The sequence below is a fragment of the Ptiloglossa arizonensis genome, chromosome 4, assembly GCF_051014685.1.
Source record: "Ptiloglossa arizonensis isolate GNS036 chromosome 4, iyPtiAriz1_principal, whole genome shotgun sequence".
NCBI classification, from domain to species: Eukaryota; Metazoa; Arthropoda; class Insecta; order Hymenoptera; family Colletidae; genus Ptiloglossa; species Ptiloglossa arizonensis.
In genome coordinates this window covers 5,358,774-5,430,862 of record NC_135051.1, presented here as the reverse complement: position 1 = coordinate 5,430,862, position 72,089 = coordinate 5,358,774, and the positions used below count along the sequence as shown (strand labels likewise).

Genomic DNA, 72,089 nt, shown 5'->3' with positions numbered 1-72,089 from the left:
TACTCGAGCCTCCCCCATTTTTCCATCGCGTAAGACAGCATGGAGCTGCGTTACCAGCGTGCCACCCTGTGTACACGTGTCGGGAACTTTGGATTCGGCCAGGTTATTATATTTTTGCGGGTAACGGTGATTTTATTGGGATATACCGTGGACGATCGTGGCCCGGGTCCCCTCTCTCGCGTTTCTTCGTTATTTATCGGCTCGCGCCATCCTCTTCGCGTAGAAAAGGAACGAAGCGGAGGCATAACCGGTATTAATAACGTCGAATCGGTTGCGGGGATTGATTATCGGGAAGATTGCGCGGACGTTCCGGGAGCAACGACGCGGAAAGATGAGATTCCTGGATGCCGTTGCTTTTCTATTTCGCTTATAGACACTTGTCGGGGATTCTTCCCGCGATGACGAAGGGACGACTTCCGCGGTCCCCTTCGTATCCTCGAGGATTATTGTCTCCACTCTTATAAGGGAATTTCGTGGTCACTCGTTGCCTTAGTGTTATTAAGCGGATAAGTCTGAATCGCAGATTGCATGGGAGTAGGAATTGCAAAGGGGTAGGGAACGCTGATAACAACAATGGTAATAACGTCTTTATTGCGCAATATGTACGAGTATATACATTTTGGATGACAATACATATAAATTCGCGAAGGGGAAGGATACAGTCTGGTCTTTGAGACTGGAAAAATAAATTCGACTCTCTTCGACGATTTCTCTAACGATTATTGTCCGTAAAATATACTGGAAACAAAGGAAAGAAATTGACTGATACGATATTCACGAGATACACACCCTTGGAGTATTGGACGGAGAAAAGAATCGATTTTTGAACGTTACTAATGGAAATCTACTTTTAATTAGCGAAAAAGCTTGGCACCGCGACGGGTCCCGGTCTGCTGCTGAAAAAAGAGGAATTATCACGAGCTTAATCCCCCAAATGGACACACTTTTATCAGTTCCGGGCCATTTCACCGGCTCGGCCTTGATTTTTCCTTAAAGGGGCAGTCTGGTATTTTTCGGCCCGTAAATTGAGGGTTCTTCGTCAATTTCTTTTCTACGAAGGGACAATCGAATCAGCATGAAAATTAATATACACACGCCCGTAACTTAATCGGACGTGTTCCGTTCATTCGACAAAATATTTTCAGATCAGTTTTGAACCATTAACTCGCACAAAATATTGGGTTGTTCGGAAAGTAATTTCGTTTTCCAAAATAGAGAATATATAATTTAATAAAATGTTTATACACTCTAGAAAAAATTGTGGTTCATTTTCACCGAAAAAAAAAAAAAATAGAAATGACTTTTCGAACGACCTAATATATCTCCGTAGGCACAAAGTACCCCTTCTCCATTAATTCTTTTTTCGATACTCGAGCTGGACACATTCAACGATAATTTTGCTCCTCGGGATACTAACCGTGTCCACGAAGTGTCTTTCATTCATGCTCCTAAGGTTGAGAAAATTGTGACGAAAGTATCAATTTTTTCATCCAGAATTACCAGACTGCTTCCCATGATTGCGTATCGATCTGGAAGAGGACACATCGTTGACCGAAATTACTTCGAGGGAAAACAAAAGCCAGAGCCTGGATCACGGTATCGTTGCGTTATTATATCACGATACGTGGGCGTCCCAAAGTTATTTCGACAACCATCCACCCCTCGTCCAGGGGTGAGAACGCGACGAAGTTGGCTTGCGATTTTCGCGTTGCGTCTTCGAATTTACGAAGCCATAATTCAAACCGGCACCCCAGGATCGCGAGACGGTGGTCCGCCATGATCCAGGGATGCCTCGAGAACGATTTTCCAAGAGGATACAGTCGGAACAAAGAGCGTGGAGCCCTCGTTCCTGGGCAACGAAAACGACGCCAGGGAATTGATCTTACCGCGGGGTCGCGACGTATGCGTCGCTGATCTCGGGAGATTGAATTCTTCTCCGTTTTTTAATTTTCACCGTGGAAACACCGTAGGCCTCGAGAATATCACCAAGAAGGAAGGGGATCACCGGATTTCGTGGCAGGAGGTGTACGCCAGAAGGAACGAGATCGAGTCGCTCCCCCTCGTTTATAGGACGAATAAAGACGCAGATGGCGAGTTTAAGCTTTCGATATTGTCTCGGTACTCTAAACAAACGTGGCACCTTTGGAGCGACGACTTCCTTCCCGTAGACGGAACGACCATGGAAATTGGAACGGATGGAGTGTGTCTTTTGCCAGAGCCTGGATACGGAAACACTCGCATTCGAGTGACAATTTTTACCCCGGATTCGAGCGAGCGAATCGTCCCTCACGATGTTTCTGCTCCCATTGCGCGAGCTTCGAGACGACAGCTCGTATCGATCCGTTTTCCAGCGAATTAACGAATCTGGTAAATCGTAGAGAGCGTACAGTGGCTTTGCTTACGAGATAAAAAATTCTACCTCGCTTTCAAGTACCTTAGTAACGATTTCAATTTCGTCATTTGGAAGTAAGAAGTACCGACTCACTGTACTCGCTTCTGAGATAGAAACTCTCGCCATTCGGCTTTCAAGTGAGAAGTGACTAACCTGATTTTGTCACTATTAAACAAAACTGTTACAATAGAAAGAGTGAATTGCTTGCATTATGGTGCTCGATGAACGCACAGAGAGCGACAGATCACCGGCGGTGAGGTTCAGGTGCGTCGAAAATTGGCAGCGTTCGTTCGTCTCGACCAAGACAATGGAGGACTCGTAAAAACGTCGTGGGCAAACCACGGAGGGCGCGAGAGCAAAGACAATCTCCTGCTCTTTTACGGGGCCATAAATTAATCCGGAGAGGCGAAAGGGGGCCACCGAATGTTCTCTCCTCGTAACCGGAGGCAGGGTCTAGCAGCGGGAAGTTGTACAGGCAGGAACAAAGGGGCTCTGATCACGGGCTCGGAATGTGCTGATTTCGATAAGTTGCCGGAGCACGGCTAACGTCGACTGCGACGATTAAATGTTCCTATTAATTTACCATCCTCTCGCGATGGACGAAAACACCTACTCTCTCGAACCGTTTGCTCTGCCTTCGTGACGGATGTACAGTGCCGGATGTACGAACGTGAATTTTTGACAAGTACTTCCGTTCGAATCGTTTCCAACTCTACACAATGGCGAGACCACAGTTCCTGGATCAGGCTTGGTGGAATTTCAACGCAAAATACTCGTTCTTTAATTTTTTATAATTTTCTAAATGCCTATGTGCATCTTTGACTCTTCCTACAGGGTATTCGAATCATTTAACGATTGTTCCTCGCAACCCTCGGAAAATTACACAATTTTAAAATCTTGCTTTCGCTAGGTCTAACATCTTGCCACGTCTGAAGACCCCATAATGCCCCCGTAAACTCGTAGCATCGCACAGTCCTACATTTCTCGGCCCTCGAGTTCCCAAGTGCCACTAGGATTTCAAAATCCTCCGGAAAACTCTATAATCGACCGCTTACGAGAAAACCACAAAGATATTAGAAAACCCGGAATAAAAGCGGCGGGTAAAGAGCACGGGGCAAGGACGCCTCACCTTTCCGCTTTCCTTTGTACACTTCCCCCCTCCATTCACCTCATCTCCACGCTGAAAGAGCGCCGGAGGAAAGAAAAGGTCCTTCGACCGGATCTTAAGGACGCAGCGTTGGTTGGGCGGTCCCGAAACGGAATTGAATCGACGTGCGTACCGTGGCCCGCATAAACAGGGGGTGTGGGGGGTGGCTGAGGGAGAAGGTAGAAGAAGAAAAAAAGCGTACCACGGGGGTTAGGGTGCGCTCCGCTTCAAAGGCGGTAGAGACGAGAGAGCTTGAAAGGAACCAACCAGATAAAACGGTGTATTGACCCAGTGCTGGTGAAAGAGGGTGACCGGGGGCCCAGGGGGTCGAAGAGCAAAGGAAAACGCACGCACCCGTTCGAAGGCCCGGGGACCCTTCGAGTTTCTTTTTCCGCGGTGAATTTGCTTCCACGACGCGCCATCGGCCGTCTCTTATCGCTTGTATCGCCGCTCAAAAGGATGCCGATAACAGAAAATTCGATTTCAATTCTTTCCGCGCGACCGATGTCTCCGGTCCAGACCGTTTCTATCCATAGATTCGGTGGCACGATGGGTGGTACACACGATGACAGAGTGGAGCCTCCCTCCTGGAGGCACGTTTTGTATTTTGTGTGTGTTTTTTTTTAATATTTCTACCCCCTCAACTTGAAAAGGTATTTTCAGTTTGACTCAGAGTACTTAAAAGATTAGGACTCTTTCATATTCTCAAAGTTACATAGGGTATCCGAATCTGTGATAGGGTGTATTCGTGGGACAACTTACTGCGAGTACATTCTTTTTTTATTTCTATATTTCCAACTTAACTACATATTTTCACTCTGATTCGATGTGGTTAAATATTGCAAAATTCTCTACTTTTTTTCTCGATGTTACAACCCCCTCTTCTCCTCTGTTTTCACCCTCGACATTCTCTACTTTGTAAATTTTCTTACATACTGCACGCATCGTAACTATTTCTCTGGCATTTGCGCCAGTTCGATGAAAAGATTGAGTAAAATCCAAGCTCGGACATTTTTTAAATATTTTTCTCGAGCCGTAAACCCTTCCTGACCTCGTTCTCTACAGACCATTCTCCATACTCCGAAACTGTGCGCACCATAAACACGTCGAAATAATTCCAAACACCATACCGCGGGTACGTAGGTACCACGTGGGCAATTTGATCTCCCGGTCGCGTATTCCGTCATTAATTCGCGTGTTTGTTCCATTCAGTGTCCTCGGTCCCCATCTACGTAGTAAATTTGCATAACCTGAGAAGCGAGGAACTCGTATATTGTTTATTTTAAGGCAAATATTTGCGCCGGGACGGAAACCCTAGCGAACGAAACATTCCTTGTCGCGAATCATCTCACGCAACAAACCCCCGTCACTCCACTGTTTCATCCCTCTCTCTCTCTGTCCCCTGTTCAACATCAAACGAAGACCTTCGGAACCCTCCAAGGTCGAGGGTCCTGCGACTCCGTTTCTACGCAACTGTTTTAGAATGTCCGTCACGTGCGCGTTAGAAGGCTTCCGTCTTGTTTACGCTGTCATTCGGCCAACGACTGCGCGATTTGAATTCTCGGAACAAATCGACAAGTTCCCCGGGACAGAGAGAAAAAAAAAAGATAAAAGAAAAGACAAGAAGTCTCGAACCAGGCCGACGTAATTGCTTTCGTCGCGGCGGGGGATGCGTTTAATTCCGTGGCTCGTTTCGCAAATCGGACCTTTCCTGGAGTACGACACCGAACGATCTTTGGTTCCCTGTGTCTTTTCGATCGCCAGGTAGAATGTGTGCACCTGTCAGTCGTCGATGGAACGTTGTTGAGGTTGGTTGGGCGTCGCACCGAAATTCACTGCTGCCCCATTGGAGATTACATCGAAGTAAAAGGGCAAAGAGATAATGCGATAATTAATATCGGTGCAGATATCAGTACGAATCGATTCGAACTATTGATTTTACGAAAAAAGTTTCCGACATTCAGAAAAATTCTTTACTCGTGATATTTACCCCCTCCATATAATTTCTTCTCTCGAGATTTTTACTCTAGTCTCGAGTAATTAATTTACGAGGGAAACATTCGATGATCCTAAGATCTTGGAAAGTATGTAATTGAGAAGAATTTCTCATTCGTCGTAATATTCTCCTTTTTCAAGTAATATATTTCTCCGGTAGTTTTCAATTAACTTCAACGTAGACGTTAACAAGAATTGTTTCAAATTTACATAAGAGAATGTACAAAAAAAAAGTATCGCGAAGGTGCTCCGAAATCGTATCATCCGCGATAACGAAATTTTTATTCCTCCACCGTAACGAAATGAAAACAATGCGGGATATATTTTTCTAATTTGTAAATGAAATTTTGCGTATTATTTCGGCAACGGAGATCTAGAAACGACGTCGAATCGAATCACTAACAGAAGAAGAGAATTCTCTCGGTCGTTGGAATTTCGGAGATACAGTCGCGAAATAAAATTCGGGGAGATGAGTCGTCGCGAACCCCCCTCAGAAATCGGCATTGTTGGCAACGGTCCAGGCGACTTCTTAGCATGTCCAAATTTACCAGAGGTCTCGGGGGTTCTCCCTTTCCGTCGTACAGTCTCCACTTCCGTCTGTCTGTCACTCTCTCCCGGTTAACTCGGAAAATCAACTTCCGACCTTCGAAACGGTGCCGCTCCAGAATTCAATTTCCACGGCGCTGGACCGTGCCGTGCTAGCGACTCGTACAGTTCGTTATTTCGTTTTATCATATTATAATCGTTTCCACGTTTCGTGTTGCAAAACTCTCTTTCTCTCTCTGTCCTCCGCGATGCACTTGCAGCGCGCAAAGAGCAAATTTCAACGAACGTTCGAATCACGACGTCGTGGAATAATTAAAACCGTCCGAAATGGAAATTGGTAATTAACATCGTACGTTTGGAGAAGTTTCAATTTTTTTCCAGCTACTGTGAAAATTAATTAGAAATTTATGAAAGTCGAACCCACCCGTAGAATACTCTTTTTCCCGAGAGCTTAATTAATTCTTGTACTTTTCGTCCCGTTGCCGGAAAAGGATTTGAATGTTTCGTGAAATTTGTTCAACGCGTTCTTAATGCACGTGCAAGGGTAGTTTAATACGGTGTTGTGATAAATCTACGGAAACGTTACGAGAAAGTGGTGTAACGATACGTTTCGAGAAAAAATGTATTAAGAAAGTTTCTCGATGTTTCGTAATTCCTTTTCTTTTAAATACTCACTTCCCAAGTGCTTAATTAATCCCGATACTTTCCATTATTTTATTAAAAAAGTTTTCCAATGCGAGTTCCCTTTTTTCAGCAACTTGTATACGCGTTCTCGGTATACCTTCAGCGTTATCATCCCCGAAGCACTATCTCGTTTCAAGCACCGTGGAAAATCTCCATTTTTATTAATCTTACCGTGCCTATACTTTCCATCGAGATTTTCGTGAAACGCAACGAAAATCACGGACTGGATTAAACAACGGAACGACGAAGAGGTTCGTAAACGCCTGTTATATAAGCGGCTCACTTTTGTTTCGCAAATGACGCTCCCCCGATCTCGTAACTACCCCCGTATCCGGGCTCTAACGTCGACCTTCCTCCCTCTGGAATTGATTTCGTTTTACGAGCCCTCCGATTCGCCCTCTCGTGGCTGCCGGTGGCTTGTGCGCTTCGCGACTTCACGAAAACGTCGACAGACTTCCGTCGTGTCGGATAGATGATACGCTTCCAGTCGTAAAGTCGCTTGTGACTCGCCACCGAATTTACTGTTAACGCTTCGAACTTTGTAACAATTCACGAGCATACCGGGATGAGCAGGAAGCTTCTCGCGACCGATTAGCCGAATTCTAGTTTTCCTCTTTAATCGCTCGTAGCGTTTAAAGCTTGGAAAAATTGCTGTCTATTAAATAATCGTCACTCGATGCTAAGAGGATCGTGAAAAAGTTGTTGTTCCTTTTGTTTGCGGATTGTTATATATATATATATATATATATATATATATATAATCGTGGTGCAATAGACTATTTAAAAGGCTGCAATTTTCCTTTGGAGCACATTTACTCGAAATTTGTGGTCTTGGAAATTCATTGTGCGACTTGGAAATTTTCCACTTTTTGAGAAAATTTCAAAGGCTCGATTTTTCTTCGGTAGAGTTTAATTGTTTCTTCTGAGAATCTTTTCGTTTCTGACTAAATTAATATTTTTGAAAGTCTACGCGAACGATAAGAAAGAGAATTCCAATTTTTTTACTCGATTCCCAACCATTACGACCGTAGAAATCTACCTCATCGTTATTATATCAACGAAACATTTATATTAAATATTCCGTATCCCTGGAAAAAATTCCCCAACATTGTTCTTTTCAGCCTGGATACAATGCTTTGCTTGAATTCCTCTTGCATCGCCCACGACCTTTCCCAGAACCATATTTAATATTAAAAATCTTTACTTTTAAAATACGAAACATTTATATTAAGTATTCTATACCCCCATCAAAAATTCCCGAAAACGTCCTTCGTTCCTTTCAGCCTGAAATATACACTCCCTTAAATTTCTCTTGTCTCGTATCCCTTCGACCGAGCTGACAATTATTACAGAACGATATTAAAATGGAAACCGGGCAATTTTTCCACGTCCATTGGAATCTGTTGGTCCAGATCGCCCTCGAGCCCCGAATTTCGTCGAACATCGGAGTCCGTTGAATTCGACTTTCGAGGTCCCCGTTCGCTGCACACCCTTCTTCCATCTTGTCAATCTCTGTCGCGCGACGCATTGTTATACAACGCGGAAGCTTTCATTTGAATCCGATCGTTAACGACGCGAGTCGTTATACGCAGCCCACGCAGTTTCTCGATTCGATGGCACTCGAAGCCGAGCCTCGCTAACGAACGCCAACTTTTCCCATTTAACGAAGAGACTGGAGATTACCGCGTGTAATCTCATCCCCGAACTGATCCTGCAAGCCCTTGGCTCGCGGATAATTAAGCTTTCGCCTTCGCTCGATGCGTCTTTAATTGTAACGCCGCCGCGTCATGAATATGCAAAGCATCCTTTTTTAAATATTTCTTCTCCACCATCGTCGAAAGGGGAGGACGGTGGTGGTATCGCCCGAACGGGGATCCCTCGAAATGATAACGGAATCCGTTATCCATTCGTCTCTGTAATTCCTGTTTTATTTTTAACAGGTCCGCCGCCTCACCGCAGCGGGGAGATTCCGTTTGAAAGTTTCAGCAGCCTCGGCCGGGTTCTCGGTCTCGAGGCGGGAACTCGTGAAGAATTAATGACTGTCTTGGACTAGATAGAAAGGGGATTAGCAGTTGGCTCGAGTTACATGGAAAATGGAATTGCCTGTTGACTTTGACCATCGGGACCTGGAGCTACACTGGTGGTCCACCTGATGTAATTAGTAATGTAAAAGTAATTTACAAGTGTAGCTACTGTTCTGGTCGATTCGGACTTTCCTCGAAATAGGATTTCTACTCCGTGTAGACTGTCGATGTATCAGATATATAGTATGTAGATGTATTCAGTAGGTTTCGGAAAGTAGAAAGACCTGATGTAATTAGGAATGTAAAAATAATTTAGAAGTGTAACTACTGTTCTGGTCGATATGGACCTTGAAATAGGATTTCTACTTTGTGTAGATTATCGATGTATCAGATATATAGTATGTAGATATATTTAGTAGGTTTCGGAAAGTAGGGAAGCCTAGTACATGTCCAAAATCAGCTATGAAAAATCTCAAAAACATAGAATTCATAGAGGATACTCCTAACATTAGGATCAAGAATACAAAGAAACTCCTCTAAATTTTTTCAATTATCTCAAAGTATATTTTTCAGTACATGCGTTACTCTTCGTCGATTGGAATATATTCACGGTTAATTTCATCCCTTAAATGTCAACCGTTGCTCTTCGTCGATTGGAATATATTCACGGTTAATTTCATCCCTTGAACGTCAACCGTTGCTCTCTCTCTCTCGTATCCATTGGCGAAACGAGAAGATTCCTGAAAAAGAATAGGTCCGAAATTTTCCCCCCTCACTCGGCGTCATCGTTTTCTGCTAATGTTTCCTGGCAAGGTTTCAAGCTCCTTTACGTGCACGGTCGAAACCACTTCGCCGCGCCATTCGCGCGGGCATCGCCTAATGAATCCGGGGCTGAGACAATGAGCGGGGATCTTCGGAGCGTAGCTGGTGGCATTGTGTGCCGGGACAATTTCATTACCGACTCTGGCGAGGTTTTTGAGAGACGTTGTCGCTGCTGATTAATTCAGTGCATGGTCTGGGGTCTACAAAGTAGTCTCGAAGAGGACTCGGAAGAATTCGCTGACCCCCGACCCTCTCTCGTCCGATTCTTGGCCAACGGGGAACCACGAAACCGGCATACCATGTCGGTGATGTTCCTTGAAAGTGGATCGCGACGTCGTTGAAAATTTCGAGCATTCGAATGTTCATTGCACCGGGTTAACGACTAGCGATAAAAAGCTCTTCCAAAGGGGAACAATTGTATATTTGGGTTATTAATGTAGAAATTACCACTCTGACTCATCTTTCGCGTCATTGGTCGTAGCGAGAGCTGCAGAGAGAGGAGCAGACACGATGGTTCTCCTTCCACTGGGTAGAAGGGAACCTGGTGTCTCTGTTGTCGTGAAATGTTCCAGTCCTTGTTGAATGACGAGCGGCGAAGCTTCTCGAGAGTGGCCAAGTGGCCGTGTCAGGTAAGCTGGAAAGACCAGTCTCGGGTTAACAACTTGGGTTAGCATGTGCGAGAGATCGCACACGGGTGACAGCGATCATTTTTTATTTCATCTTTGCACGAAACAAGTCGGTGGACTTTAGAAACGAACGATGGTGACGGATCGAGGGTAGCATTATTGCAAATCTACAAAACTCTCGCGACACGGTGTGTCGTGTTTCGAAAAAAAAATATTAAAAGTTAGCATAAGTTATTGCCCTATTACTCTAGAAAGACGAATTACAATTAGACGAAAATCACCGAACCATCGCGACACAGGAAACGTCGCATATTAATAGAGTTCCTCGATGTTTCAAAATTTCTTTTTTTTCGCAAATACTCGTTTCGATCGTACTCCAACCATCGTTACCTTTCACTGTTGCTCCGTTACTTTAGATACACGAATTGCAATTCGATGGTCCTCGATGAACGTGTATTAATTCGATAATTGTCCATAGAGTGTTCTCGATCTGGTATCGTCAATCGTGTAGAAATCGTGAAACGTCGACGGACCGATGATCCCGCGGGCGACTAAAAATTACTATTCCCTCTTGCCTACGCTCGACGAAATCAATCTCGCGCGTCGTCGCGCGGAAGAGCCCCGATTAATTAATCCAGCCGTGAAAACGCGCGACCGCCCGCTGGGTACGACGAGAAGAACCTGACAAATGCGAGGGCGAGGCAGTCACGCCCCCCGCATGATTTGTCTTGGACTTTCCACAATTTCGTTGAATTAATGGCCACACCTGTAGATGCGACTTCTTGGCTCGCACTTCTCGTCGAGGATCACCTCGAGTAGGGGTCGAAACAACCTCGTAGTTCCTTGGAATAAATCACCAACGTTTTCCCCCGTCTCTCTCGTTCTCTCGTCCACCCTTCCCTCCCCCCCTATAGTCCTCTTTTGTCCCCTTGCAAAACGCGGAACGAGTAAATATTCAGCGCGTCTGCGTGTAACATTTATGATAAAGTTTCGGTCGGCGCTTTATTTATTATTCATGGACAGCCAGGGGGGCCGAGAGGGGGCTTGTCGGGGGACGGAAGGGCCACTTACACGCGCAGCGGTCGAATTAAAAAAGTTTCCCTTTAATTAATACCGCTGTCGGTGCATTCGGCTAAGGGGGAGGGGACCTCTACGTTCAACGTTTCGACGATAGACAGAGGGGAGTGGTTCGAGGGGGGATTGTGGCGTCGCGATCGAAAATTTCCTTCCTTCCGGCTCGCTAATTTTTTAAGGAATCCTTGCTTTAATTAGATCGAGACCCCAGCAGCGGGTTATTAATTGCCGAGTAAACAGACCGGGAAGAGTCTCGATGTCCCGTCGATCGAACTCTCGTAGAACGCGAGAGTTGGTTGGTATCGGGGAAGTTTGGTTTTCAAACGTCGCTGAGATTGGCTTTTCTGCGACAGAACGAGCCAAGTATCAGTTGGGTCGCGCGAGAAACGAAATCAAATATCACGCGAACAGCGGGCGTCGGTTTCGAGCCAGGGAACGACAAAGAAATGGTGGATATGCGCTCGACCGGCGTCATAAACATGCAATAACGCTTGCCCGGGCCTCGAGGGCTTTCATAAAAACTAATTCTCCCCGTTTAATTTCGCTGCTTTATATCGCGACGCCGCCTCGTATTACGCCCCCCGTATCAGCTTCGCGCCCGTCCAGCCGGTTCTCCGCTTTCCTGTCGAGCTTGGGAAAAATAAAGAAGAAAAAAAAAGAACTCCACCGAAGGAAAAGGAGCTTCCTTTGAGCAAAATAAACACCCAGCTCGAAGAAACGCACGGGGAGTGTACCATCCCCGAGCGAAGAATCTTGGAAATTCGAAAGTGGTGTTTTTTTCGGGGGGATGAATCCATCGATGGTTTTTGCAAGAGCAATTTTTTACACATTGGGAAAAATTCGGTTGGGTATTTGGAAAAAAAGTTTAGAAATTAATAGTGTTGTTCATTTCGCGGGGTACATTGTACATTTTTGCGGTAGAGCGTCGGTATATTTTACTCGAAGTAGGTCGAGAAAGTTGAAAGAACTTTTACTAAGTATTTGGAATACCGAATGCCAACTTGCCGAGTATCAAGTTCCCAAGGAATTCGTCTCGAGTAGTGATTTTCGGAGAATACTCTGGGTACCGAGTACCAACTTTGTAAGTAACAAGTCTCCGAGACAATCTCTCGAAGCGAAACGTTCGCAAATATGAAGAGTATCAAAATACAAATCTCCCAAGTACCCACTTCCCGATAAACGTTAAACGCCGCTTTCAAAAATTGTTGGTAACAACGTCGCGCAATTCTTCGCGCTCGCGCTCGCGTTCTCCGCTCTCGAAAATCCCTTCCGCTCGGGATCCCCCTATATTGCTGTCTGCGGAACGGCAAGAAGTTCCGTTTAATTACGGAGCGGCTCGTTGTTCCCGCAACAGAAGGGAAAACCACCGTGGAACAGACAGCGGGGGCATCCTCGTGTACTCGACACGGCACGTCGAAAAAACGAGACTTCCCTGTCCAGAAAAGAATGAATCAAACCTAAATCGCTCTCTCGGCGAACGAAGTGAACTCCAGCGGAGAAGAAGAGCCATCCAGTCTCTGTAACCACCGCGCGAGCCTCGTTACAGAGAAACTTCCCGCTCGTCCAGCCACTCCCTCTCGTCCCACCTCTCTCCCTTTCTCTCTCTCTCGTTCGTTTCCTTTGGTGGCGTTCGTCCCCGGGTTTTTGTCCCTCCGGTTTATCGCTTCCGTCCCTCGCTAGCAGACGTTTCGTTGCTACCGGTCCTAGCACGGGAGTCGCTCACCGTGGAAAAACTTAATAAAAATGACGATATTACGGAGCAACGAGGCAGATGGCCTACGCTGGACGTCCGAGCAATTACCTTCGTTCTCGTCGCGGCCTGGTAAATATAACCTCCCGACAAACACCGTACAATACACCGTACGTCGGAGATATTAACCGAGACGCCTACCAGGATACTCTCCAGAGGTCCTGTGTCGATTCTTACGAGCTCACCGATCTCGCTCAGCGAGGAAAGAGACGACGAGGGAGACGACGATCCGCCCCCGGGATTATGTGGCGAATTTACCGACGGGGCGAGAACCCCGGGAATTCCTGGAATATCGGCGTCGTTAATTAAAGGATTACGTTATGGGCCTCGTTACACCGGCGTGTATTCGGAATATCTCTCCCAGGGTTTTTACTACCACCGTCCCGTCATCGCTGCGAAGTTTACGCGTAGCTCGATCGTGAAATTTGAGACTTCGTTGAGACGTACTGTCTCGATGTGCATAGTAGTAGTTCCGTTGTCGGAGACACTGGTCTGTTTTAACGTTTCGATAAAATTCATTCCCGAGAAATCAACGAGAATTTCTAAGGGGAATGGTCTAGTCCTTTTTAGAGAAATCAGCGAGAATTTGTAAGGGGAATGGGGTAGTCCTTTCTAGAGAAATCAGCGAGAATTCGTAAGGGGAATGGTGCACTCCTTTTTAGAGAAATCAGCGAGAATTCGTAAGGGGAATGGTGTAGTCCTTTTTAGGGAAATCAGCGAGAATTTGTAAGGGGAATGGGGTAGTCCTTTTTAGAGAAATCAGCGAGAATTTGTAAGAGGAATGGTGCACTCCTTTCTAGAGTTCTTCGTCGAAACGTTTTCTACGGGAGAATTTTCTCGATGGTAGTAATTGCAATGGTTAAAGTCTTTATTGCGAGTACGTATATGTCGAGAAAGAGGAAGAGGAAGTGTACGGTCGGTACAGGGGTGAGATACAGCTACGAGGCACAAAATAGTGACTGTAATGCGAGTATAAGAGGACAGAGAGAAGATACAGCCCGAGATAAAACGAAACGGACCATATTGGCGTTAATTGTCAGGAAGTCGGTCAGGATCGTTTAGATAATCATCTACGTCGTTGGAGAAAGAAACGTCCTTTCTGGCGGGATCTCGAAGGGTCCTAGGTTGGTCTCTGGTTAGGACAGGTGACCGTATTTTAGAATTACAGCTGCAAAGATCGCCGACAAATATTTGCGGTCCTCTCGTGCGAGGGCGAAGGCGGCAACACGTCGCTCCGTGTAATTCTTGAATTTATGGGGGATGACCAAGGGGGAAACGAAAGGGTGCGAGATGAACGATACGCGTTAAAGTTTCTTTGGGACACGACAGAGACGAGGGGTGGTTTTAGAGAAACACGGAGAACCAACGACGTAGCTGTCCTGGATTACGTTGATTTAAAGTACAGCTCGCTCGTACGTCGTCGATTTATTTTTAAACGCATCGTTCGAGCAATTTCCATACCGCCCAAGTGGTGGTTTGGAATCCTTGTTTCTTCGGATCCAAAGAAATTTTTATCAATCACACTCTCATCATCCAGATCATACAGTCTAAAAAAATCGTGTTTCAGTTTAACCAAAAAAAAAAAAAAAAAAAACGAAATGACTTTCGGAACAATTCAATAGAACAAGTACTAGAAAGTAGTAGAATTTTCTTTTTAAATATTTTTCCCATCGAGATCGAATTATGGGTTTTCTTTGTGCTCGGGGGTGGGTATTTTCGGGCCCAGGGAGTGGGTTCACCGTCACGGTTGAGAAGAAGCTTCGATCGTTGTAGAAAAAATCGACGACAAATGGCGAGCTGTGTCCTTTCCTCTTAAAAGCAATCGTTGAACCAGACAAGAGGAGCTCGACGCGTCCAAGAGCTTCGAGCAGTCTCCCGGCGTCGTTACCGAGACGATAATCGATTTAACTTGCACGTCGAAAATGGTGGAACACTTTGGAGTTTCGCGTGCACCCCTATTCGAAGGGGGAGGGCTTGTTTTTCGCGGTAATTGCTTTCATTGGCAAATTGCGCTCCGCTCCGGGCAACGCCTAAAAGCGAGCAGTCGAACGGACAGCGACGTTCAAAGCGCGGCCGCGAAAGGGAGCTTTCATCTAGCGATGGGATCAAGTTCAACAAGTACTCGTTAGAATCTACGAAAAAATTAATTGCACTATTGGGTGAAATAATTTATTTTCTTAAAGGAACAAGAGTACGATAGAATATATATTTAATATATATATACTGTATATAACGTTATATACAGCGTAGACTCTACCTAACTCTATCGATTTAATTCTTTTCCTAACCGGTATATTTGGTGACTTCGTATTTTCAAGGGAGCTAATAGTCGTAAGAAAGTCAAAGGTGAGCTTCGAGCGTCTAACTTTACCGATTTAAGTTTTTTTCGTAACTTCGAAGAACCTCAAAGGTGACGACTTCATTTTTATCTGCAAGTTTTCAAGAACACTGTCGATAGAAAGTGTTCAAAGTGACTTTGGAAACTCAATTCGAAGAAAGATCAACTCGAAGGTCCTTCGAAATCGTCCACGATAAAAAAAAATCGATCGTAGTCTTGTTGAATGTTCGGATTTGAGAAATTTCAGCAGCGAGTAAATAGTAAATCTTTGTTGAGTGTTTTTGTTGATACCACTCGTAGGTTTAATTCCATCGCTAATTAAAATGATGGCGCAGCCTGCACGCGGCACACGTTTTCCCTCGGTGGCGACTATGACACACCTCGTCAAAGGACAATTAATATCCGGAGTTTCGACGCGGTTTTCACGGGGGGGATCGTTGCATTTTCAAAATCGCCGATGAAATCAAATTAACGCTCGCCACAATCCACCGACGAGTTTCTACCGGAAATTGCATTCTAGCGGAAGACCTCTCAGGGTGTCTAATTAAAACGAAAGTAAGCGACGTATGAACCTTCGATCGCGGACGATTTCGACGCAAGACGTACCCCGTGTGCGGAGAACGTTTCCACGTATTATACCTAGATACATTCCGAACGCCTATAGGCGTTTAACGCAAACGAAGAAATAATCGAGCGTCCGATACTATTCGAAGAGTCATTAATATCTAAAAACTGTCGTTAAAAACGTAGAGAAGACACCGAGCTACACTTTAAGAGACCACTGTTAAAAGTGTTTGATCAATCGTTGACTTTTTCCCCTGACAAAGTATATTTTCTCGGTCCAGCGAGTGGAATCGAGCTTAAAAATTCTTCTCGATGGCTGTTAATCACCGTGAGCCAATTCGAGGACTAAATATACCCCGGAGGTGCTTTCCTCTTTACACGTGCCGGTTCGTTCCAATTTTGGAGGAGAGGAATTTCGCGGTCCTCGTGGCTTTTACTTTTTTTTTGTTTCTTTTTTTTTTGCGAAACACGGTTTCTAAAACTGCTCGCCTCCATCGCGGACAAAGAATCGTATTTTTAACCGTTTCTCGTTACCGGCATCTTCAGAGTCGAGCCGAGCCGTCTTTCTGGTCGAAATCTCCTCGTTACGAGACAAGCTTTAGGAACGTTAAAGAGAAATATGATGCGCTTTAGGCACGCCCTGCCTAACGTGCATACATCGCGGAATGCTCGACGAGAAATATGACGCGTTTCGCACCTTCCTCGTTTCCCTTTTGTATGTGCGAAATTGCACACCTTACGAACGTGGATTGATCGCTTCTTCTATAATTAATTAGTACGCGAACGGTGGAACGAATTCCATTAACATTTGAATAGGTGTCTGGAAGCAAAACGATACCGGGTGTAATATACGCGCTCTTCTTTCACGCTGGAAAATGAGTAATAACGAGAAAATAATTCATTGACTGCGTACACAAAATTGAATATAAAAATTGATCAATCTTTTGCAAGATAAATTTATTATACACTCTTCTAGACACCTTAATAGGATTCTGCTGATTATCTGGCCGGTACTGTATACTCGAGATTAAGTTCTTTCGAGATTAGAATCTATATTAGCATTGTGTATGTTTTCTGGATGTATTTCTTCTTTATGCACGAATACTCGGGTATAAATTTCTCTATTACCCGTAATAGAGACGTTAAATAATAATTAAGTAGTCTCCATCTACCCATGGAAGTTCGATATAGTCAAAATCTGCTAAATTGAAAAACATTGGAATGCACCAGTAATAACAATATTCAAGTATATAATCAACTCAGGGACTTAAAATCGATATTGTTTCGCTATCCTTAATTTTCCCCAAATCTTTCCTTGTGTCCTTAAAAAAATAAAAATAAGAATCAACACCGATATTTTCGCCCCTGGAAACTCAAAAACCAATAATATTCGAAACGTCTCGATCGTCAGCGACGAGAAAGAGAAGCTTCCCGTTTAATTTTTTCTGTTTTTTTTTTTCGGGAGTCGTTGTCCGAAACCCAACGAGCGCAAAACCTTCCCGGTTATTGGTCCATCGTCGGTTCTGGAGATTTATCTCGACAAGCGGCGCGGTTTCGCAGCGGAAAAACCGTGGCCGCGGATCGACGATTAATTTCCAACGTGGCAAGAAGCGCGGCGGGGTCGGGGGACGTTGGTCGAATCGGCGTTGGTCCCGTGGCCACAAATCAGTCGGGAAACAACGAAACTTTCGGCCAGAAATTGTCTCGCTAAGAGCCATCGTAAATTCATTTCGAGCGTGCCGCGTAATTTCGCCGTACACTCCAAATATTTTTCCGGCTCCCCGCGCCCCAAAGCCGGAAATTTAAAAGCTCCGAGCCGCGGCGCTAATTGTCAGGCTCGATGATCCGCGATCCAGGCCGGCTCCCGATAATCGAATCTCACGATTATACCGGTGATGCGTGCCTGTAAACTCGTCCCGTCGTCTCGTTCCCTCTGTTTCGCGTTAAAATCGACAAACGATTCGGTTCTCGATGAAATTTCGCCCGCGCGATATTATTCCATGGGAAAATTGTTAACGGTGGACAGCGACGAAACTGCGAAAATAAATAGTAATCGCGCGATTAACGTAACCGGGGGGAAAAATAAGCCCTCCCTTCCCTGCGCGAAGGGAACTCGTTCCCAATTGTCGAGTTGAGTATGGAATAACTTCAGTTTGGGTGGAATAACTCAACTTTGAAAATTAATTGCGAATCTTTGATATTCTGAGTTTTTATCACTCTGTTTTTCGATAGTCGATCGTGTGTCGTTTCGAGGCAAATTATTCTTTTCGTTTCCCATGAGAAACTAATTTTTGTATTATTATCGAAATTTGAACGAATTTCAAACTACCCCACGGTTGTAAGTTCGAAGACAAAAATCGGTTTGCGGTTCAAAAGTCGGCTGAAAAAGAAGCGACTAACGAAGGGAAAGTTTCTTCAACTTCTTAGAACTTTGCCTATCCTTTCTTCTCCTTCTTCTTTTTTTTTCTGACGAAAATAGGCTATCGAGAACTTGACTGGCAATGAAAGGAGAACCGAAGTAACAAAGGAAAGTTCGCTCGACAGGAAAACGAAAAGCACGGAAGTTTTAGGAAGGATGTAAGCCATCGAGAACTCGATTGAAAAGGGAACAGAGTATACCAAAGTGGAAGGATTAGGGAAAAGTAAGTTTCTTCAGAAAGTGACCCGAATAGGGATTTATTCTTCACCGTGGAACCTTACTAAGTACGAATAATTATTATCCTGGTGAGTTACTCGACCGAGAGTATTCCATTCGGAGTAATCCTGGATTTGCTCGAAATTCTTCGAAGAACTTGACAAAATTATGATTCCTTGTAGAACGTCTTCGATTACATTCGAAAGAAATCACGACCATAGTCCTCCAATGCATTCGTTTAACGTGCATACATTTCAATACAAAAGAAACATCTTTGCGTCTTGTTTCAGATTGTTCGCGAGTAAAGTGGAATATTTTCGTAAACAAACAATTATTACAAGTATTAATCAAATGTACAGAATTTCGTTGAGAGCCTAAAGGGAAAATCGTGGTTTTTTTGCTCCGACCAATCGAGTTACAAATTCTAAAGTTTCCTCGATGTTCGACGGTAAATAACGAATCGAGGGAAGGGGCGCGAAATTTATCCGAGGATTTCTCGAAATCGACAGAATCCTTTATAGTTCGTTCTTGCCTCCACGGACAAAGAAGACCCACTACTTTTCCAACTTTCCCGAAGGAAACTTGTCGCGCGAGCTCCGATTCGTCGAACACTTTAAATATGTAACTCGGTGTCAGTGGTGCGTGTCCTCGATTTATAATTTATATCGAGAATGTCGTTTCGTAATTTTGTTGTTCGAAGATCACGGTAGAGAATAGAATCGAAAGTTTTCTTCAACGTGCACGAATATTTACTTAATAATTTGAGCCGAAGGTTAATCACACATTAATCATATTTTATGCAATAATCAAAATCAATATTTTTTCTCGCGATGTACAATTATTAACCCGATTCGAAACAATATCGTTTACCAAGAGGCTACTTTACCTCTGTAAATAAGTAAACATTGAAGACATGCACGAAACTCTTGAACCGCAGTGTACACGTTATAATGTTTCATTATGTTCTCCTAATGTTCCACTGGGTATGTCAATAAATGGAGACAGGCAGCTGTCGACGAGACAACTAACGAGCTGTTTGACGACGGTTGCTCTCGAGACTTCAAAGGGATGCCTTGGTTGTTCTATTCCTCGATAACTAATTTATAAACAGGTAATGTCTCGAAAAGACCAAACTAACCTTCTCGTATTATTTTCCAAAACATTTCCTCTATATTTCACTTATCTTTCTCACAACTCCGGTTACGATTTCTCGATACGCGAATCTACGATCTCGTAAAATTTCATTAAAATCTTCGAGAGCCACCCCCGGACTCGAGGTTCTCTTATTCGAAGAATTCGTTGAACTTTCGAAATAATATTCGCGCACGTAACTTCTCCCCCCTGTGTTAGGCGTCACACCCGTTGGATTAAGCGGCAGTGACACGCCTAACGAGGGAGACAATAAGCCTCGTTCGATATAAAATTAGACCCGGATCGAGAGCACGGAGACGGAGGACTGTTGGATGAAAGCTATCGACCCGTACCGATTCCAAACGCCATCCCTGTTGGCCTCCAGCGAACATATTACAATAATTGACCAAGAGGCGGGGGTTACCTTTGACCCGCGACAACGGGGGGAGTTGCCGTGGACCGGTCACGTGGAGTAGAAGGGGGACCAGACGTGTTCATCGTTGCGACGATGACATTTTGCCCGGGGTAACCCAATTTGCCTCCCTTTCGTCGAGGGTCGTCGTAGATCGATGAGAACAGTACCCACACCCACTTTCTTGGTATCTTGGTGCCCCATACCCGACCCCGAACCCCCTTGACTACGACGAAACGCAGATCTGCGGGCACAGTTTGCACGGAGCTGGACAGAGGATAGGGTCGGTCGAGTGGCACGCCCTTCGTGCCTCGTTTGCGGAATTACAACGGTCAGGGAAAAGGGAGTTTTGCAGGGAAATCACGTTGTCGTTCGGTTCTCGTGCTAGAAACTCCATGAAAGAGTGTTCACCGTGAACGGTGAACGCCTTGGGAATCACAGATTGCACTTTGAATCTATTAAGGGAGATAGGGAAGATCTCGTACGGGGCTAACGAATTTTCGTTGGAAGATGGATCTGGTACACGGTTAACGTGGACCCGGGGTACGTGGAGGGAACTTTGGGATATTGGGAAAGAGTTGTATTCAACACTTTTCGGAGGATGGATACATTCATCATCCGCGAAGAAAATGGATTTGGTCGAAAGATGTCGCGTCTCCGGTTGGCGTCATCCATCACGGACGCCATGGAAGAGAGGCTGACGGAAATGTACGATCTTGTAACTAGCGCTTTTCCTACGTCAGAAGAAGATATTGGTTCGTTGGGAGAGCAGAGCTGGAGGCTGGGAACATCGAACGATACTTATTTCCGGTAAACGGGGCATTAAAGATTGGTGTTGAATCGATGATAAATCGATCTGTGTTGTCGAGACTGCGCCGAGAGACGCTATCGCGAAAGTGAATGGTAAAAAGGGGACAATTTCCATTTTAGGTACATCCGAGCAAACTGTTTTTTAATCTAACTATCGGTTAAATATCGTTGGAGTTATCTCGCCTAAATTTCTCCTCACTATTCCTCCACTACTCTGACCACAAGACCGTAATCCGGTTCTCGATCTAATTACGGAAATTTAAATTTATACACCTTGATCTTCTTTTTAACGCTATCGACAGATCGAGTTTTTTTGTCTACATTGGAGAACGACTTCTCGAACTCATTTCAATCGAGAGAACCTCGCCACCGATATCGTTGCTATAAAGATAAAATACTATTTCTAGACAATAAACCCCAACCTTCGTTTTCTTTCCATTGGTATTCACTCGAGGAGTAAAATCTGCGCGAAAAAAAAATAGGAAAGGTTGGTAGAAATATCGGGCATTGTTTTAAATATAAACGAAACAATTTCTCTCGATTAATCTCGTGTCGTAGACGAGTAGCTTGGCAAGGTTTCGAGATGAAATACAACTTCAGCGTGTCTTTCTCGGGCGTTCCGTTTCCACTTGGCAACTGGCACCGAGCCCCCTCGTTCCAAACCTCACGGATGATTTATCCGTTTGGTTTCTAGGCGCTAAGAGGGGGTTATAAGGGGGCAGTTTCCGCGCGGAGCATCGTCGAACGTCGTCGAGGATCACCGGAGAAGCATCGTCGATGCCATCGAGGGGGCACTGAAAGAGAAGGGGGGTCGGTGACCTTTCCAGGTCCTTGTAGTCACCGAGGGGAGGACGCAGAGGCAAAAAAAGTGCGAGCAGTGCTCGGCCAAGGGCGAGCTGACAAATGGATAGGATTTAAGCGGCGCACAACCGCCAGGGAACGCGCGTTTTTCATCGGTCGAGAGAAAAAAAAGGGGGCCACGGTGGTAGTAGGGGGGCACTCTGTTTTAAGTAATTGCATCCCGACGCCCGGTGAGGGACAAGTGAGCGAGGGACAGGGGTGTAACGCGTGGAAAATCAACGTCACTGGATCGTGGAAATGTTTATCGACTGGCTTCGAGAATTTCTCCAGGGGGGCGGAGTTGATGTCACCGTGGTCGAGGGGCAGAGAGATCGCGGGGCCGAGAACGACAACCAGGACCGCTCGCGAGATTTGCGGAAGAAAGACACGCGAGACTAAACGTTTTCGCCGGACGAGGGGTGGCGACTTGTCTTCCACGGGGTAGGTTTCGCGCACCCCCCTAGTTCGAGACCATTAGGGAGGCCGAGAAACCGGGAAAATAACGATGGGAGGTCGTCTTTTTCCGTAGTTCTCGTCGATACCGATTTACTTTCGTTCGCAAATGATCTACGGGGAAAATGGGGGGGAAGAGGAGGCGGTTGGAATAAAAAGCGATCGAATATCGCCGAGACGCTTGGTCGAAGTTGGATGTTCGTCGAGACTGTCTTCGAAGAGGGTTAAATCGTTTCCATCCGTAGGTGAGAGTATTTTAGTATCTTCCGCAAGTATTTTGACACTTTCTCGTAGCAGATAGAACCGTCTGATCAACGACGTCCCGATCTACTTCCTTGTATATCGCTACACACCTAAGTGAACTGTGTACGTTCTGTATAGAATCTTCCAACTGGATTTTATCACCGCGAGAATCTTCTATTTCTCGACTCGCAAGTGAAACAATCCCGTGTATTAATCGTGCGTTTAAAAAGTTTCTCCAAGGGACCGCGCAAGACTACTGAAAACTATCCTCTGAGAGTACCGAGTAAAATCTACGTTAATCCGGTTCTAAATTACAAAGACTTCGGTTTCACGAGTTTCTCGTAAACTGGGGGTTATCCCGCGCGGCCACTTTTACCGTCGTTCTGCGTAGAAAATCCATCGTTCTCGTCGCTGGGACAAAATCACCGGAATAATCGTCGGAGTTGGCAAAACGTAAGTACGAGGGTTACCACGGTTTCGGTTCCCCGATTCATCCAACGAATGGAAACGACAGGACTTGTATCGCGCGAACACCGATATCCCGGCTCGTTTAATAGTTCTTCCGCGAGAAGTTTCCCGCGATCTTCCCGTTAATTTCTCGCCCGGGCGTTTATTGCGGAAGTTATACTCTCCTTAGGAAATTCGCATCGACCGCGGTACGAAGCCAACTTCCCCCCACTCTGGCGGGGCCCCACCCACCGCACGTGACTTCTCCAGTGGGCGGAGTCGTTGAGAAACTTTTGTTCGCTACCGGTTGTCGGTTTCGCGCGGTTCTGGAAACCGTTGAGATCGGTTTCGTGTTCGATGTTCGCCCCTCCCCTTTGTTTCACGTTCGAATTTCTCGATGGGAGCAATTGTGGGCATCCAACGTGGGCAAGGGTCGGTCACGGGCCAAAACGTTTTGTCTTCCGACTCTTCTTTGTCCACTCTCGTTTCACTCGAGGTCCGACGCGACCAGACGTCCACCGTGCGATAACAATTTCGCGGTGAATCGGTCCCGCGGCGAGATAGGATCGAAAGTAAATCACTCGGAATTATTAGGGATTACTCGCGGACGAGTACGCCTGGGTCCTTCGAACGAGGGTGGGGAATTTCTGTCCGTTCGCGTGGCTGGATTCACTTATTTCTGGCCTACGATACCGAGACGTGGACGCGGTTGATTAATTGGCCAAGCTGGAGGGAGACATTGGTCGTTGTTCGAGTATCGGGCCATACGATATAGGCTGGACAAATTTTTCTTTTGTTTTTTATAGAGTCAACTACGAGTAGACTCAACGCTCTCTCGTAACACGGTTTGTTCGATTAGTATTGCATTGAAACCGTCCTGAGCGAGATCTAGGCAGTGTATCTCGAATATCGATGAGTCAAATATCTTCAACTCAAAATAAAAGACGATCCTATTCGTGGGAATTGATGTGTACATAATTAACATCAAAATTTCTCTACCGGTACCATTCTTCTCTCGTCCTTCGTATATCGATATTCTTCGGATTTTTAAGCGTCTCCGAATCTAACGAGGCCTTTTTCTGCCCCCCTGGATTTCTTCGCGACGTCTCCAAGAATCATGCTTTCGTAGTACGAAACTCTGTAAGACGACGGTACGTTAATTGGTAGCGACGAATCGCGAAGAAAATCGAGCGAGATCGGTATTTCCACGGGGGACCGAGGGGGCCAATTAACCGTCTACTTTCCGCATCGACGAAGACGCGGCTCTTTGGGTAAAGGCAAATAAGGGCGGTTGACGAGCGGAGAGAAGCCAACGATGACAGGAGGAAGACGGAGCTGAAAGGACCGTAGCCGTGGGCAAGGAGGAACGGAGTAAAGGGAAGGAGGGGGGTTGGGGGTGGATGGAGGCGAGTCGCTCGGAACCGACGGGTTTACATTTAATTAATTAGACGGCTGGAAAACAAGGCCGAAAGGAAAAACGAGGAAGCGGTCGCTGACAGTGAAACGCGTTTAAACGCGCCTCTTTCATCTCACGGGGGGCAGGGGGCGGGGCTGACCGTTCGCGGTGAAAGAACGGACGCGCGCCTAGCCCCCGAGAACGAGGAAAGGCTGGGAATTTTCGTGCCACGGTTGCCAGTGTCCGTTTCGTTTCGTGTTCTCCCTTTCGCTGGAATTCGTTCCGCGTTTCCGGTGAAACGAGTTCCCGGTTGAAATATTCATCGCTAGAGCGATACCCCTACCGAAGAAAATCTGGGAATGGTACGAGATGATTCGTTTGATGGCTTAACAACAATGTATTCGAATCGTTACTCCTGTGTATCGATTTCTCGCCTCGGTATCGAATTATTTCTCTTATTTCTCTTTGCTATTACCACGGCGCCATTATTACGGCGTAGAATCGTGGTCAGTGAATACGAAGCTCGTGTGTGTTAAATCTCGCTTCTTTCGAAGAGTAATCGAAGGTTTCCTCTCGAAGAAATTTTAGTGCGAAGAAATCTACCCTAAAAATATTCTACCGCAAGAAAACGTAGGGTAAAAGAATCGTAGGAGTGTACAGGGGCACAGACCCCCCCCCCCCCCCAATTTCGCGATAGCTACAAGAAATTCTCCGTTGAAGGAATCAAACGATCGCGGAAACTTCAAGACGATGAAAAAATTGCAAATTCAATCGGGGAACCCGCTTGACCGCGAGCAACCCCTCTATCTCGACCCCCTCCTGGTCTCAGTGTGCCCCCGACGAATAATTACTTACCTACCTTGGCGCGACTCCAAGCATCGTCCCGAAAACGGCCTCGTAAAACGCAAGCATCGGTGGCATCTCTTAATCCCATAAAGGGGTTGAATCGCGAGCTATAGCCGGACAATCCCTCGAAGCGTTTTAAGCCAGCCAGTAGGGGGTCGAAGGGGGGCAGTACGCGCACATGGTAACGGGGAACGAGCACGCTCATTATCGTAAACGTAACTCAGCCTCCGGGGGCTCGCGAGTTTCTGTAACCGAGCCAAGAGACTCGCGAGAGGGTGTGCTCCAGCCACCCCCCTGTCCTCGCCTTTCTTGGCACGCGAGAAAATAGGTGGAGGGGTGGGAGAGGAGCAAGGTTTCGAAAAGGTGCGATCCACGGGAGGCTTTGTCGCGTTACTTGTCGGAAACGAGGGTCGAGATCAGGGGTGGCTCGAAAGGATGTCGTTGGATCGTCGTCGCGGAGATCCGGGGGTTTTTTCGGGGTGAATTTGAAACGACGGATCGAGAGGGGGCAGCGAGCAAGAAATCCTCGTGCATCTTTTTTTCATACGGCGAATTTATGCGAGCCCCTAGCCGAGGTGATGTTTGCGAGACACTGTGAATCGACGGACCAAGGAGGGGTTGGTGTCTTTTTAGAGCTGTTACGGGCCATTTATCCCCCTCCCTCGTCTTCTTGTAAGTTTCGAAACGATTCGACCGACTTACATGGGAAAGAAATTGCATTCACTTTTTTTTCTTCGCGAAATACCCGACCCCGTTTTCGGAAGATTTTCAATTATCTCTAAACCCAAGTGACTCGGGATTAAAGGATTCTCCCGGTTGTATGCGCCTCTTGAAACAACGTACGATAAATAGTACGGTTATTCGAGCGATCTCGTTTGCAAAAAAAGACACCTTGTAGATCGAGTCTACGTGCTCTAACATCTCGAACGTGTCCGACTCGACGAAACGGTGTGCTCGGGTTGTTTCCACGGTGTCAGAAGCAATCCGGTGAAACGATTTTTATGCAAATTTCGCGCGATATCGGTTTACGAATTGGACGTCCGTTGCGATCGCGCGAGAAGGATCTCTCTTTCTCTGTGTCTGCCTCCCCTCCAAGCCCCGTTTCATCGGTCGGTGGTGCTCGAATTTCCGGTCACATCGTCGAGGAACGACGTTTCGCGCGTATCTCGCGGCAATCGCTCGGCCATTAAAACGTAACTCGGTCATTAAACGAGTCTTCTTCGTCGACACGCCGTGAACGAGGTGGGTGGTGGGATGGTTCCCCCGTTTCCGCTTTAAACGCGCCATAAAAACCATCCCCGATCGCGAGGACGACCTCCTCGGTATCTTTTTCTCCGGTTTCGTCTCCCGATGATCGTTGACCTTAATCGAGCTGTTCCACGGGGAGATCTCGAATCACCGCCACGTAAATAAGTCACCCCATTAAGGTTGATTTTTTTAAAACGGTGAACTTTCGTCTCGCCGTTTGGCCGTTTCGGGAAAGTAATTGAATCCTTGATACCGAGTTCGTGAACCCGAGACCTTGATACAAGGGAAACCACGGGGATAACGGTGCATAAATTAGGCGTTTAATTCTCGAAACGCTTCGACGAATTATAAAACTACACGTGCGCGTACACCTACGATGAGATTAGCTCTTTTAGGGAAGCTACGGAGCTGATTTTGGAAAAATTTATGATGCAAAGATTTCATGAAAATTATGCGCGGAGACTCAAGATTATTATTACAGAGAGACAAGGTAGAGACATCGAGTAAAAAGATCATTGTGAAAATGATTCACGATGGCCGAATGTTTTTATTGTACAGAGAAGAGAAGAAATAATTTTTATCGTAACCATGGTCTCTTGTACACGAGGCAAGGTACCTTTCGATGGATGGATTCGTTAATACTGCAATGTTTGGAGTGTCTTTTTAAAGATTCGTTCGAAATTTTGCGACAGGCTGGAATTTGTTTGCTCTAAAAGATTGAAAATCACTGGAACTTCGTCCTCGATCCTGCCCTCCGAGTAAATACGAGTCTCTTTACGCGTCTCGCGACGAAGCTCGTCTCCCAAGACCTCCCTCCCGTGTGTCGCAAAGGAAACGTCTCGTCTGGCTAAATGCCTCTGACGGTGAAATTTTCCGTAATTAGAGGGAAAACAACCTCCTTTGATCTCCCCCCGAGGAGAAGCATCCCGAATAACCAGCGAGAGAGAGAGAGAGATTGGTCCTCGTGACGATCGATCGAAATAATTACACGCTCGAAATTTCCATAACGCGATCGAGTGGCTGGTTGTTGGTTTCCTTAGGAGTTCGCAGTATCGTTCGCTTCGAATATTCGTTCGATCGACTTGGAACTACACTTTCTTATATTTCTCCTTCCGAAGTTCACAATTTGTCGTACATATTTGCTTTCAAGAGTTAAATAATACGTGTGATTTAAATTTGATAATAAATGAACGTGTGATAAAATCATTTAATGCACGGTTTGCTTTGTAGCAAATTTTTTAAAATTCATTTTGTACATCTATCGTTCTCAACAATATAGCGTGTCTCTCGAAATACATCCACGTCTGTACCTATGTCTACCATAAGGACATTGAATAATATTTAGACCACGTACAAAGTTCTTGAGCTTCGAAGAGTGAACTCGACACTCAAGATACTTCCGTCATTCTAAGGTAGTTTCCGGATCATCTGCGTTTTTCTAAAACGTATCGACTTTCGTCGTTGGCCTTTCAAAGTTGATTAGTCTCGCTAATAAAAAAAAAAAAACCATCGTCGATCGATTCTAACACCGTTCTCGTATCGACCCCTCGTCGAGTGACCGGGATTCTACCCGGAAGGCTTCCGTTTCCGAAAGTTAATCCGCGTTGAAACCCGAGAGTCGCTTTCCACGGACTTTAAGAGGTATCGCGGATCGATCGGTGGCGGAAACAGTCGTAAAGAAAGGAGCGAGAGGAACAGAAAGACGTCGAGGGTGGCGAAGGAAGCTGTACAAGGAGCCTTGAAAACTGCGCGTTTCACCTGATAAACGTAACTTCTGATACACATCCCCCGTTCCCACCCCTCTTCGTGTCCTCTCGTTTCTTAAGCTCGTCGGGAAGTTTTTCACCATCTTTTTCACCGCCCCGTTGGATTTTCATCCCCTGCTTGCCACGAAACGGTAACCCCTCGTGCCACGGTCCATTCGCGGCCTTTTTAATTCTGGGATCGAATAAGAATTCATTAGAGGTTGCTAGAGAGAGAGAGAGAGAGAGAGAGAAGGGGAGGCCAACCTTTTCTCCTTGCCTCGAACACGCCAGGGGTTTTAAATAAATTAAAAGTTTACTTTTTTCGGCTTCGGTCACACGACAGCACGGTCATGAGGATCGGTGGTGGTTTCTCGGGAGGGATCGATACGTTTCCCCCCTTCTGCTGCCCCTCGCGATCGAACTTCTTTTTTAATTACGATAGGGGGGCGACGAGTGAAAGTTTTGGAAAATTATTCACCGGTCGGTTTCTTCGTCGAAATTCCATCGAAGAGCTTTCGAACGTTTTGTAGGGGGGTCGAGGAGCGAGAGTAATTCTTCCAGGCTGGAAAATTATCGTCAGTGTTGCTACGTACGATTTGGGGATAACGAATCGTTTTAAAGTTTACGAAAGTCCTACGAGAACGAAACTTTTTCGTACGGGTTTTTGAATTCTACGTATATAATTTCTACAGTGTTTCGATAATAGTGTCTAACTCTATTCCAAGAATAATACAATTCTTGTAATAAAGCGCGTTAAGGGTATCAATTGTGACGAAAAACAAAGAGACTCAAATATTTAAATTTGCATTCAATTTATTCAAAAAAAAAAAACATATTCTCTATTTTCGTACAGATCATAGACACAAAAATGGGTGAAAATTAATTAGTATCGTCGTTTCCACTCAAGAAACTATTCCTTCGATTCGATCCATCCGTTCGCACATTTCTACGCTTATAATCGGCTACAGTGATACCGGAATAGTCGCGAGTGTGCCGTTCCCCGCGAAAAGAGAATCCACCGCCCTCGATAAAGATCGTCGCAGCCCCATCGAGAGAGTTTCGCCCTGGTTCTCGTTCCTCGGAGATCTCGTTACTTTCGCGGCGATCTGGTAATTGGCTCGTTTCCTCGTCGAAGTTGGTACACCCGCTACCGCAGACAAATATTTTCTTGTAATATCTCGAGAACCGCCACCCGTACGGGCGTTCCTTTGAACACCGTGAAATTCAGTAGAAACGGCTCGGAATCATCAGCCACGCTGGAATATCCTTCTTCGACTATTCGACGTCGGTGTTGCCACCGGCAATACCGTTAATACGTTTCTCGAGGTATCGTGCCCTCCCTGCCACCCTCCCCTTCCCCGTATTAAGTAGCTACGAGCTTTTTACGCGTCTGTCGGCCCGAAGCTTTCCGTTCGGAGATCAAAGCACGAATACACCGGGAACGAGTGCTGCCCACGTTCTCTCGTTATCCGTTTCTGGTGGTCTTTTCGCCACCCTGAACGACCCCACCCCCGAGAAGTCAAGCATCGTGCGCGTGTATCCTGCAAAAATAATCGAACACGACCGCGCGAAATTCGAATCCCCGACGAGGGCGTTGAAAATGTTACGAAGCGACCGGTACTGGACGGCATCTCGCACCAGAGGGGAAATCGAACCTTTTTCGAGTCACCAAACGTCTCTGACTTCTGTACAGAATGATTCATAAATGTGTCCATACTTTGGAAGCTGAATCTACGCGGTAAAATAGGTGAATGGTGTCGTGTGAACGTACATCCTAGGTTTCTTACTTTTCGAGTTAGGAACAGTTACAGGAAATGTTCCAACCATCTGTTCGAATCACCTTATATATAGATTGACTCGTTTTAGTTTTAATGTATAGGAATTACATGTGTAGGAAGTGTTCAAGAAATTTAATGTTCTGTACGTTAAGATTACTGGCGGAGGGAATGCGGGTACGATTGATCGTTGTGAACTAGCCTACTGTACGCACGCGTGATTTTAATCACGGTGTATTATTGGTCGAAATGGTTCACATCTACGAATCGCGTCGTCTGAGAAAGTAAGAGGAGGGACGTGTCGAGACGAAGTAGTGGAAAGTGGATACGAGAGTGGAGGGTAGGAGAATGCGAAATGGTTAATTTTTGTTTGAAATTTCATCGATAACGAAATACTGAGTCGATCTTTCGGGGGACTGATTCTGCGAGTATGCTTCTTTTGTCGCGTTACGTTAACATGTTGAGGAAAAGGAGGATGGGTAGTAAAGCAGAGGTTCTCATCGACTGCTTAGCGTTGGAGATTACCACATCTGAGACGTTTTGAGCGTACGATGTCACGTTCATGTTCTTGAGTATCCAATCTTCGAAGTAAAAGACGCTCGAGTAGACACCGGGCAAACGAGGAAACGCGCAGCCCTCACCACCGGAAACGATACCGGTTAGTTGACCGTTACAAACCATGCCACCCCCTGAATCGCCCTGTAAAGTGTTGCAAAAATTAATACAGAGCTTGCTCGAATTATCTCGAATCTCTGCGGAAAGTCTTTCCGTTAAACAATTAACGTAATTGATCGCTCAAAGTAACTATATCGATCGTGTGCAACGTCAATCCATTTTTCTATTCGAGAGAACAAACACTCGAGTGAGTCATCGTTGGAGTGTTTTCTTCCTGTAGATTGAGCAACGCTTCGTTCTGCTTTATTTAAAGTTTCCTCCGTTGCTCTGGTTAACGTAATCGCGCAAAATAATTTCTGTACAGTTACCTGACATGCGTCCCTTTGACCCTCTATATATCCAGCGCAGAACATTCCTGGTGGTAAGTTCGTCACGTTCACTAGAAGTTGTTTGCACTGAGCCCTGCTCAGGATCGGCAGATCGATGTACATGAGATCGTTGCTCACTACAGGGTAGTCCTGGACAAATAAATCTCGAATACGAAAACGATCGTGGAAGAAAATCAATGAGTCCACGTGGAATATTGGTACTTTGAAATAATCGAGGTATAAGCACGAAATATTCTAACACATGGAATGCTGGAATAGCTTGAAAAGTATTTAAAGAATAATGGAAAGAAAAAAATAAATATCGAGTGGAACTGGAAATTATGACGCATTTTTTCATGGTCTCCGATTAAAAAGGCACGTGTTCTTATATTGTGGTGTACAGAAGGTTTTAGAAAAAAGTAATTACGATAAGATAATCGACTAATGAAGAAAAATAGATAAGAAAACAAAAGGAGGATGCAAGAAGAAACGCAATCTATCTATTAGAATCGTACAGTGGACTTTGTTCGACCATTATCGGAAAAATTCGAAGAAACTTACGACCGATGGGTATCCCCACCCAGCCACCTGACACACCGTGTCGGGTATCAGAGGTTGTGTGGTTAAGGGTGCAACCATAACCTCCTCCGTAAGCAGAAACGGCTTCTTCAACTGCAGCGTAAATATCGTCGATTAGAAACTTGAAAGTACAGACCGTATGGAAAATAAAAAGGACACCTACAGCTAGGAGAGCAATATCGTTCTGCAAAGTAGACTCATCGAACCCCGAGTGAACATAAATCGCGTCCACCCCCCTCTTTTGTCCAGTCGACGTCTCTTTATTCAGCTTTAACTCTCCAGCAACCACAGTGATCGTCCAGGGTAGTAAACGGCCGCCATCCCTACGAATGTTCAATCGAATACGGTAAACAATCGGTACTCAATAAATCTTGTAACTCGTGGATGCGAATATTTCAGGATACGTTTGTCGATCTATAAACAATATTTGACAACTTTCAATTACTCTCAAAGATCACAAAATTGTACCAAAGTACTTTCTCGAATATCGTACAAAATTAATATCTACAAAAAATTTCACCATAAATGATCCAAGGACTCTCAAATACCCTCATTTAGATTTTCAGCAAGAACGTTTCTCAACCCAACTCTCGTATCGAATTCTATGACTCGAGACATCTCTAATTACTTACGTAATTTTAGCTGTCACATCGTTAAATATTCAAACCAACCTCCGCTTTGTTTCTACGTGAACGAAATTAAACAGTTAAGTAGTGATAATTTAGAACGATGGTTCCACTATTCGAATACCGGTTAGTTCTACCGTACTTTGCAAAATCACTCACATGTACATGCAATGAGCTGCAGTGAGAATATAGTACTCGTCGATCAGCGTACCACCGCAAAAGTGTTTAGAATTGTAACTACGTCTCAAGGACACCTGGGAGAAAAAAACGTTCACGAGTAGAATTTATTTTTAGTCGGGGCTCGCTCGAAATTATCGACGAAACGTACCTGGTAAGGGAATTGCTTCGAAACTGCCTTGGTCCCGTTAACTATACGACCTCTCAACTCGTAATTCTCCCAATCTAAAACGGGGGTTATCACGTTCTGTTCGCTCCCTGAAACATTGTAGAACGTCGATCGTAAAACCATAATCATTCCCGTCAAATGATGATTCGCCAACGAATCGAAATTAGAAGGAAGAGACTGTTAATTAACGAGCGTTCCTAACAATAGCACGTTATTGTCTCTATCGTAGAGTCGGCCATTTTGTCGTTACGTAAGGGATTTTCAAGCGGTTAAATCGTTGCATAATTTCGGTGAATCGATATCGATATCTTTTCCCGTGAAAAACTAAGCGAAAAGAGTCTCTCGTGTCTAGAGTATGGTTATCATTTATCCGTTGATTTTCCTCGATTTCTTCGACATTTCAAGCTCTTTCGCTCTATACAACCATCGTTAGAACGCTTTCAGTGGTTCAAATCGTGATTTCGCTTATCTTTCTATTTCTGTTAAAAGATAATTATGCTTTCACGTATCTTTATCCTCGATACTCGTCTCCCGTTCACATTTTCGTACTCGATCCGGGGTTCCTGGTATTTTTCACTCATACTTTGCACCTCGTTCATTTATTTAACGTACATCGAATTTTACTTATTTGGCGTAGGTATAAAGTCTCTTATCGGTAGGTTAGTAAACATTGAACGTTTCTCGAGGACTCACCGTGTACACCGGTCCACGAAAGGAGGACGAACACCAAGGGAAGCAACAACATCTTCCCTTCCGCGCGTTATGCAACTCGTCCCTAGTTTTCGATGTCCCTGAAAATCGCGTTACTTTCGAGCACGGTTCCACGTCGGTGTTCTTCCTCCTGAAATGATCGTACCTTTGATGTCTGTTCCACGAGTCGATATTTTTTTCCCTCGTGGTGTCACTGTCGACGTGTAGGTTGCTACTGACCGCGGACCCAACGACAATGGATGAAGAAGCTCGTTATCAGACAAGCATTTATCTCGCTACGATATCGGCTATCGTTTATTACCTGGTGCGAATTGTACGAGTGACAGGCGTATAGACGAAAAATGCGAGATCCGAGACAATGGTCTCATTTTTTTTTTTTGTATTAATAGTAATTGGATAGGGGGCAAGAAGAGCGAGAAAGGGCGACGTCGAAGTAAAAAGCAATTCATTGAGCGATGGAAAAACGATTAAAGGATTTTGTTAAAGCACGGTCAAGTCTGATTCAGAGCATAAACGGGAGCACGAAGATAACAAGCAACGGTAGCGGTGATCGAAGATTCGTTCGATAAAATTATATTTTCTTTTTTTTTTCCTTATCTAGCGTGTTGGGAAACGGACACGGTACGTGGGGCCAGCTCCAGATTTTTGGCACGCTTGGTAGATTGTCGGCGTTATACCTTTATAACGTTAATCTTTAATCAACATTGTAATCTCGAGGCACTCGTAACGGTCCGTTAATGGGTACCGTTTGCCTATTTTATTGTACCGCACGAATTACGACGGTTGTCTGTTCTCCAGATTAGTAGGTGCCAATCGTGCGCGTGAACAGGCCCGAAAAATTGTTCAAGACAATTCCCCGGGAAATTTGAAATTCATCGGGTGAGAAATATGAAAAGATATCGTTCGTACGGGGAACGAACGCTGCGAAGGAGTTGCTCGGTCCAGGGTGAGAACTCGATGTAATTTGAATTTAATTTGCCGCAAAATGACCCTATGTCGAGAACCAAAATGAAGAACTAAGAGTGGAAACATTTTATCCATTTTTCGAGAGAGTACCATATATCTTGACCAATTTCTTTAGAAATTGTTTACCTATGTATTTACACAAGGAATGAATTGCTTTTATTGTCGATGATTTTTTTTTCTTCTTTTTTTGAAAAGCTGTATTCACAGCTACTCTTTAACAAACCGTGAAATAATCGAGCAACGATCAGAATCGTATGGACATCATTAACGACTCGTTAACTTCCACCTTCCCCCACCACCTCTCTTACACCGTGCAATGCAAAATGCCAGAACGTGTTTCCATATTAATCGAGGCGATTAATAACTCCCATTTCACGTCGCGGTTTCTGAACGCGAGGTCTTGCGATCGATCAAAATTGCGCCGGCGGAATCGCGAGCGAACCGTTCGGTGTGAAAGGAACACGTGGCTTAACGATGCACGTGTGTAGCGGGAGAGGTTAAAAAAGTATCTTTGGAGGCCAATACGGCCGCAAAAGGAGTGCATTTATCCGTTCGAGCGCGAATTAACGCCACCGCGGTGCAGAAACGATCGATCTCGACCACGTTGAGTTCCGTTCGAGCGATGAATGTGCCGTTAAAGGGGCAGTCCGATCTTTTGGGTCGAAAATCGAGGGTTTTTTTTACCATTCTCTCGTCCGCGAGGGAGCAGTCTGATCGAAATAAAAATTAGTCGAGACTTCGCACAACGTGATTCAAACGTAGGCGAAAAATTTCGGATATTAAGAAAATGGCACCACTTTCATTGGTAATATTCATGTTTTCAACACTGTTTTTAAAGACTGTTGAAAAGAGGAAGTATTTAACATTTTGGGACAATGGTTGACTCTTTTCGTACATATTTTCCCTAGCAATGTATTCAAATTTCAAGTCGATCAGTAAGTGACTTCCGAATCACGGACAGAGAGTTCAATGTTTCCGATATAATACCACCGTGGCTCGAATCTCCAAAAAAAATTTTTTTCTTCACAATTACGAGACTGACCCCTAAAGCAACCAGCGCGGCACCAACGCACGGATATTAACGGGCGAATTAATTGCAGGGTATGTAAATACATCGCCTGGAAATAAAAATCGAGGGCCGTGTCTGAATATTCATCGACCCCTCTTTTTCGCGGTCGTTAACGAGGCGCGACGTACGAAACGCAAGCTCGCACCGTTACTACAGGGTGATTCTAAAACTTGTGTCGATACTTCATTTTGTGTAGTTGGAAAGTGGAAAGATGACTTCTGAATCGTGTTACGGAGGAACGTGGACAGTATCGAGTAATTTTTAATTATTTTCAGCTAAAGATCTTCAAAGACCGATTAAATTCTTCGACACGATTCTCAATTTCTTCCACTGGTAATCTTCTCAGCTCCCCACAGTACATTCTTGACTTCCTTTGAATACACGATAGATTTCGAACCGCTACTAAATACAAATTCTTGACACTCTGAACATTTTCTCTGATCGTCCAAAACTTGAAAACAAAGATATACAAGACGTGCGTTCGTAGGACATTTTTTACTCATCGTAGTGCATAGACTGATCCTCTGAAGTACGGAAACGTATTTCTGAATCACCCTGTAGAGTAGCTCTGTTCCCCGGGAGTCGTATTCGTGAGTAGGCGATTATCACTCTATCCCAGAGACTGTGAACGACAATCGCCGATAAATGAATTAACGAGAGAAAGAGAGAGGGAGAGGGAGAGAAAGAGAGATGCACGAAGAAAGATTCACAGCGGCCGAACTCGGCCACTCGAACGTAGCCGGTGATTACTTATTATTTATAAGACACGCACCTGGCGTAATCACCGAGGCCGCCGTAAGTACCACGTTTCCAGAGTTTATTTACGATCGGCTCGGTTTCCAACCATCCTTTCAACCCTGTTCCTCTTACCGCGGTCAATCGGGCCCAGCAAAAACAGAAATCTCGGAAACCCATCGCGTGTTGCAATGGCTGAGATTCTCTCCACCACAGAGAATTTAATTGGTCATCTATGAATGTAACACTTCGTTTAGGCCGGAATGCCTTAAACGCGATTCGACAACGAGTAACAATTTGTAACCATTTTTTTTTTACGACTCTGAACCTTCTTGAAAATATTTCTAATTAGTCGTTGCCCTTTAAGATTATTCTTCCGATTGCTGGAAAATTTTTCTCATGGTCATACTTTCCAAACTTTCAACGTCATCGAGTATTTCTTTTTTAAGAAATATGCAAACTTCCACGAATTAAACGAAAACAAAACTTCTCCCCCTGCAAACGCATATTCTTAGCCCGTTTGCGTCCTTGCAGGAGGTATTTTTAGGTTAGATTTCAATTGAGGTTAGGTTATAATAACAGCAATTTCAGCGGTAGCATGGCGATAAAAATGTTCGACGACAACGACGACGACGATGACGTTAATAATAATAATTTTCTTCGTCTCCGGTTCGATCCACCTCCTTCGAACTTCCACTGTAGACCGTCACCAAGGTTTCTCGAGTTTTTCGAACTACGCTGTGGAGTCCCGCGAATCGATAAACAAAACGTACGAAGCGTAAACAACACCCCCGGTACAATATTTCCTCGATCCCCAGCGACGACGTCTGGGCCGCAAACACCAATCTCGGTAAGTAAATTCTGTTCACCGTGTCCCCAAACATTCCGCGGCTCTCTGCAGAATCGCCGTGAAACCCACCGCCAGGTTTCGGCCTTCGGGGTTCAAAACGGTCGTCGAGGGTTGCAAAGTCGTAGCCAGGACCCTCGCGAGGAAATTGCAATCGAACGAAGAACCGACCAACTAATCGAGAACGTCAACTAGCCACGCTATTTTATTTTTATTTACACAGAGAAATATCTTGGAAGGAATATCCGCATAAAAATAGTGTCTTAATTGTGCTACCAAAATTCGTCAATTTTTGATGAAATTTGATAGACTTATAGATGATTAGCCCCATCGTGAAAAAAATTTTTAATTTGAAAAAGAACCGCTGTTAGGTATACCAAGAGACTGGCTTAGGTCTGATTTAGATTGGTGATATGTAGGTTAGGATATAATATACAATAAAGTCTCTCGTATTCGAATACTCGTATTTATTGTTCATAATACAGTTGTTACAAAGATAGACAACAAGTAAATTCTCTTTATCTCTACCAATATCAAAAGATTGTCCCCCTGTTAGTTCAGAGGCTGCACTACAATGTGAGGTGGGTCGTAAAAGACTCTCGATGCGCTAGGGTTGACCCAAGATCTTTGTTTCTCCGTGACGCGGCACGTCTGTCGGTCATCTTGAAATTTTACATGCCCGTGAGGTCCTGGACCACGATCCTGATTGTCTTCTCAGCTCTGTACCGTCCCCGGTTAATTAGCATCCGAGCATTCGAAGTCTCGACCGATCGAACGCGACTCCTGCGCTAGACAACGAAACGCTCGGGGGCTCTCGACCAGTCTGTTGGCCACGCGGAGATTGTACACAGGGGTTGTACGGGCTTGTACGCGGGGTTGCTGGAACACGGGGATGGGTAATGGTGGCCCCTATCAGCTCTGTACACTCTCGCCCCCTCTGCGCCCTGCGCGCCCGCTCGTGCCGCCGGCCCTCGAAAACTCCCGTCAGGAGCAACGATATTCCGGTGAGTTACGTCAATGGTACCTGAAACGCGGCCTGGTCGACCACTTTGCATATTGGATACTCGCGAGCCCCGTCATTTTACGTCTTCGATGAATGTGCCGAGTACTTGCCATCGGTCCAACGCCGCCGATGGTCACGGAACCCCGCTGTTCTCCGGACTCCTCTTTCGGACAGGTAGAAAAGAAATAAATAGATAAAAGAGAATCTTTTTCGCTGGGGGTGCCGATGCAACGTTTCTCCAAATGGTTGTAACTTCTTTAAAAAAAAAGAAACAAGTTTTTTTAAACGAAGTTTCGTTTAGTTTGAAGAGAAACGATCGTACCTTTCCGTGCCGTGAACGATAAATCGCTAACTTTATTTTCTGTAGAGTAAAGGTTGTGTCAAACATCGAGAAATTTTTATAATTTGATAAGTATCTCTTCGAGGGAGAATTTCCTCCCTTGAGCATCGACCGAAGTAACATCTGTCGAATTTATCGAAAAGTAGAAGGTTTAAGCTTCAATTTGCTTCTTGTTGCAGTAGTTTTCAACGGATATTAATAAAGTTATGGAACTTTGAATTTTTCTATCATTTTTCAACTGCATTCGAGTGGTTCCAATTCGATGGCTACGGACTTCTTTACTGTTCAATAGGGTAGAGGAACTGGTAGACTGTGAACTAGAGTAAGAGACGTAGGCATTCGTTTACCTGTTCGTCGTGGATTTTTAACTTCTAAGGGAAGTCTTACTAACGGTATAATCGAGCAACACAAAAGTTTCTTTTGGTTCGAATAGAGCCTCAGTGATCGCACGAGAACCGCTTGCGACACATGCACGGAATGAGCGTTGACGGAAATCTTTGCTCGCGAGTCGAGCGACGATACCATAACCTGTATCTATATACGAGAATGTAAGATCTCAAACAGGCTCGAGTGGGGAAAAGTTGAAGATTAGTTACACGTAAAAATTATCTTGGACATTTTTCCGATTAATCCTGTTCACATGTCGAGCGATAAGCTATATACATAACCTGTATCAATAGACGTACACGAGAATATCGAATCTCGGACATGCTTAATTGGAGAAACGTCAGTGATAAGTTACGCGTAAAAATGATCCATGACGTCGCGTCAATAAAACCAGCTCGAGATGTTCTCGTGTATATCTATTTATACGGATTATGCGTAGAGCCATGTCATTAATTCGCGAAGAGGAGTTAACGTCAACGCTCATTCTACGCTTGTATCGCACCGGTTCTCGTCCGATCACCGAAGTTAAGCAGCGTTGGGCGCGGTCAGTACTTGGATGGGTTAACCACTTGGGAACACCGCGTAGTTGTTGGCTCAAGAAACTCGTTCTTCTTTTTATCGATACAAGAATGAAATAGTATCTTTCCTTATGATCGACTTGATATTTAAAACCTAACAGCTCGGATGTAATTTGCCCTTTCGATATGCGAAAAGTACATTAATTATTTAAATACCACGTAGCGCGTTTGTCCCAAGAATTTCTTATCCCCCTTATCGCTGTTACCGAAATACCTGACGCGTAAGAAGAAGCGACTTTATAAAAGATCACAAGAATCCAACCGACAAAAAAGTGCAATTGCACTTTACGGATGCATCGCTTCTTCGTGAAAAAAAAATGCGATCACACGGAGATCTTATCCCGCCATTGAACTTTCCTTTCAACGAAGGCACGACCCCTCATTGTACGATGCACTCTGTGCTCGCAAATGCAATAGAGAATTCTAAAGAATTCTCGAGCAGTGCATCCCTTCCCCAAAGTTGACGACACCCGACCAAATTTGGCAAGAACAGGGTTTCGTGTCTCGCGTGGAAGCGAATATACCACGCGCGAAAAAAATTCAACTCGTTAAATTTTACAGGCTTTGTACTTTCCTCTCGGGTTAAATTCTTTCTTCGATAATTTCGCATTCCAATTCTTCGTGCTGTCCAATGGCGTTTACAGACTTTGCAACATTCGAGCGAGATATACCCGGTCGATCAACGAAATTCAAAGTCCCCATCGACGTTCCACGAGTCGTTCCCATTCGCCTTCCAAGTATCCCTCCCCCCTCACCATCCTCGTCTCTCTGCAACTCCTTCGGAAGAGTCTCTCTCTCTCCCCCTCTTTCCACCCCGCTTCAGCGGATCGAAGACGTGCTACCTCCACTTGACTCATTCCAGCCGGATCGTGGAATCATTCTCGATGGAGCCGAGGATAATGTTTATGGGATATAATGATAAGGAATGCTGCCTCCGGGCGAGCGACTCCAACCGCCTCGTCAGTTCTGTGGCTCTCGGTTGTTATTTAGTTACGGATGTTAAAAGAACGTCCCCACGCGGCGACGTGTGCGTGACACGATACGCAGTCATCGATTCTGCCTCTCAGAAAACGCTGCGGAAACTGTTCGCGGGTAAATTACTGCGTAATCCGATTCGTTCACTTTTTTCCACCGCGCTCGGGGAGCAAGTACCGAGGAATCCGCTTCGCTTTGCAACGGTGTAACGCCAATGATTATGACCATGTACCCAAATGTTCCGGAGGAACTGAAATTTCGCGTTTCTTTCGGCAAGGTACGAGAAAGAATAAAAAATAATCATGCAAATTATTTTTCTCGCTATTGAACTCTGTCGTTATAAATTTCGAGCTCGTATTTGATATATTACACAGTAGGTTTTCCATTGGAAGTTTTATCTTTTAAGTAGACTATTTACGAAATGTTTTCTCTTTATTTCTCAAGAGCAGTACAAATGCGTTTGTACTAATATCGATCTCCACCTTCTTCTTCAAACAGTTCACTTATTTCGAGAACCTATGTGCTGCAGCACAGAAGATCAGTACACAGAGTATCATCTTTAAACAGTATAGGTCTACATCAATGATCCTGTTACCAGGCCTTGGTGTTCTCTCGATCCTCTCGATAGTATTCTTATTAAGCAAAGTATTCACCGTAGCGATTGCACCCACAAGAAAATTGTCAATCCTCGTAGTAAAAGTCACAAATCCTCTTACAGAAAATTATTGATCCCCTCGGGCGAAAAAGTTTACCCTTGTCTCGATCCGTTCCCGTGAAAAATCAATTACCGATCCCGGTAGCTCCACCGTGCTTACTCCACCGCGAGCCTCTCAATTAACCGTAGAAATAACCCTGTTAACGTAATTTTTACCGTTTGGCGGAGGAATATACATACGTGTATCAGGCTAGCTACGACCTTGACAAAGTGGCGAACTCACGACCCTATTCATCCGGTCCCTTCTCTCCCGCGGGCGCAACAGCGCTCCGTGGTAAAGAGGAAGAAGGTAACCTTGGCTGTAGTGCAACCAGTTAAAGGGACGTTCAAGGTCTACTAGACGGTTCCCAGTCCATCGTCTGGCTCGCTGGCTGGCTGGCTGGCTGGCTGGTTTGCTCGGTTGGTCGTTACGCTTCGCCAAGTGGACGACGGATGGAAACAGCCAGAACGGAACCTTTTCCGTTCCCCGTGCAGACACGCCAAGCTACGGCCCGTTTTACATCGGGAACCGGAATAACGAGCCGTGTTGTTCCTTTTTTTTTTTTTTTTATTTACTTTTTGGTCTCGGTTCCGAGCGATCGAGCGACGTCGAAACGGGGCTAATTATCGGAGATCGATTTCCGTTCGCCATCTTTCACCGGGACGACCGAACACAGTCTACGGGGCAGACAGGAGCGACGGGAATTTAAAGAGACGGTTTAAAAACTCGTCTCGCGAGATTTGGGAGGTCTACGGGGTAGTCGAGGGTGGAGAGCTTTACGGACTTTCGTTTAATGGACTTCTCGATTAGCGGCCGGGGTTCCTCCCGGGATTCTATAGACGCTGTGTCGGCCATCGGGACGGATCGTTAAGACCGAGATTCACTCGGTGATTTAAAAAATACTTCGCACGATGGAAACCCGCGAACGGTAACCTACATCAGTGGCTTGTAATATTCTGCTATTGGGTCATTGGGATCACTTTCTCCTCGCGTTGTAATACAGGTCGGGTTAATGTCGTGAGTTCCTTAGTACAAGCGAAAGGTATTAATACCTGGAGAGTCGATAATTGGGTCATTTACTTCGACAGTGGAACTACCAGCGCGATCGGTTTGATTTATTTCACGCTTCTTTCGAACCTAAATGGCTATTCCATTACACATTTTTCGTGATATTTAAACAGAGAATTATCGGAGTAAATCGATTTATCGTTTCTTTTCGTTCGAAAACGTGTACTATGGGGAGCTGTGAAGATTTCACTTGAAGTAGGTGAGTGTACTGTATCTACATGAGAAAATGGCTAACGAGGGTTTACGTATTGTCGTTAGATCAAAAGTGACCAATAAAAACAATGCGTGAGACAATAGAGAAGGGAGCTAGTAGACTGTGATCTAAAATGGCAGGATGTGAACACTCGTCAGTCTTATTACAGATGATTCTTCTACCAGATGACATCTTTCCAACTCGTTACAGTATGTGGTCTAGTTCAAATAGGTATAGGTTCGCGGTCGTCAATTCTACTGTCAAGTATCGCATAGACAGACTTTCAGGGAACATGTTTACAGTAATCTACTTTTCTAAAAAGACGCACGAAAAATTCGTTCGTCTCGATTTGTTCATTTTTACAGCGACCGGTCGCCAAGAATTCGCGGTATTTTTTAAATCGGCTTAACAACGGAACGAGCAGGTCGTAATTTTACGAGAGCTCGTGTGCTCGACTTTCCCAGCCGGGAAGGCTGAATTTTTTATGGGATTTGTCATTTCCATCTATGTGGGACGAGGCTGTCGTCAGGTCCGACAGCCTTTTCCCTCGGATGGGAAGTGCGCGTGACGGGTGCCAGCGTGTGGCAATCGAAGAGCCTTCCTACGGGACGAAATTGGGTTGCGCCTTTTTTCCACTCGTTCAACGACGGCTGTCGTTAGCACGCGATTCTTTTTCGTTTTTCGCCGCGAGAAAACGAAAATTGTGCCACTTTCCCGACCATCTCGATCCTCGTCGGCCCTCTCCGACAACGATTGAAATTTCTATGGGTTTCGATAGGGGTCCAATTATTGGGTTGCTCGGAAAGTCATTTCGTTGAAAGTTATTCTTCCAAAATGGAGAATATGTAATTTAATAAAATGTTTATACACTCTAAAAAAAATCGTGTTTCATTTTCACCAAAAAAAAAAAATGAAATGACTTTCCGAACAACCCAATAGAATAGGCAGAAAAGAGGGGACGTGGGATTAAATCGAAGTTGCGATCTAATGGTGGTCGATTAACGATTTTCCAATGAACATAGAAGAGGGAGAGGGCACGTTGTTCGGTTAAGAAGTATTTCAAACCGAAACGAAACCCTTTAGGTTTTTTTGCGTTGTTAATCACGCGATCGCGTTGCATTTTATTTTCATTACAAGTCGTGAGTACCCCCTTCTCCTGCAACCCTCTCCACTTCTCTCTTTTCCCGTACTGAGTGGTCATCGATTCCTCGATCGATGACTAGTTACCTGAAACCGTGCGATCCGAGCGACGAAAAATAACGCCGATGCAAATGACACCGGATTACATCTCGTTCTCGGTGTATTAATCACGAGTCGTTCGCGGTCTTTCGATAATTTCAAACGAGTCGATACCTCGAACGATCGACCGCTGGCAATTTCAATTACACGTAGAAATTATGCCCCCACGAACGAACTCTCGAGTCGTTAAATCAACTCGCGCGCCATTGAAGCGATCGCGTGCCCCATTCGTTTCAGATTAAAGGCTAGTTTGTACGACAACACGTCGGTACGAGCCACTGGAGTTTTTCTTATTTTGTTTTTTGGGTTTTTGTTTGTTTTTTTTTTTTTTTTTTTGTTAGCCGAGTTTCTTTCCTATCGGGACTAACAGGTAGACGACGTAGTTGCGCATTAAGATGCTACCGTCTGAAGGCGAGTTTCTAAAGTTGAGCTGAAAAACCTGATAGACCAGTTGCGTTCGATTCGAGATAAAAATCTTAGGACATCGTTGCTGTCTATTGAAAAGTGGTAAATCTCTAGTCAAGCTAAACAAGCATGACGAAGAAATCTTGGGTTGGTTTTTAATTTCGAATAGAATTTAGAAGTCGTTGTTGGTAAAATTAAAAAAATGATGTAGGGGCATTTTAGCTCATTTCTAGTTACAAATAGTTTCATCCATTTCAGTTACTGTCTTTCGAAAATTAGTAGTCTCGAGTTACCCTAGATTAGTCCGACGAGAAAATCTTGGATCGATTCGAACCTCGATAGTAAGAAATTGTTAACGCAAATTTCTCTTTGTGAGAGCCTCGAATCTCAGTTGCTAATACCTATTGAAAAAATCTTGAGTAACCTATCGAAACCACCTTGATTCGAATCTGAACTGGAAACGCCGAGAAACGATTGTCAAAACCTTTGCTTGCAGCGACTGAGTTTTTTTTTTTCTTTCTAATAAATTATTTTGGGCCACAGGACGGTGTTTGTTCTTCGAGTTGCGAGGAGTGAACGGTTCCAACGATTCCAGGGGCAAATGTCATCGCGAGCTCGTACGAATTCAGGCTCCATGGGTCGAATATTCCGAGAAGAAGAACCAACCAGGGCAGAAACCACAGGATCCAATCCTGCCTGTGCGTCATCGAATCGGCCCGCGGTGCTCAGCGAGCTTACTCCTGCTGTTCGTGTTACGTAACCGAGAGCCCGTGACCTCGATCCCAAGCCACCATGGCTGCGAGCGTTCCATCGTGCACACGGATACCACCACGAACGCCGGAACCAGACGGCGCAGTCAACCTCCCACAGACAAAACAACCACCTTCGGGCACGACCGCGACCTTTTTGTCGGCTCCTGGTACAGTCGATGCGAGCAACCTTCTCCGGATCAAACTTTGCCCGTGAAACGAACAACCATCGAGTTGCTGAGTAACTGAATTCCATGAATTTATCCAAGACGTTGATCGTGACAAATATCCGATTTGGAAAATTCATCCGAAAGTGTAGACTTTTTCAGAGAGAGTGTAGGTAAAGGAATAGTAGACGATTGGTAGCTTTAGATTTATTTATCAAAGACTCAACGGTCGAGATTAGTGTATTTTATTTTAGAAATTGATTCAAAGCTGTAGGTTGTCTTTGGGAAATCCGAGTAAAGGAATAGACGATTGGTAGCTTTAGATTGATTTGTCAAAGACTCAACGGTCGAGATTAGTGTATTTTATTTTAGAAATTGATTCAAAGTTGTAGGTTTGTCTTTGGAAAATCTGGGTAAAGGAATAGTAGATGATTGGTAGCTTTAGATTGATTTATCAAAAATCAAACAGTGTAGAGTAAGTAGGGCAGTTTTCTTTTTGGAGATTCTAGGTAAAAAAATAATAGTAAGCATGCCATAGTTTTAAATTTATTTATTAAATACTCAACACACAAGATTACCTTCTAAAATCATATATATTCTAGACCAGAGTTTCCCAATATTTCCATAGGTCGTACTTAGTGTACTTTTACTACTTTGGGAAACTCTGGTCCGGAGCAAAGTCTGATCAAAGTTTAGCACTCGATCGAAAACCGTAGGATGCACTCGTAGGATCCTGGATTGAACGATGGCGGATCCATTTGGCGACTTTGAATTTGTTTTTCGGTAACCGCACATGGTCTTGAGGGTGAAAAAGAATGGTCGGCGAACTGCTCGGTCCGAGTGTCCGCGTTTCTGGACCACCGACAGAGCTTGGTAAAGTAATCTACGGAACCCTCGTCCCCTCCGGTTGCAGTGCTTTGTTTTTCAACGTTTTTCTGCAACAGAAGTCGCTCGTTACGCGTCACATACGCGAACACGTTCGACGCTCGTAAACAAGAGTTTCCCTTGCAGCCATGAGAGGCTAATGGAGGCTGATTGTGAATTATGGGGGCTGCAGGAATACTCGCATAGTTTACACAGCGACGACGAAACGCCGAGTGATTGTAAGTTATTGGCAGTTTCGCGGGAATTCGTGGTAGCAGCAAGATGGACGGGTTTGCGTAGGGGTTGAATACGCTTTCGACGAAGAGTGCTCCATCTTTTGGAACACTTTCCTCGAAAACTTGTGGCAGAAATCGCTCAGCTTTCCACGTACCTGGTCGATTAGTTTACGACGACTCGTTCGCGTAAATTTTGTGTCCGAACTCCGAGCGTCTTAACGTCCGATGTATCAGTCAGTTGTGTGGTCTTTTCAACATTGAGTCGATTCGATCTATTTCCCCCCAGTTCGATCGAAAGTTTCTTCAGGGTCGAAACACTAATGTTATGCATTTATGCATGACGCGCTAGTCGGAGTATTATTAACGAATCCCTTTCCATTTCATCCCCGCTTCAATCGCCAAAAATTCAATCATCTAGTATTCCTGGGGAAAGGAAGCCCTTGAAAGGGGTTGCGAGTCGTATTGGATCAGACGTTCTAGCCGGTCTACATTCCCCTTACACGTAATACTCCATTCCCCTTAAGAGAGAACACCATCTTTCCGGTTACAAGGAACGAACATTTTCAACGTTTCTCTCTGGGAAATTTCGACGGTCCAAGACACGAAAGCTTCTATTTTTTATACACGTGAACAGTTCGCTGTAAAATTTCTCAGAAACATAGCCCAAAGTGTACACTTCCAAAGCATCCACGAAATATTTCCATCGGACGTTCCACATCCTCGGAAAAAATTCGCAAAGATTCCCGTCGAATCGAGTTCCATCTTCCGTTAGTCGTCCACGCATCCGTTTTCGTCGCTGGTGTCTAGAAACAAAACCGTGACAATTGTTTCGATGTAAGTATCTTCTCGAGAAAAAAAAAGAAGGGCTTCATCCATGGAGTCCCCGGAACCAGTCTTATCGAACGTAGATCGTACCAGTAGGTTCGTGACTCGGGTCCGCGCGACTCCGGGCAAAGTGGTTTTCATTGAAAACAGAAAACCGTGCGACGGGTGCTAGGGGGGGTCTGGTGATCGGTCACGGCAATTTTTACGACGGTCCTTCCTTGCCAAGCGAGTAACGGCCCTGCCGGATACGGCCGTTTTTATTACGGACTCCTCGAGACGCGTAACGTGCCTCGCGATCGTAAGCGGGCAATTTTTTCCCTTGGCGCAGCCCGAGCAGCGTTCGTCCAGGAACGATCGGGCCGGGTAATCTTCTTTAATGCGCATCGGCCGACGCCGTGAACGTGACGCGAACAATGGATTTCGATCAACGGCCGCGGAACGATTCCGCTCGGAGCGCGTACGCTTCGTTCCGCCACACGGACACGGGGGATGATTATTCGTCGTTGTCCTCCTCGTGGTCGTCCTACCGATTGATCCAACGATCGTTATCGTTCTCGAGTGACGAACGTCCGTAATCGAAACAACCTGGTACTGTAAAAACTTACCATGTCGGGGAGTTTCACCATCGAATACCGTTAACGCGAAACAGTAACGTAGGAGCTTCTAACGGAGAGGAGGGATCGAACTGGGAGGAACTCGATCGAGGACGATGAAATTAGCATCAAGATTTTCCACTATCGATCTGTTCGAAAATGTGAAAGATATCGAGAAAATGTCGATTTTAGGGGTTTTTAAGGATAAGAGAACTGTAAAAACTTACCAAGGCGGGGAATTTCACCATCGAATACCGTTAACGCGAAACAGTACGTTGGAGTTTCTAACGGAGAGGAGGGGTCGAACTGGGAGGAACTCGATCGAGGACGATGAAATTAGCATCAAAATTTTCCACTATCGTCGATCTGTTAAAAAATGTAGAAGATATCGAGAAAATGTTGACTTTAGAGATTTTTAAGGATAAGAGATGGAGATACGGTTTTGATCAGCTTTGTAAATTATTAGAGCGTGGAATCTTCATGGTAACTCGCGTGGAATACTATACGTGTTCCAAGCACGGTTGATAGGATAATTACGAACATCGTTCCAGTTTTTGGCTGAACTTTCTAAAGAATTCGAAACCGTAATCGTACATTTTCTTTGCCCCAGGATTATCAAAGGATAGAATACCTCGCCGTTGGTTTGAAAAATTGCACAATTCTTGTCATTCCCACGCGAAGCATAGCAATTTTCCCAAGACTTTTGGTCCGCAGTGTACACAAGACGAAACCGGCTCGCTAGATAAACGTCTCTCGGGCAACTCGTTGCACTTTTTCCCGACACGGATAAGAAGACGTTGCAACGTCGGTGCATCTCTAACCGAACTGTACACGGGAAGGAAAAGAATACATCCGCGTGAAAAAACGCGGGAATACGACTAGGTTGCCAACGAGGCGCGTTCGCATACTCGCGCAGATCCATTGACAGCCACGAAACGATCGGTGTTTTCTTATCAATAATTATTGGGTCGTTCGGAAAGTCATTTCATTTTTTTTTTTTTTTTTTTTTTTGTGAAAATGAAGGGCGATTTTTTTAGAGTGTATAAACGTTTTATTAAATTATATATTCTCCATTTTGGAAAACTTTCGAAATGACTTTCCGAACAACCCGATAGTTATCGATTAGACGAAAGTTATAATGGCGACGCAATGCACCAAATCTGAATAATCGCGAGGAAGATAGTGATCGATAGCGACGAGTCGTGTGATAAATGCTCGATTCAACGTGATTCGCTGGGGGGGAATTCCAGAGAGGGGGGGAGGGGGGAGGGAAGAGCTGTCGACAGGTTGGATAGCTCAATCCGTTAGAGTAGTCCGATCGAGCGGACAAAGGCATCCGGAATCGTCAGGGTTAGGCGAACCGCGTGCCACGGAAACATTGTTACGAACATTCGACACGGATTCTCCATCGTTTCATGGAAGCTGGTGCACCACCGTTTCTTTAAACAAATTACGCACGAACCGTGACTCGTACGTATTATATATACATTTTCCACTGGACGCAGACGGTCAAGCGCATCGATATAGGTATAAATAATTTTTTAACTCGCGAGTACACCTCTGGCTACGACTATCAGGACAGTATATTTTTGTAAAAAGGAGGTGACGATCTAATACTTTCTATTTAAAATATTTTAAGTTATTGTTAATCTTTACTTCGTCTGGACGATCGCACAATGATCACGTATGCAACGATTCTTGGTATATTGATTTGCAGAAACATTATCCTGTACACGGATTATTCTAAATAGTGTACAGTCATATTGGGTACCAATATAGCGTTGCAAGATCATAGTTCCAATCTACATCATGCAGTGCCTCAAGTTGTTACATCTGCTATTCCCCTATCACACCTCCAGTTCTTGTTGGAGTAGAGTTCACGGATCCGCCAGTCTTTCTGAAGGAATTCTAGACACTTTGTTGCTTTCCGTTTCTCGCTGGAGGGATACTTTGTTAACCCATTTCGTAGGTAACTGTTCACCAGGGCCTGTATGGTTTCGTCAACGCGAAATAACGGTGCTAGATTTTATTTTCTCGGCGACAGCGCAAGAAGACTTCAAGAGGGGTCTTGCAAGAAAAGAAAAGATCTTCGTTCCCTGTTCTTCTATATATAAACTCCAGTAGCAAGAATCATCTAGAAATCTTTACAAATACTGATAGTATTTTCAAGTCTGGTACCAGTCTAGTTATCTCGAACGAATCTCTTTTGATAAAGGTGACTATTTTCATTCACTACGATTGACGAGGTTACGCTGGCCCAGGTATCTGACATTGCTACCTAACGAAAGGTTTACCCAAAGGTCGCCCAAAGACCTTCGATAATTCGTATTTCACTCGGCTGGAATCACGAGCAATCGTCCTTGCACGAAACCAGGTAGAATTTCGCAACGACCTATCGACTGTCAGTCGCTCACTCGGCTCGTCACGAACGCACACGTATCTGATCGTTGAAGTGCTCCACTTATCGTCACTATCAACGACACCCGTCGCGATCCTAATCGCGCCTGTAGTCATCCTTGCGTCCTGACACTCGACATCCTGATCTCGACTACCCGCAACAGTTAACCAGGATGCAACCAATCGATCGTTAGCTCTCTTCACGCGTAGGTTGCATCGAATCTCGTCCATGTCCTCGAATCTCGTCGATGTTCTCGAATCTCGTACATGTCCTCGAATCTCGTCAATATCTTCGAATAGACAACCCGTTGGGGGGGGGGGGGGGTCCATGGTCGATGACACTGCAATTCGTGTCCTCAGTGCATCGGCGAATCAATTCCAACGGTGTGACGATCCATGACGCAAGCAGCGAGCGTGAATCGAGGTAAGAAAAAAATTAATCGCGAGGGGCACGAGGGGGGACCAGTGGCGTGACGAAACGCGCGAAGACACGGGCGAAAGTGTACGAGCGCACCGGTTGCAGCTGCATCCGCGACCGAAATTGCACGGTAGATGCTATCGGGCGTAGATTTCATCGGGACAACCGCAACAAAGAGGAGAAAGTACGTTTCAGGGGTGAACGAACCCGGGGGCCGTGGTTTTTCGGGCCTTCTCCTCCGCCCCCACCCCCTTTCCATCCATCGTTATACACACAACGACGCCACCGCCACCGCGTGCAATAACGCGGCGTACTTCCTGCCCGTCTCTTCGCGCGAATCCGTCCGCTCCCTCTATGGAGAAGTAGTTTTTCTTTTCTTTCTTTCGAGTCTGGTGCATCGGGTTTCGTTGGAATCAGACCGTGACGGATGCGTGGAATCTCATCCGGTGGTACGTAACAGGGAGAATCGAACGTGGTATTATCGTAATTTAATGTAGAGACCAGTTATTCGCCGTGAAACCTGGACGCTAATTGTTCCGCGTCGAGGAGTACTCGACCGGTTTCCATGGAATATGGAAGAGGTTCGAGTATAAAGAAATTCGTTGCACATTGGTGTGGAATTTCTTTTGTTTATATATATAAAGAATATCCTCATTTTTTTTTCTTTGTATACATGTGTATGTATATTAAGTTTGAGGATTATGAGCAGGGAGAGAAATTTCAAACTCGACGTTGTAGGTTTATTGTAACTCTCGTAGCAATACCGATACGAGTATTTCCTCGACTATCATACTCCTCGAATACAAAGATTAAAAAATCCGAGAAAGATGTTTTACTAAGTACGATTACTCGTTTTACGATTACTTAGAGATTCCAGGAATATATGAAATAGTATTAGAAACGCAACAAGATCGGGGTTAAGCAAATCAAAGGAAAGAAGGGAACAAGAATATTTTACAACAATATATCGGAGATACAGTCGTTTTATTTTGTTTCATTTTTCCATACAACCTTTCGTATAACGTTATAATAGTGTTCTGTGTTACGACATTCATTATCCTTATATCGTACGAGCTAGGAACCTCTGCTTGCAGTGCACGTCCCGATTATGCACACATGACCTCGCAAACACAAGAAAAACATTGATAATTTCCATCACTACAGACGGCGTAATTACGATAGTAGCAAAAAAATGTTTATAACTAATTAACCGCGGTAAATATGCTTGCCAAAAGTATCCTTTAATCTCACCACTGTTCTCTGCCAAGTAATGCAACTTTAAATGATCACGTTTTTGCTCCGCAAATGTGAAAAATTAATGTTTTTTCACTTTTTCGGCATTTTCTTTTTGTCCCAGTAATTACGACTGTTGCAGAAAAATATTTGTAACTAATTAACCGCGGTAAGTATGGTTGCCAAAAGTATCCTTTAATCTAGCCACTGTTCTCTGCTACGTAATGCAACTCTAAAAGTTCACACTTTTGCTCTGTAAATGTGTTAAATTAACGTTTATTCCCCTTTGCGACATTTCGGCGGGAAAAAATTACCCCCCACGTGGTTTTTGTCACTAGACGACCTCCTTTAACATTCTGTAATCCTGCTACCCGCGCCTGATTTCGGTCCGCGGAAATCACATTGCCACGTGGTGTACACGATGTCGGTAACGCGAAATTTTCAATATAATTGCTCGTAGCTAATTAGTGCGGTAAAAAATCGTAGCAAAAGTAGTCTCGGATTTTAGCTACAAATCTCTGCTACATAATGCGTTTTCAACTCATGCAATAATCGATACGGATAGTCGATAGAAATATCGATAACGCGGAACGAAACACGCGTCGGCGACAGCTTTGATTTAGCAAATTGTTAATAACTGTTTAGTTTCGTGAAGGATCTATGTCAATTTGCTACTGAAATATTGCTAGGAACCTCTGCTACATAATGCGATGTCAAATCTTGCAATAATCGATACGGAAGTTCGACAAAAATATCGATAACCTGGAACGAAACACGCGTCGGCGACGCCTTCGGTTATAGAAAATTGTTAATAACTTTTTAGTCTCGTTAAGGACCTATGAGAAATTGGTACTGAAATATTGCTAGGAACCTCTGCTACATAATGCGATATCAAATCTTGCAATAATCGATACGGAAGTTCGACAAAAATATCGATAACCTGGAACAAAACACGCGTCGGCGACTCCTTTGGTTACAGAAAATTGTTAATAACTTTTTTGTCTCGTTAGGGAGCTATGTGAAATTGGTACTGAAATATTGCTAGGAACCTCTGCTACATAATGCGATATCAAATCTTGCAATAATCGATACGGAAGTTCGACAAAAATATCGATAACCTGAAACAAAACACGCGTCGGCGACTCCTTTGGTTACAGAAAATTGTTAATAACTTTTTAGTCTGCTTAAGGATCTATGAGAAATTGGCACTGAAAATTGCTAGGAACCTCTGCTACATAATGCGATATCAAATCTTGCAATAATCGATACGGAAGTTCGACAAAAATATCGATAACCTGAAACAAAACACGCGTCGGCGACTCCTTTCGTTACAGAAAATTGTTAATAACTTTTTAGTCTCCTTAAGGATCTATGAGAAATTGGCACTGAAAATTGCTAGGAACCTCTGCTACATAATGCGATATCAAATCTTGCAATAATCGATACGGAAGTTCGACAAAAATATCGATAACCTGAAACAAAACACGCGTCGGCGACTCCTTTGGTTACAGAAAATTGTTAATAACTTTTTAGTCTCCTTAAGGATCTATGAGAAATTGGCACTGAAAATTGCTAGGAACCTCTGCTACATAATGCGATATCAAATCTTGCAATAATCGATACGGAAGTTCGACAAAAATATCGATAACCTGAAACAAAACACGCGTCGGCGACTCCTTTCGTTACAGAAAATTGTTAATAACTTTTTAGTCTCCTTAAGGATCTATGAGAAATTGGCACTGAAAATTGCTAGGAACCTCTGCTACATAATGCGATATCAAATCTTGCAATAATCGATACGGAAGTTCGACAAAAATATCGATAACCTGAAACAAAACACGCGTCGGCGACTCCTTTGGTTACAGAAAATTGTTAATAACTTTTTAGTCTCCTTAAGGATCTATGAGAAATTGGCACTGAAAATTGCTAGGAACCTCTGCTACATAATGCGATATCAAATCTTGCAATAATCGATACGGAAGTTCGGCAAAAATATCGATAACCTGGAACAAAACACGCGTCGGCGACTTCTTTGGTTATAGAAAATTGTTAATAACTTTTTAATCTCGTTAAGCATCTATGTGAAATTGGTACTGAAATATTGCTAGGAACGTCTGGTACATAATACCTTTACAAATCATCTAATAATCTATACCGAAAGTCGATAGAAATATCGATAACGCGGAACGAAACACGCGTCGACGACAGCTTTGATTTAGAGAATTGTTAATAACTTTTTAGTTTCGTGATGGATCTATGTGAAATTGGTATTGAAATATTGCTAGGAACCTCTGCTACATAATACCTTTACAAATCATCTAATAATCGATATGGAAAGTCGAAAAACATTTCGATACCCTGGAACAAAACACGCGTCCGCGACTCCTCTCATTATAGAAAATTGTTAATAACTTTTTAGTCTCCTTAAGGATCTATGAGAAATTGGCACTGAAAATTGCTAGGAACCTCTGCTACATAATGCGATATCAAATCTTGCAATAATCGATACGGAAGTTCGGCAAAAATATCGATAACCTGGAACAAAACACGCGTCGGCGACTTCTTTGGTTATAGAAAATTGTTAATAACTTTTTAATCTCGTTAAGCATCTATGTGAAATTGGTACTGAAATATTGCTAGGAACGTCTGGTACATAATACCTTTACAAATCATCTAATAATCGATACAGAAAGACGAAAAAAATATCGATTACCTGGAACAAAACACGCGTCGACGGTTCAACAAATTCTGAAAATTGTTCATAACTATTTAGTCGCAACAAATATGCTTACCAAACTGAATCTAGAATGCAGCTAGGAACCTCTGCTTGCAGTGCACGTCCCGATCATGCACACATGACTTCGCAAACACAAGAAAAACATTGATAATTTCCATCACTACAGACGGCGTAATTACGATAGTAGCAAAAAAATGTTTATAACTAATTAACCGCGGTACATATGCTTGCCAAAAGTATCCTTTAATCTCACCACTGTTCTCTGCCGAGTAATGCAACTTTAAATGCTCACGTTTTTGCTCCGCAAATGTGAAAAATTAATATTTTTTCACTTTTTCGGCATTTTCTTTTTGTCCCAGTAATTACGACTGTTGCAGAAAAATATTTGTAACTAATTAACCGCGGTAAGTATGGTTGCCAAAAGTATCCTTTAATCTAGCCACTGTTCTCTGCTACGTAATGCAACTCTAAAAGTTCACACTTTTGCTCTGTAAATGTGTTAAATTAACGTTTATTCCCCTTTGCGACATTTCGGCGGGAAAAAATTACCCCCCACGTGGTTTTTGTCACTAGACGACCTCCTTTAACATTCTGTGATCCTGCTACCCGCGCCTGATTTCGGTCCGCGGAAATCACATTGCCACGTGGTGTACACGATGTCGGTAACGCGAAATTTTCAATATAATTGCTCGTAGCTAATTAGTGCGGTAAAAAATCGTAGCAAAAGTAGTCTCGGATTTTAGCTACAAATCTTTGCTACATAATGCGTTTTCAACTCATGCAATAATCGATACGGATAGTCGATAGAAATATCGACAACGCGGAACGAAACACGCGTCGGCGACAGCTTTGATTTAGCAAATTGTTAATAACTGTTTAGTTTCGTGAAGGATCTATGTCAATTTGCTACTGAAATATTGCTAGGAACCTCTGCTACATAATGCGATGTCAAATCTTGCAATAATCGATACGGAAGTTCGACAAAAATATCGATAACCTGGAACGAAACACGCGTCGGCGACGCCTTCGGTTATAGAAAATTGTTAATAACTTTTTAGTCTGCTTAAGGATCTATGAGAAATTGGCACTGAAAATTGCTAGGAACCTCTGCTACATAATGCGATATCAAATCTTGCAATAATCGATACGGAAGTTCGACAAAAATATCGATAACCTGAAACAAAACACGCGTCGGCGACTCCTTTCGTTACAGAAAATTGTTAATAACTTTTTAGTCTCCTTAAGGATCTATGAGAAATTGGCACTGAAAATTGCTAGGAACCTCTGCTACATAATGCGATATCAAATCTTGCAATAATCGATACGGAAGTTCGGCAAAAATATCGATAACCTGGAACAAAACACGCGTCGGCGACTTCTTTGGTTATAGAAAATTGTTAATAACTTTTTAATCTCGTTAAGCATCTATGTGAAATTGGTACTGAAATATTGCTAGGAACGTCTGGTACATAATACCTTTACAAATCATCTAATAATCGATACCGAAAGTCGATAGAAATATCGATAACGCGGAACGAAACAGGCGTCGACGACAGCTTTGATTTAGAGAATTGTTAATAACTTTTTAGTTTCGTGATGGATCTATGTGAAATTGGTATTGAAATATTGCTAGGAACCTCTGCTACATAATACCTTTACAAATCATCTAATAATCGATATGGAAAGTCGAAAAACATTTCGATACCCTGGAACAAAACACGCGTCCGCGACTCCTCTCATTATAGAAAATTGTTAATAACTTTTTAGTCTCCTCAAGGATCTATGAGAAATTGGCACTGAAAATTGCTAGGAACCTCTGCTACATAATGCGATATCAAATCTTGCAATAATCGATACAGAAGTTCGACAAAAATATCAATAACCTGGAACAAAACACGCGTCGGCGACTGCTTTGGTTATAGAAAATTGTTAATAACTTTCCAGTCTCGTTAAGCATCTATGTGGAATTGGTACTGAAATATTGCTAGGAACGTCTGGTACATAATACCTTTACAAATCATCTAATAATCGATACGGAAAGTCGATAGAAATATCGATAACGCGGAATGAAACACGCGTCGATGACAGCTTTGATTTAGAGAATTGTTAATAACTTTTTAGTTTCGTGATGGATCTATGTGAAATTGGTATTGAAATATTGCTAGGAACCTCTGCTACATAATACCTTTACAAATCATCTAATAATCGATATGGAAAGTCGAAAAACATTTCGATACCCTGGAACAAAACACGCGTCCGCGACTCCTCTCATTATAGAAAATTGTTAATAACTTTTTAGTCTCCTTAAGGATCTATGAGAAATTGGCACTGAAAATTGCTAGGAACCTCTGCTACATAATGCGATATCAAATCTTGCAATAATCGATACAGAAGTTCGACAAAAATATCAATAACCTGGAACAAAACACGCGTCGGCGACTTCTTTGGTTATAGAAAATTGTTAATAACTTTTTAATCTCGTTAAGCATCTATGTGAAATTGGTACTGAAATATTGCTAGGAACGTCTGGTACATAATACCTTTACAAATCATCTAATAATCGATACAGAAAGACGAAAAAAATATCGATTACCTGGAACAAAACACGCGTCGACGGTTCAACAAATTCTGAAAATTGTTCATAACTATTTAGTCGCAACAAATATGCTTACCAAACTGAATCTAGAATGCAGCTAGGAACCTCTGCCTGCAGTGCACGTCCCGATCATGCACACATGACTTCGCAAACACAAGAAAAACATTGATAATTTCCATCACTACAGACGGCGTAATTACGATAGTAGCAAAAAAATGTTTATAACTAATTAACCGCGGTACATATGCTTGCCAAAAGTATCCTTTAATCTCACCACTGTTCTCTGCCAAGTAATGCAACTTTAAATGCTCACGTTTTTGCTCCGCAAATGTGAAAAATTAATGTTTTTTCACTTTTTCGGCATTTTCTTTTTGTCCCAGTAATTACGACTGTTGCAGAAAAATATTTGTAACTAATTAACCGCGGTAAGTATGGTTGCCAAAAGTATCCATTAATCTAGCCACTGTTCTCTGCTACGTAATGCAACTCTAAAAGTTCACACTTTTGCTCTGTAAATGTGTTAAATTAACGTTTATTCCCCTTTGCGACATTTCGGCGGGAAAAAATTACCCCCCACGTGGTTTTTGTCACTAGACGACCTCCTTTAACATTCTGTGATCCTGCTACCCGCGCCTGATTTCGGTCCGCGGAAATCACATTGTCACGTGGTGTACACGATGTCGGTAACGCGAAATTTTCAATATAATTGCTCGTAGCTAATTAGTGCGGTAAAAAATCGTAGCAAAAGTAGTCTCGGATTTTAGCTACAAATCTTTGCTACATAATGCGTTTTCAACTCATGCAATAATCGATACGGATAGTCGATAGAAATATCGATAACGCGGAACGAAACACGCGTCGGCGACAGCTTTGATTTAGCAAATTGTTAATAACTGTTTAGTTTCGTGAAGGATCTATGTCAATTTGCTACTGAAATATTGCTAGGAACCTCTGCTACATAATGCGATGTCAAATCTTGCAATAATCGATACGGAAGTTCGACAAAAATATCGATAACCTGGAACGAAACACGCGTCGGCGACGCCTTCGGTTATAGAAAATTGTTAATAACTTTTTAGTCTCGTTAAGGACCTATGAGAAATTGGTACTGAAATATTGCTAGGAACCTCTGCTACATAATGCGATATCAAATCTTGCAATAATCGATACGGAAGTTCGACAAAAATATCGATAACCTGAAACAAAACACGCGTCGGCGACTCCTTTGGTTACAGAAAATTGTTAATAACTTTTTAGTCTGCTTAAGGATCTATGAGAAATTGGCACTGAAAATTGCTAGGAACCTCTGCTACATAATGCGATATCAAATCTTGCAATAATCGATACGGAAGTTCGACAAAAATATCGATAACCTGAAACAACACACGCGTCGGCGACTCCTTTGGTTACAGAAAATTGTTAATAACTTTTTAGTCTCCTTAAGGATCTATGAGAAATTGGCACTGAAAATTGCTAGGAACCTCTGCTACATAATGCGATATCAAATCTTGCAATAATCGATACGGAAGTTCGACAAAAATATCGATAACCTGGAACAAAACACGCGTCGGCGACTGCTTTGGTTATAGAAAATTGTTAATAACTTTCCAGTCTCGTTAAGCATCTATGTGAAATTGGTACTGAAATATTGCTAGGAACCTCTGCTACATAATGCGATATCAAATCTTGCAATAATCGATACGGAAGTTCGACAAAAATATCGATAACCTGGAACAAAACACGCGTCCGCGACTTCTTTGGTTATAGAAAATTGTTAATAACTTTTTAATCTCGTTAAGCATCTATGTGAAATTGGTACTGAAATATTGCTGGGAACGTCTGGTACATAATACCTTTACAAATCATCTAATAATCGATACCGAAAGTCGATAGAAATATCGATAACGCGGAACGAAACACGCGTCGACGACAGCTTTGATTTAGAGAATTGTTAATAACTTTTTAGTTTCGTGATGGATCTATGTGAAATTGGTATTGAAATATTGCTAGGAACCTCTGCTACATAATACCTTTACAAATCATCTAATAATCGATATGGAAAGTCGAAAAACATTTCGATACCCTGGAACAAAACACGCGTCCGCGACTCCTCTCATTATAGAAAATTGTTAATAACTTTTTAGTCTCCTCAAGGATCTATGAGAAATTGGCACTGAAAATTGCTAGGAACCTCTGCTACATAATGCGATATCAAATCTTGCAATAATCGATACAGAAGTTCGACAAAAATATCAATAACCTGGAACAAAACACGCGTCGGCGACTGCTTTGGTTATAGAAAATTGTTAATAACTTTCCAGTCTCGTTAAGCATCTATGTGGAATTGGTACTGAAATATTGCTAGGAACGTCTGGTACATAATACCTTTACAAATCATCTAATAATCGATACGGAAAGTCGATAGAAATATCGATAACGCGGAACGAAACACGCGTCGATGACAGCTTTGATTTAGAGAATTGTTAATAACTTTTTAGTTTCGTGATGGATCTATGTGAAATTGGTATTGAAATATTGCTAGGAACCTCTGCTACATAATACCTTTACAAATCATCTAATAATCGATATGGAAAGTCGAAAAACATTTCGATACCCTGGAACAAAACACTCGTCCGCGACTCCTCTCATTATAGAAAATTGTTAATAACTTTTTAGTCTCCTTAAGGATCTATGAGAAATTGGCACTGAAAATTGCTAGGAACCTCTGCTACATAATGCGATATCAAATCTTGCAATAATCGATACGGAAGTTCGGCAAAAATATCGATAACCTGGAACAAAACACGCGTCGGCGACTTCTTTGGTTATAGAAAATTGTTAATAACTTTTTAATCTCGTTAAGCATCTATGTGAAATTGGTACTGAAATATTGCTAGGAACGTCTGGTACATAATACCTTTACAAATCATGTAATAATCGATACAGAAAGACGAAAAAAATATCGATTACCTGGAACAAAACACGCGTCGACGGTTCAACAAATTCTGAAAATTGTTCATAACTATTTAGTCGCAACAAATATGCTTACCAAACTGAATCTAGAATGCAGCTAGGAACCTCTGCTTGCAGTGCACGTCCCGATCATGCACACATGACTTCGCAAACACAAGAAAAACATTGATAATTTCCATCACTACAGACGGCGTAATTACGATAGTAGCAAAAAAATGTTTATAACTAATTAACCGCGGTACATATGCTTGCCAAAAGTATCCTTTAATCTCACCACTGTTCTCTGCCAAGTAATGCAACTTTAAATGCTCACGTTTTTGCTCCGCAAATGTGAAAAATTAATGTTTTTTCACTTTTTCGGCATTTTCTTTTTGTCCCAGTAATTACGACTGTTGCAGAAAAATATTTGTAACTAATTAACCGCGGTAAGTATGGTTGCCAAAAGTATCCTTTAATCTAGCCACTGTTCTCTGCTACGTAATGCAACTCTAAAAGTTCACACTTTTGCTCTGTAAATGTGTTAAATTAACGTTTATTCCCCTTTGCGACATTTCGGCGGGAAAAAATTACCCCCCACGTGGTTTTTGTCATTAGACGACCTCCTTTAACATTCTGTGATCCTGCTACCCGCGCCTGATTTCGGTCCGCGGAAATCACATTGCCACGTGGTGTACACGATGTCGGTAACGCGAAATTTTCAATATAATTGCTCGTAGCTAATTAGTGCGGTAAAAAATCGTAGCAAAAGTAGTCTCGGATTTTAGCTACAAATCTCTGCTACATAATGCGTTTTCAACTCATGCAATAATCGATACGGATAGTCGATAGAAATATCGATAACGCGGAACGAAACACGCGTCGGCGACAGCTTTGATTTAGAAAATTGTTAATAACTGTTTAGTTTCGTGAAGGATCTATGTCAATTTGCTACTGAAATATTGCTAGGAACCTCTGCTACATAATGCGATATCAAATCTTGCAATAATCGATACGGAAGTTCGACAAAAATATCGATAACCTGGAACAAAACACGCGTCGACGACTCCTTTGGTTATAGAAAATTGTTAATAACCTTCCAGTCTCGTTAAGCATCTATGTGAAATTGGTACTGAAATATTGCTAGGAACCTCTGCTACATAATGCGATATCAAATCTTGCAATAATCGATACGGAAGTTCGACAAAAATATCGATAACCTGGAACAAAACACGCGTCGGCGACTTCTTTGGTTATAGAAAATTGTTAATAACTTTTTAGTTTCGTGATGGATCTATGTGAAATTGGTATTGAAATATTGCTAGGAACCTCTGCTACATAATACCTTTACAAATCATCTAATAATCGATATGGAAAGTCGAAAAACATTTCGATACCCTGGAACAAAACACGCGTCCGCGACTCCTCTCATTATAGAAAATTATTAATAACTTTTTAGTCTCCTTAAGGATCTATGAGAAATTGGCACTGAAAATTGCTAGGAACCTCTGCTACATAATGCGATATCAAATCTTGCAATAATCGATACAGAAGTTCGACAAAAATATCAATAACCTGGAACAAAACACGCGTCGGCGACTTCTTTGGTTATAGAAAATTGTTAATAACTTTTTAATCTCGTTAAGCATCTATGTGAAATTGGTACTGAAATATTGCTGGGAACGTCTGGTACATAATACCTTTACAAATCATCTAATAATCGATACCGAAAGTCGATAGAAATATCGATAACGCGGAACGAAACACGCGTCGACGACAGCTTTGATTTAGAGAATTGTTAATAACTTTTTAGTTTCGTGATGGATCTATGTGAAATTGGTATTGAAATATTGCTAGGAACCTCTGCTACATAATACCTTTACAAATCATCTAATAATCGATATGGAAAGTCGAAAAACATTTCGATACCCTGGAACAAAACACGCGTCCGCGACTCCTCTCATTATAGAAAATTATTAATAACTTTTTAGTCTCCTTAAGGATCTATGAGAAATTGGCACTGAAAATTGCTAGGAACCTCTGCTACATAATGCGATATCAAATCTTGCAATAATCGATACAGAAGTTCGACAAAAATATCAATAACCTGGAACAAAACACGCGTCGGCGACTGCTTTGGTTATAGAAAATTGTTAATAACTTTCCAGTCTCGTTAAGCATCTATGTGAAATTGGTACTGAAATATTGCTAGGAACGTCTGGTACATAATACCTTTACAAATCATCTAATAATCGATACGGAAAGTCGATAGAAATATCGATAACGCGGAACGAAACACGCGTCGATGACAGCTTTGATTTAGAGAATTGTTAATAACTTTTTAGTTTCGTGATGGATCTATGTGAAATTGGTATTGAAATATTGCTAGGAACCTCTGCTACATAATACCTTTACAAATCATCTAATAATCGATATGGAAAGTCGAAAAACATTTCGATACCGTGGAACAAAACACGCGTCCGCGACTCCTCTCATTATAGAAAATTGTTAATAACTTTTTAGTCTCCTTAAGGATCTATGAGAAATTGGCACTGAAAATTGCTAGGAACCTCTGCTACATAATGCGATATCAAATCTTGCAATAATCGATACGGAAGTTCGGCAAAAATATCGATAACCTGGAACAAAACACGCGTCGGCGACTTCTTTGGTTATAGAAAATTGTTAATAACTTTTTAATCTCGTTAAGCATCTATGTGAAATTGGTACTGAAATATTGCTAGGAACGTCTGGTACATAATACCTTTACAAATCATCTAATAATCGATACAGAAAGACGAAAAAAATATCGATTACCTGGAACAAAACACGCGTCGACGGTTCAACAAATTCTGAAAATTGTTCATAACTATTTAGTCGCAACAAATATGCTTACCAAACTGAATCTAGAATGCAGCTAGGAACCTCTGCTTGCAGTGCACGTCCCGATCATGCACACATGACTTCGCAAACACAAGAAAAACATTGATAATTTCCATCACTACAGACGGCGTAATTACGATAGTAGCAAAAAAATGTTTATAACTAATTAACCGCGGTACATATGCTTGCCAAAAGTATCCTTTAATCTCACCACTGTTCTCTGCCAAGTAATGCAACTTTAAATGCTCACGTTTTTGCTCCGCAAATGTGAAAAATTAATGTTTTTTCACTTTTTCGGCATTTTCTTTTTGTCCCAGTAATTACGACTGTTGCAGAAAAATATTTGTAACTAATTAACCGCGGTAAGTATGGTTGCCAAAAGTATCCTTTAATCTAGCCACTGTTCTCTGCTACGTAATGCAACTCTAAAAGTTCACACTTTTGCTCTGTAAATGTGTTAAATTAACGTTTATTCCCCTTTGCGACATTTCGGCGGGAAAAAATTACCCCCCACGTGGTTTTTGTCATTAGACGACCTCCTTTAACATTCTGTGATCCTGCTACCCGCGCCTGATTTCGGTCCGCGGAAATCACATTGCCACGTGGTGTACACAATGTCGGTAACGCGAAATTTTCAATATAATTGCTCGTAGCTAATTAGTGCGGTAAAAAATCGTAGCAAAAGTAGCCTCGGATTTTAGCTACAAATCTCTGCTACATAATGCGTTTTCAACTCATGCAATAATCGATACGGATAGTCGATAGAAATATCGATAACGCGGAACGAAACACGCGTCGGCGACAGCTTTGATTTAGAAAATTGTTAATAACTGTTTAGTTTCGTGAAGGATCTATGTCAATTTGCTACTGAAATATTGCTAGGAACCTCTGCTACATAATGCGATATCAAATCTTGCAATAATCGATACGGAAGTTCGACAAAAATATCGATAACCTGGAACAAAACACGCGTCGACGACTCCTTTGGTTACAGAAAATTGTTAATAACTTTTTTGTCTCGTTAGGGAGCTATGTGAAATTGGTACTGAAATATTGCTATGAACCTCTGCTACATAATGCGATATCAAATCTTGCAATAATCGATACGGAAGTTCGACAAAAATATCGATAACCTGGAACAAAACACGCGTCGGCGACTGCTTTGGTTATAGAAAATTGTTAATAACTTTCCAGTCTCGTTAAGCATCTATGTGAAATTGGTACTGAAATATTGCTAGGAACCTCTGCTACATAATGCGATATCAAATCTTGCAATAATCGATACGGAAGTTCGACAAAAATATCGATAACCTGGAACAAAACACGCGTCGACGACTCCTTTGGTTACAGAAAATTGTTAATAACTTTTTTGTCTCGTTAGGGAGCTATGTGAAATTGGTACTGAAATATTGCTATGAACCTCTGCTACATAATGCGATATCAAATCTTGCAATAATCGATACGGAAGTTCGACAAAAATATCGATAACCTGGAACAAAACACGCGTCGGCGACTGCTTTGGTTATAGAAAATTGTTAATAACTTTCCAGTCTCGTTAAGCATCTATGTGAAATTGGTACTGAAATATTGCTAGGAACCTCTGCTACATAATGCGATATCAAATCTTGCAATAATCGATACGGAAGTTCGACAAAAATATCGATAACCTGGAACAAAACACGCGTCGGCGACTTCTTTGGTTATAGAAAATTGTTAATAACTTTTTAATCTCGTTAAGCATCTATGTGAAATTGGTACTGAAATATTGCTGGGAACGTCTGGTACATAATACCTTTACAAATCATCTAATAATCGATACCGAAAGTCGATAGAAATATCGATAACGCGGAACGAAACACGCGTCGACGACAGCTTTGATTTAGAGAATTGTTAATAACTTTTTAGTTTCGTGATGGATCTATGTGAAATTGGTATTGAAATATTGCTAGGAACCTCTGCTACATAATACCTTTACAAATCATCTAATAATCGATATGGAAAGTCGAAAAATATTTCGATACCCTGGAACAAAACACGCGTCCGCGACTCCTCTCATTATAGAAAATTGTTAATAACTTTTTAGTCTCCTTAAGGATCTATGAGAAATTGGCACTGAAAATTGCTAGGAACCTCTGCTACATAATGCGATATCAAATCTTGCAATAATCGATACAGAAGTTCGACAAAAATATCAATAACCTGGAACAAAACACGCGTCGGCGACTGCTTTGGTTATAGAAAATTGTTAATAACTTTCCAGTCTCGTTAAGCATCTATGTGAAATTGGTACTGAAATATTGCTAGGAACGTCTGGTACATAATACCTTTACAAATCATCTAATAATCGATACGGAAAGTCGATAGAAATATCGATAACGCGGAACGAAACACGCGTCGATGACAGCTTTGATTTAGAGAATTGTTAATAACTTTTTAGTTTCGTGATGGATCTATGTGAAATTGGTATTGAAATATTGCTAGGAACCTCTGCTACATAATACCTTTACAAATCATCTAATAATCGATATGGAAAGTCGAAAAATATTTCGATACCCTGGAACAAAACACGCGTCCGCGACTCCTCTCATTATAGAAAATTGTTAATAACTTTTTAGTCTCCTTAAGGATCTATGAGAAATTGGCACTGAAAATTGCTAGGAACCTCTGCTACATAATGCGATATCAAATCTTGCAATAATCGATACAGAAGTTCGACAAAAATATCAATAACCTGGAACAAAACACGCGTCGGCGACTGCTTTGGTTATAGAAAATTGTTAATAACTTTCCAGTCTCGTTAAGCATCTATGTGAAATTGGTACTGAAATATTGCTAGGAACGTCTGGTACATAATACCTTTACAAATCATCTAATAATCGATACGGAAAGTCGATAGAAATATCGATAACGCGGAACGAAACACGCGTCGATGACAGCTTTGATTTAGAGAATTGTTAATAACTTTTTAGTTTCGTGATGGATCTATGTGAAATTGGTATTGAAATATTGCTAGGAACCTCTGCTACATAATACCTTTACAAATCATCTAATAATCGATATGGAAAGTCGAAAAACATTTCGATACCCTGGAACAAAACACGCGTCCGCGACTCCTCTCATTATAGAAAATTGTTAATAACTTTTTAGTCTCCTTAAGGATCTATGAGAAATTGGCACTGAAAATTGCTAGGAACCTCTGCTACATAATGCGATATCAAATCTTGCAATAATCGATACGGAAGTTCGGCAAAAATATCGATAACCTGGAACAAAACACGCGTCGGCGACTTCTTTGGTTATAGAAAATTGTTAATAACTTTTTAATCTCGTTAAGCATCTATGTGAAATTGGTACTGAAATATTGCTAGGAACGTCTGGTACATAATACCTTTACAAATCATCTAATAATCGATACAGAAAGACGAAAAAAATATCGATTACCTGGAACAAAACACGCGTCGACGGTTCAACAAATTCTGAAAATTGTTCATAACTATTTAGTCGCAACAAATATGCTTACCAAACTGAATCTAGAATGCAGCTAGGAACCTCTGCTTGCAGTGCACGTCCCGATCATGCACACATGACTTCGCAAACACAAGAAAAACATTGATAATTTCCATCACTACAGACGGTGTAATTACGATAGTAGCAAAAAAATGTTTATAACTAATTAACCGCGGTACATATGCTTGCCAAAAGTATCCTTTAATCTCACCACTGTTCTCTGCCAAGTAATGCAACTTTAAATGCTCACGTTTTTGCTCCGCAAATGTGAAAAATTAATGTTTTTTCACTTTTTCGGCATTTTCTTTTTGTCCCAGTAATTACGACTGTTGCAGAAAAATATTTGTAACTAATTAACCGCGGTAAGTATGGTTGCCAAAAGTATCCTTTAATCTAGCCACTGTTCTCTGCTACGTAATGCAACTCTAAAAGTTCACACTTTTGCTCTGTAAATGTGTTAAATTAACGTTTATTCCCCTTTGCGACATTTCGGCGGGAAAAAATTACCCCCCACGTGGTTTTTGTCATTAGACGACCTCCTTTAACATTCTGTGATCCTGCTACCCGCGCCTGATTTCGGTCCGCGGAAATCACATTGCCACGTGGTGTACACGATGTCGGTAACGCGAAATTTTCAATATAATTGCTCGTAGCTAATTAGTGCGGTAAAAAATCGTAGCAAAAGTAGCCTCGGATTTTAGCTACAAATCTCTGCTACATAATGCGTTTTCAACTCATGCAATAATCGATACGGATAGTCGATAGAAATATCGATAACGCGGAACGAAACACGCGTCGGCGACAGCTTTGATTTAGAAAATTGTTAATAACTGTTTAGTTTCGTGAAGGATCTATGTCAATTTGCTACTGAAATATTGCTAGGAACCTCTGCTACATAATGCGATATCAAATCTTGCAATAATCGATACGGAAGTTCGACAAAAATATCGATAACCTGGAACAAAACACGCGTCGACGACTCCTTTGGTTACAGAAAATTGTTAATAACTTTTTTGTCTCGTTAGGGAGCTATGTGAAATTGGTACTGAAATATTGCTATGAACCTCTGCTACATAATGCGATATCAAATCTTGCAATAATCGATACGGAAGTTCGACAAAAATATCGATAACCTGGAACAAAACACGCGTCGGCGACTGCTTTGGTTATAGAAAATTGTTAATAACTTTCCAGTCTCGTTAAGCATCTATGTGAAATTGGTACTGAAATATTGCTAGGAACCTCTGCTACATAATGCGATATCAAATCTTGCAATAATCGATACGGAAGTTCGACAAAAATATCGATAACCTGGAACAAAACACGCGTCGACGACTCCTTTGGTTACAGAAAATTGTTAATAACTTTTTTGTCTCGTTAGGGAGCGATGTGAAATTGGTACTGAAATATTGCTATGAACCTCTGCTACATAATGCGATATCAAATCTTGCAATAATCGATACGGAAGTTCGACAAAAATATCGATAACCTGGAACAAAACACGCGTCGGCGACTGCTTTGGTTATAGAAAATTGTTAATAACTTTCCAGTCTCGTTAAGCATCTATGTGAAATTGGTACTGAAATATTGCTAGGAACCTCTGCTACATAATGCGATATCAAATCTTGCAATAATCGATACGGAAGTTCGACAAAAATATCGATAACCTGGAACAAAACACGCGTCGGCGACTTCTTTGGTTATAGAAAATTGTTAATAACTTTTTAATCTCGTTAAGCATCTATGTGAAATTGGTACTGAAATATTGCTGGGAACGTCTGGTACATAATACCTTTACAAATCATCTAATAATCGATACCGAAAGTCGATAGAAATATCGATAACGCGGAACGAAACACGCGTCGACGACAGCTTTGATTTAGAGAATTGTTAATAACTTTTTAGTTTCGTGATGGATCTATGTGAAATTGGTATTGAAATATTGCTAGGAACCTCTGCTACATAATACCTATACAAATCATCTAATAATCGATATGGAAAGTCGAAAAACATTTCGATACCGTGGAACAAAACACGCGTCCGCGACTCCTCTCATTATAGAAAATTGTTAATAACTTTTTAGTCTCCTTAAGGATCTATGAGAAATTGGCACTGAAAATTGCTAGGAACCTCTGCTACATAATGCGATATCAAATCTTGCAATAATCGATACGGAAGTTCGGCAAAAATATCGATAACCTGGAACAAAACACGCGTCGGCGACTTCTTTGGTTATAGAAAATTGTTAATAACTTTTTAATCTCGTTAAGCATCTATGTGAAATTGGTACTGAAATATTGCTAGGAACGTCTGGTACATAATACCTTTACAAATCATCTAATAATCGATACAGAAAGACGAAAAAAATATCGATTACCTGGAACAAAACACGCGTCGACGGTTCAACAAATTCTGAAAATTGTTCATAACTATTTAGTCGCAACAAATATGCTTACCAAACTGAATCTAGAATGCAGCTAGGAACCTCTGCTTGCAGTGCACGTCCCGATCATGCACACATGACTTCGCAAACACAAGAAAAACATTGATAATTTCCATCACTACAGACGGCGTAATTACGATAGTAGCAAAAAAATGTTTATAACTAATTAACCGCGGTACATATGCTTGCCAAAAGTATCCTTTAATCTCACCACTGTTCTCTGCCAAGTAATGCAACTTTAAATGCTCACGTTTTTGCTCCGCAAATGTGAAAAATTAATGTTTTTTCACTTTTTCGGCATTTTCTTTTTGTCCCAGTAATTACGACTGTTGCAGAAAAATATTTGTAACTAATTAACCGCGGTAAGTATGGTTGCCAAAAGTATCCTTTAATCTAGCCACTGTTCTCTGCTACGTAATGCAACTCTAAAAGTTCACACTTTTGCTCTGTAAATGTGTTAAATTAACGTTTATTCCCCTTTGCGACATTTCGGCGGGAAAAAATTACCCCCCACGTGGTTTTTGTCATTAGACGACCTCCTTTAACATTCTGTGATCCTGCTACCCGCGCCTGATTTCGGTCCGCGGAAATCACATTGCCACGTGGTGTACACAATGTCGGTAACGCGAAATTTTCAATATAATTGCTCGTAGCTAATTAGTGCGGTAAAAAATCGTAGCAAAAGTAGCCTCGGATTTTAGCTACAAATCTCTGCTACATAATGCGTTTTCAACTCATGCAATAATCGATACGGATAGTCGATAGAAATATCGATAACGCGGAACGAAACACGCGTCGGCGACAGCTTTGATTTAGAAAATTGTTAATAACTGTTTAGTTTCGTGAAGGATCTATGTCAATTTGCTACTGAAATATTGCTAGGAACCTCTGCTACATAATGCGATATCAAATCTTGCAATAATCGATACGGAAGTTCGACAAAAATATCGATAACCTGGAACAAAACACGCGTCGACGACTCCTTTGGTTACAGAAAATTGTTAATAACTTTTTTGTCTCGTTAGGGAGCTATGTGAAATTGGTACTGAAATATTGCTATGAACCTCTGCTACATAATGCGATATCAAATCTTGCAATAATCGATACGGAAGTTCGACAAAAATATCGATAACCTGGAACAAAACACGCGTCGGCGACTGCTTTGGTTATAGAAAATTGTTAATAACTTTCCAGTCTCGTTAAGCATCTATGTGAAATTGGTACTGAAATATTGCTAGGAACCTCTGCTACATAATGCGATATCAAATCTTGCAATAATCGATACGGAAGTTCGACAAAAATATCGATAACCTGGAACAAAACACGCGTCGACGACTCCTTTGGTTACAGAAAATTGTTAATAACTTTTTTGTCTCGTTAGGGAGCTATGTGAAATTGGTACTGAAATATTGCTATGAACCTCTGCTACATAATGCGATATCAAATCTTGCAATAATCGATACGGAAGTTCGACAAAAATATCGATAACCTGGAACAAAACACGCGTCGGCGACTGCTTTGGTTATAGAAAATTGTTAATAACTTTCCAGTCTCGTTAAGCATCTATGTGAAATTGGTACTGAAATATTGCTAGGAACCTCTGCTACATAATGCGATATCAAATCTTGCAATAATCGATACGGAAGTTCGACAAAAATATCGATAACCTGGAACAAAACACGCGTCGGCGACTTCTTTGGTTATAGAAAATTGTTAATAACTTTTTAATCTCGTTAAGCATCTATGTGAAATTGGTACTGAAATATTGCTGGGAACGTCTGGTACATAATACCTTTACAAATCATCTAATAATCGATACCGAAAGTCGATAGAAATATCGATAACGCGGAACGAAACACGCGTCGACGACAGCTTTGATTTAGAGAATTGTTAATAACTTTTTAGTTTCGTGATGGATCTATGTGAAATTGGTATTGAAATATTGCTAGGAACCTCTGCTACATAATACCTTTACAAATCATCTAATAATCGATATGGAAAGTCGAAAAATATTTCGATACCCTGGAACAAAACACGCGTCCGCGACTCCTCTCATTATAGAAAATTGTTAATAACTTTTTAGTCTCCTTAAGGATCTATGAGAAATTGGCACTGAAAATTGCTAGGAACCTCTGCTACATAATGCGATATCAAATCTTGCAATAATCGATACAGAAGTTCGACAAAAATATCAATAACCTGGAACAAAACACGCGTCGGCGACTGCTTTGGTTATAGAAAATTGTTAATAACTTTCCAGTCTCGTTAAGCATCTATGTGAAATTGGTACTGAAATATTGCTAGGAACGTCTGGTACATAATACCTTTACAAATCATCTAATAATCGATACGGAAAGTCGATAGAAATATCGATAACGCGGAACGAAACACGCGTCGATGACAGCTTTGATTTAGAGAATTGTTAATAACTTTTTAGTTTCGTGATGGATCTATGTGAAATTGGTATTGAAATATTGCTAGGAACCTCTGCTACATAATACCTTTACAAATCATCTAATAATCGATATGGAAAGTCGAAAAATATTTCGATACCCTGGAACAAAACACGCGTCCGCGACTCCTCTCATTATAGAAAATTGTTAATAACTTTTTAGTCTCCTTAAGGATCTATGAGAAATTGGCACTGAAAATTGCTAGGAACCTCTGCTACATAATGCGATATCAAATCTTGCAATAATCGATACAGAAGTTCGACAAAAATATCAATAACCTGGAACAAAACACGCGTCGGCGACTGCTTTGGTTATAGAAAATTGTTAATAACTTTCCAGTCTCGTTAAGCATCTATGTGAAATTGGTACTGAAATATTGCTAGGAACGTCTGGTACATAATACCTTTACAAATCATCTAATAATCGATACGGAAAGTCGATAGAAATATCGATAACGCGGAACGAAACACGCGTCGATGACAGCTTTGATTTAGAGAATTGTTAATAACTTTTTAGTTTCGTGATGGATCTATGTGAAATTGGTATTGAAATATTGCTAGGAACCTCTGCTACATAATACCTTTACAAATCATCTAATAATCGATATGGAAAGTCGAAAAACATTTCGATACCCTGGAACAAAACACGCGTCCGCGACTCCTCTCATTATAGAAAATTGTTAATAACTTTTTAGTCTCCTTAAGGATCTATGAGAAATTGGCACTGAAAATTGCTAGGAACCTCTGCTACATAATGCGATATCAAATCTTGCAATAATCGATACGGAAGTTCGGCAAAAATATCGATAACCTGGAACAAAACACGCGTCGGCGACTTCTTTGGTTATAGAAAATTGTTAATAACTTTTTAATCTCGTTAAGCATCTATGTGAAATTGGTACTGAAATATTGCTAGGAACGTCTGGTACATAATACCTTTACAAATCATCTAATAATCGATACAGAAAGACGAAAAAAATATCGATTACCTGGAACAAAACACGCGTCGACGGTTCAACAAATTCTGAAAATTGTTCATAACTATTTAGTCGCAACAAATATGCTTACCAAACTGAATCTAGAATGCAGCTAGGAACCTCTGCTTGCAGTGCACGTCCCGATCATGCACACATGACTTCGCAAACACAAGAAAAACATTGATAATTTCCATCACTACAGACGGTGTAATTACGATAGTAGCAAAAAAATGTTTATAACTAATTAACCGCGGTACATATGCTTGCCAAAAGTATCCTTTAATCTCACCACTGTTCTCTGCCAAGTAATGCAACTTTAAATGCTCACGTTTTTGCTCCGCAAATGTGAAAAATTAATGTTTTTTCACTTTTTCG

At 42.5% G+C, this 72,089-nt stretch overlaps 1 protein-coding gene and 1 pseudogene across 3 annotated transcripts; one reads left to right on the top strand and one right to left on the bottom strand.

Moving 5' to 3' along the window:
* Positions 1 to 28,969: 28,969 nt before the first annotated feature.
* On the bottom strand, positions 28,970 to 33,379 carry LOC143145708 (trypsin-2). 3 transcript variants are annotated; one of them, XM_076309344.1, is made up of 8 exons: positions 33,171 to 33,367; positions 32,460 to 32,566; positions 32,291 to 32,385; positions 31,669 to 31,828; positions 31,488 to 31,598; positions 30,927 to 31,076; positions 30,469 to 30,642; positions 28,970 to 29,315 (listed from the first exon to the last, which is right to left on the bottom strand). In XM_076309344.1, the coding sequence occupies exons 1-8, from the start codon at positions 33,220 to 33,222 to the stop codon at positions 29,259 to 29,261; spliced, it is 906 nt and encodes a 301-aa protein (XP_076165459.1). In that variant the 5' UTR covers positions 33,223 to 33,367; the 3' UTR covers positions 28,970 to 29,258. The 3 variants fall into 3 exon arrangements, with proteins under 3 accessions (XP_076165459.1, XP_076165458.1, XP_076165457.1); XM_076309343.1 differs by lacking the exon at positions 28,970 to 29,315 and having other exon boundaries at positions 30,379 to 30,642; positions 33,171 to 33,268; positions 33,334 to 33,379; XM_076309342.1 differs by lacking the exon at positions 28,970 to 29,315 and having other exon boundaries at positions 30,379 to 30,642.
* A 5,628-nt stretch (positions 33,380 to 39,007) lies between these two features.
* LOC143146490 (5S ribosomal RNA) lies at positions 39,008 to 39,130 on the top strand (annotated as a pseudogene).
* Positions 39,131 to 72,089: the final 32,959 nt, after the last annotated feature.

Excerpts from the sequence above, each read along its gene's own strand:
- LOC143145708 (XM_076309343.1), bottom strand. The coding sequence starts at position 33,222 with ATGTTGTTGCTTCCCTTGGTGTTCGTCCTCCTTTCGTGGACCGGTGTA. Across the intron at positions 31,829-32,290 it reads GCAGCTCATTGCATGTACAT|GGATGGCGGCCGTTTACTAC; the intron begins GTGAGTGATTTT and ends GAACATTCGTAG. Across the intron at positions 30,643-30,926 it reads GTCAAAGGGACGCATGTCAG|GGCGATTCAGGGGGTGGCAT; the intron begins GTAACTGTACAG and ends AACACTTTACAG.